The sequence below is a fragment of the Hemitrygon akajei genome, chromosome 22, assembly GCF_048418815.1.
Source record: "Hemitrygon akajei chromosome 22, sHemAka1.3, whole genome shotgun sequence".
NCBI classification, from domain to species: Eukaryota; Metazoa; Chordata; class Chondrichthyes; order Myliobatiformes; family Dasyatidae; genus Hemitrygon; species Hemitrygon akajei.
In genome coordinates this window covers 29,501,976-29,574,064 of record NC_133145.1, presented here as the reverse complement: position 1 = coordinate 29,574,064, position 72,089 = coordinate 29,501,976, and the positions used below count along the sequence as shown (strand labels likewise).

The window sequence follows — 72,089 nt, the reverse complement described above, 5'->3', positions numbered from 1 at the left end:
AAACTTTGAATGCAAAGGCATGTGTTTCTTTGGCTCTGTCCCAATCAAGGAAATATTTAACCATGACCAAAGCTCCCAATATAGCCTCAATAGTGACCTTTAATAAAAAGTTGATTGATAAATAACTAGATGCTGAGTCGGTTATCAACTATCAACTAAATTATGACCCAGACTGCACATTAGTGCATTCTTGACTCATTGCAGAAGAGGCCATCCCTGTCATCTGTGCATTTAACTTTTCAACTTAACCTTCCCATTAAAAAAGTGTTGAGTGCGCTTATGTCAGACTAACGGGGTTAAGTGCTTATCAGTGTATCAGTTTTGTTTCCATGCATTACCTCTTCGGATCTCTTCCTTTTCAGTTTCCCCCCTGAGCAGCCTGAAAACTCTCATTTTTTTCCTCAGTAGTTTAAAGTAAATGTATGCCGGTGACATCGGTTTTTTTTTACAACACTGAAATAAAGGGACAAGTTTTATCCATGGGGTAAATTTCATTTTCCCTCCTCCAAATCAAATGAAATAGTGAGAGATTGGATTCCTTGGAAAATAGGTCAGGTTTAGATTGGAGCCTTTCTCTGCGCAGATAGGAAGATTGTAATCCAAATCAAGAAGCATATAAATTATAAATTCAATCATTTCCAAAAAGCTGAACAAAAGCTGAAAAAAGCTGAACAGGGCAAAACAAAGCATTTTGAATGAAGGGAAAAGTCTTATTTAACATCAGCACATCGGATAAGAACTCAGGGATGGATTACCTCAATAATTTGGAAAAGATTATGACAAAGAATATCTTCAAAGGATTCGTAAGATGATCAGTGCCTTACAGATATCCTTTTAGGAAGAGCCTTCTGATTTCGTTTTTGGGAGTTTAAATGCTTTAGGTACAGAGGGTCTCCCATCAGAAGAGCTCATTTAAACAGAGGATTACACTGACAGTCCAATCTATTCCTTCTAAATGTTAGAATTAAATAAATTAGTATGCATATATGACCATAATTTTCAATATCATGCTGTCACAATATTTTATTTAGTTTCATTGTGACTTTATTTTCAAATACGCATGTGGACAGATGTTCCAATTCATGCACTTTGCCAACCCTGTTATTATTTAATGTTGCAGTATCCAATAAGACTTTTTGAAAGCCAACATTGAGAAGCCGCTTTTAAATTTTTGACAATAATGGAACTGACTAATGTGCCAGACTTACTCTAGATAGTCTGAGCAATATTGCCTTATTTGTTTTGCTCCTTAAGGTGAATTTCCACCCTCAAGTGTGTTGTAGGCAGCAGATTCAATAGATATAATAATACCGCATAATTGTTATTCTTCACTTTCAGAACTAAATGATTTTAATTCAAAAAGATTAAAAAAGGGACAACACATAAAAAAGACTATAATGTTCTAAAGATGACCCTGAAATTCAGTTAGCTGTATTATTGTCTGTCTCTTTGTCAGTGCTGTGCCCTTTTGATATAGATTTAATTAATTGCATAACCTATTATTCTCTATGTCTAAGAATCTTGCATGTTGTGAAGGTATCGACAATCATCTTGAACATTACAATGAAAATGAAGATGTGGAGGATGCAGTCATTGTGTGAAGGCAGTCTATTATCTACACTAGGTGTGTGTGTTGACCTTACTCATTACTCTAAATGAACATTGAAAAAGAACAAAGAACATCTTCTGTTGATAACTATTAGGAACTAATACTCAGTTTTATAGTGCTGTACAGGTATTGGTAGTGTTCTACTTTGTTCTGTATTTCATATAAATACATAAATTATCGGTTAAACTAGTTTGCCTTTTTATACCTTTTTAACTATTTTCATTGGTGCAGCTGCCTAATTAGGTTAAAATATACTGTTCCCGATGTGTATCTTCAATAAATTGGAATTCACTGTATTCTGTTTTACAAATGCAATAGAACTATTTAATTCTATGGGATCATCGACTACAAACAGCACTTGCTTAACAACAACCTGCTCCAACAATCCCTGACGTTCATTGGCAGTCCCATTACTGAATCCCGACGTGCCATTGACCAAGATTAAACTGCAGTACCCACATATACAATGTGGCTGCAAGGGCAGGTCAGAAGCTAGGAATCCTGTGACAAGTGATTCACCTGCTAACTCTTTCAATCCTGTTCAGCAAGGCTCAGGTCAGGAATGTAAAGGAATACTCTCCAATTGCACGGATAAGTTCAGCTTCAGCAGCACTCAAGAAGCTTAGAATTGTACAGGAAACAGCAGCCTGCTTAATAGTCATTGATCAAGAACCATTTTATCCACTCTACCACTGATGCAAGGTTGCAGCAGCTCTATCATCAACAGAATAAACTACTGTAACTCATCAGTGAACTGCAGTAACTCAGAAGGTTGAAAACCAAGTTGTGTGATTTCGGACACTCAAACTCTAATCAACATTTCGTTTTGTAACTATTGCTACCAGTAGGCTTACATTAGAATTCATCGATCATCTGATCTGTTTAACCTTATTCATCTCTCACTCAGCAGTGAAATTTCTCCCAAACTATGGAACATAACCATGGGCTATACCCTCTCCAAAACATCAAAATACGGTAAGGCAAGAGCAGTCACTGCTTTGAACAGACCAGTGCCACTCATAAGTTTCTGATTTGAATTAAACTTCAGTGTGAGAGTTATATTGGAAGATTGAAAATAAGGGATCTACAGTATTTTCCTCAAAAAGAGAATACTAAAAGGGATGAGCAACACACAGAAAATGCTGGTGGAACACAGCAGGCCAGGCAGCATCTATAGGGAGAAGCACTGTCGACGTTTCGGGCCGAGACCCTTCGTCAGGACTCACTGAAAGAAAAGATGGTAAGAGATTTGAAAGTAGGAGGGGGGAGGGGGAAATGCGAAATGATAGGAGAAGACCGGAACCACTAAACCCCCACCACTAAAAGGGGCGGGTTGGGCAGAATGGTTGGACTGTCAAAGCAATGTAGCTCTGTGTACCTTTTGTTGATAAGTTTATCAAGGCATGGCAATGTCTGTCTTTAAATTAGAAAGGGGTTCGTAGCTGCAGGTAGAAAGTGATTCCATTAGCAGAAGCAACGAATCATTAATATGCCTTGGCACCAGATCTACCCCTTGGAATGCCCACCTATCGGCACTGTGTGAGTACCTTCCCCAGAAGGACTGCAGCGGTCCATGAAGATAGAACATAGAACATTAAAGAGAACTGCACAGGAACAGGCCATAAGGCCCACAATGATGTACCAAACCAATTAAACAGTAAATCAAAAATATCCAGATATTAATCCCTCCAACCTGCGCTGTGTCTGCACCCCCTCATCTTCCCTACATCCATGTACCTATCCAATCATCTCTTAAAAGCCAGCAATGCACTTGCCTCTATCACCATGCCAGGCAGTGCATTCCAAGCCTCCATGATTCTGAATAAAAACTCTACCCATCGCATCCCCTTTCACCTTCAATGCACGGCCTCTGGTATTAGACATTTCAAGACTGGGAAACAGATACTCTCTGTCCACTCCATCTATACCTCTACAATGCTGTAAACTTCTAACTGATCAACCTTCAGCCTCCACCGCTCCGGAGAAGGCAACCCAAGTTAATCCAGCCTATCATGATAGCACATGTCTTGCAAACCAGGTGGCTTCCTGGTAAACCTCTTCTGTACCTTTTCCAAAGACTCAACATCCTTCCTAACGTGGCCTAACCAGAGTTTTATACACAAACAAGAGAAAATCTATAGATGCTAAAGCACACACAAAATGGTGGAGGAACTCAGCAGGCCAGGAAGCATCCATGGAAAAAAGTATAGTTGACGTTTCAGGACTCGGCCTCTGGAGTTCCTCCAGAGTTTTATACTCTGGTTAGGTGACTCGCTATAAACCTTCCCAAGGACAGTTGAAGATGTGCATCAAAAGTTGGCTTTACCAACATCCCCAATCCCTCATGTTGCATAAGCATGAATAAAATTATGAGCTACTAATGAATAAGGAACTCAAGTAAAACATCATTATCCTTGGTGGTGATAAAAAAAAATAGACATTTCTATTACATGAAATAATTGGAGTGAAGAGTTTGGATATGGTAAAATGTGAAATGGAAAGAAATGATGATTGGGTGAATTAAGCTAGGGAGGTAGGGAGCTTGTATGAAACAAGCTCTTGCAGACATTAACGAGTAACGCTCTCAAACCTACACAATTTTACATAATGACATTGGCTAAATTTGCACTTAACCCTCTCAAAGTTATTGACAGTCCAGCATTCAATTTGTTAACTAAGAACAGAACATACTCGAAACATTCAACAAGTCAAAACAACTGTTAAAGTCTCAGTTCCAGGACCTTTCATGAGAACAAAAAAAGAGAAAATATGCAAGTTTTCAGTCACAGATGAGGTTGGTAAGAAAGAGGTTGAATGAAGGGAATAATTCTGAAATGTTAAGACCAAATGAGTTATTGTAGCAGTTAGAATTCAGTTCTCAACGTAAGTTCCAATCCCTCTGCACTTTTTGCTTCATTTTACCACTATTTTAATCCGAAAATTAAAACAAATCAAATAGAAAACAGATATTCAAAAGCAAAATAGAGCAGTTGCTGGCATAAAAGGGGAAAAAGCTGCAAACATTTAATCAATCTACGGTAGTTACAAAGAAACGGAGGGAACAATGTCAGATTTCTGAATGTTATTAATAACCTCCAGCCACTTAAAATGTTCAAACTCTTAATATAGTAAGGCAAGGCAAGTTTATCTGTATAGCACTTTTCAAACACAAGGCATTTCAAAGAACAATCAGCAAAATAATGGAATAGTTGAAGATTGTACGAAGGCAATAATAGTGGAGGACTCGTTCAGTTCTGCCCCAAGTGAGTCATCACAATCCTGTAACAAAATAGTGCTTCGCTTCAATTCATAGTATCTATTATGAAATTCTTCAATGATGACTACCTCTAAAGTGCGAAATCCTAAGGAGAATATTACAAAATTGGAGTGATAAGGTTAAATTATACTTTGTTGCTTCCTGCAGAAGTATGGAAAATAATAAGATATACTATATTGTTCTGATGCAATTCTGCACTCTGTATACATGCGATACAGTAGCTTTAGAAACAAAGAACAATTATTTTCTTACAATGCATATATTAATTAATGCACTAAGCTTTCGTTAGGAGATAGGGGCATGAGCTTCCTGTAAAAAAGAATCTAAGCATGGATACTGCCAAGGATCAATACATTTAAACTGCAATAACCTAGGAACATTAACATATATTAATAAACATATTAAAATGTGTTGGTGCCTAAAGCGAAGTGACGATGGCAATTAAACTACTTTGTTTGAAACTTCTCAGCAGTGATGGATTTTGAAACAACAAGGTGCAGCTATGTAAACAGAGTCTGTTGTCTATTAGAACAGCGCTCAGCATGGAGCCACTTGACACAAGAGGTTTCAAAACTGATCACCATGTTTATACAATGAATGACTCATTAATGTTTATACTATGTACATTGGAGATTTTTTAAAACTGCAGATGTTGGGATCTGGAGCAAAACGCAGACTAAAGGAAGAACTCAGCAGAATCTGTGAACAGAGGGACAGCTGACATTTTGGTTTGAGACCCTGCACCAGGACTGAGTAGGTAAAGGGAAACAGTTAGTACACCGGTCAGTGAGAGAGGTGAAGCATGGGCTTTTTAGGTGGATCCAGGAGAGGAGGGGACGACGGGCAGGTGGATACAGATATATAGATATGGTTGAGAAAGGGCCTCGGACCCATCTCACAAGTACATGGATCTGTAGTTAGCTAATCAGCAATAACTAGGTCTGGGTGAAGTTTCACAAATTCTGGCTATTAGTCGTTAAACCCAGTAATACTGTCACCAGGTCATTATTTTTTGAAAAATCTCATTGTATTTAAACCTCACCAATTAGATGATTGCTTCTATCAAGATAGACTTAATCCAACAGTCTGTGTCTCTTCGCACTCTTTGTTTGACTCCTTCACAATCTTATCAGAATGGGAGGCTCAATTTCAAATGTTTCTTGAAGACTCCTCTATTTCAAAGTCAGTAATTCTAAGGCTACTTAATATTCTGCAAATTGAGATGTAATAAGCTGGTTCAGCTGGTTGAACAACAGAACACCTGAGTTAATCAAAAATACAGCAACTTTCAAACTCTAGGTTAAGTAAACTACAAGCAGAAGGAATCCCAGAATGCTATACCTGCACTGCACTTTCTTTGTGCCTCCAACACTATAAACTGTATTCTGGAATTGTTTTACTCTTTTTCCATGTTGATGCACTAATGTTTTGAAATATATTACACACACACATATCTATATAGTATAGATGGCTTGCAAAACCATGTTTTTCACTATATCTCTGCATATACAACAATATTAAATCAATTCCAATTATTCTCAAACAACCAGAATAAGAGGTGCTGATATTACTGATATTTAACCCATGCTGTAAGTCCATTTGTCCCATATTACATGTTCCCAAATTTATGTTGTGCTGTTCTTCAAGATCAAACCATCTGGTGGAATTCACTGTTGAAAACATGAAGAAGACATCTCTGATAGGGAACTGATGGGTAACCTAGGACCTATTCCTCCCCACCTGCAGGTAGGAATCAATGTCTTTCTGATGGGAAGACATGGGAGAAAATTGGCAAGATAAGTAAGGGCCAGAATGGGTGAGTGATCCTGCATAAGTAGTTCATTCAGATCCAATCCCTTTAGGAACAATGGGAGGGAAGAACTCTGGCACATTAAATAGGGAAGAGTGAAGGGAGGGGAGGGGTGAAGCAGCATTCATTGCCGACAGCTGTTCCCTTTGGTATATAAGTTGCCCTGTTAAATTATTCCTTCAGGCTAGGAAGCTGGTAACAGCTGGTGGGTTCAATCATTGCTATCAGTGTTCTAAGGAGATCTGTCAGTATCATACTAATGATCAGAGCAAGTATCATGGAGATATGGGGGTGCTCATGGACACCAACCAGGTAACATGCCAGATGTCTGCATAGGAGATACAGGCAACAGCTGAGCTAATGGGTTATATCCAGAATACCTGCTGCACTGTGACAGAAACCCTTAGATTTCTATCATAATGAAAGATATTGTACATACTACTGCAGGCATAAGTGCTTTCATGTAATATTTGCAACAAAATGCTAAGAAATCAAATCCTGCTAAAGGTGATTTGTTTCTTTCTGACATCATAAATTAGTTAGATCAAATTTATCTTCAAACATGATGCAGTTTTAAGAACTGAAGTCATGTAATACCCCAGTAAGTAATATGAAAGGTCTTGGCCCAAAACGTCAACTGTGTACTCTTTTCCATAGATGCTGCTGGCCTGCTGAGCTCCTCGAGTGTTTTGTGTGTGAAAAGTAGTGTTTTATTGTCTCTAGATATAAAGTACTGAATGCAATTTCCATTATTGCTGGAAGATTTCCCATGATCTTTGACAAAAGCTCTGTAAACAGGACTAAGTTTTGTGAAATGTTTGACAGTAGTGTGTGAATGGGTGATGAATTAGGCAAATAAAATACCAAACGCCTGCGTGAAAGATTAGATGGGAACTGTTCTGCCCATTCTTAAGGTACAGGACTTTCTTGTAAATCAAGGAATGTCTTTCAATCTGTTTAAGAACTTTACATGAATTCATTCCTGAATTCTAAGAAACATCTATAAGATTCTTCTTGTTCATTGTTAGAGTAAAGTTTATTGCAGATTATGCTGAGAAGTATGATGTTGCTAACAGAAACATAATATTCAAATAGAAATAGGATGGTTACAGTTATAAGGAAGTCCATTCAAGCCCAAACTGGCCTGAACATGGCACAGAATTCTTCATGTCTATTTCTAGAAAGGATATCTTGTAATTTCCTGTGCAGAGGAAAAGCAAAGTGAGCTAATTACAAATGGAAGCGAAAAGAGAGGGTTACAACATCATGCAGGTGCTTAAACACACACCTTGACTCTTGGGAATCCTGGAATAAACTGGAAAAGAAATTCATATAACTCCAAAGAAAGGCAGTAGAAAAGAAGGTGGATTTTGGACCACTGTTCAAATCAGCAACAACTCAGGCACAGGTACTTTAACATGGTATGCAGACTGTTTCTGGTACCCAATCTATCAGATACATATGCTGGCATAAACAGATAGCCACTTTTCTTACTCAGTTGCCTTTCTTTCAAATCCTTTCTTAAGGCAAGTCTTGAAATTATTGCTTGTTCAGTTAACTACCAGTTATTAAACTGATCAAGACCTTCATTCGAGTGGCAAAAACATGTTGCAATGTATTACCTGTATGCTGTCTGGTATGGGAATTGCAGGACATCTGACCAAAAGACTCTGCAATAGATTGCAATGACCTCTGAGACAATCATCAGTCACATTCCACCCTACTCTGGAGATATACCAGAAGCACTAAGTTCTCAGAGCCCTCAGCATTGTCAAGGTCCCTCCCACCTGTCCCACAGTCTTGTTGATCTCCTACCATTAGATAATACATACCACAGTATAAACTTATGTTCTATTGATCAGAACTTCAAGATCAAACAATCTGGTAGAATTCATAATATAACAAGGCTATAAGACCACAAAGATATAGGAGTAGAATAAGGCCATTCAGCCTAACTGGTTGATGGATTAATAAAGATATTTGAAATAGAGAAAAGAAGCAAAGGGGTATGTAAAAACTGTGAACTTCAAGTGAGAGCTTTATCAAAGAACGATAACCAAAGAGAGAGTGTTGAAAATGCCCAATAAATCAGGCAAGGACAATGGAGAGAAAACAACTGAGCTAAAATTACAAATGGATACCCTGAGAAGTAACCAGACCAATTGTAAGATGGTGTTCCTCAGGCTTCAGCTGAGCCTCATTGGAACCATTTAGGGAACAACAGACAGATAGGTCATAGTGGGAGACCAAAGAAAAATTGAAGTAATAGTGCAGGTGTTGCATTTCCTGAAAATCCATTGGAAAAAACCACTAAATAGAAAGAGGATGGTGGAAATGAGAAATTATATCAAGAAATCATGTGGGAAATGGGCCCTTCAGGAAGAGATGTAGATGGTGGTAGAATCTCACTGAAGGTAGCAGATGTTGTGCAGGATCATCTGCTAATGGGATGGATGGTGAGGACTCTTTATCCAGGAGCCAAGAGAATAAAACCAGAAGGGCTGAAGATAGATGACACATGGTCAAGGACTCTGTCAAACATGGGGGAAGGAAGCTTTAGATAAAGTAAAAGGAACACACTTCAGGTGCAGTCATGTGAAATATTTTATTCCCAAAGCAGACACAATGGAGGCAGAGAAACTGAGAGAATGGAATGGAAGCCTGACAGAGGCAAGGTGGGAGAAAGTATAGTCGAGATACCTGTGTGTATCTCTGTGCTTGTGATGGATTTTTCTCAGCAATGTATCACCTGGGAGAGCCAGGGGGAAGAGAAGAGACAAAAGATAGACCATGTAAAAATGAGAACAAAATAGAAATTGGCAGAAAAATTAATGGCGGGTTTGGAGCTCTGTGAATGCACCAATACAGCCATCATATGACAGGGAAAATAGCTGAAGAACAGATCTCAAACAAAGAATTCTCCACATATTCCACAAAAAAGTCAGATATAGCTTGAGGTTATAAAAGCTCCTTATCTGCTGCATTGATCTGAAGAAAGCAACTGAAGTTGAACGAGGACTTACCTAATGTGGGAATGTGTTCTGGTGGATGAATAAGGAGAAATGTTCATTTTCCACTTTTGGTAAAGAGTAAATTAACCTGAAACAATAACAACTTCTCACAAAACAGAGTCATTCCAACAGTTTTAGTTCATAATGCAGATTATATCTTTGAAATAGTGTCTTCCACCTTCTACCATCACAGTGTCCATTTATCTTTCCTGGGAAAATGAGAGTTTGAGCTATCTTGATGAAATTTCAATTATATTGTTTCAGCTGGCATTCAAAGGAACAAAATGCATTCCTTTATATCACAATCACAATCAAATTCACTGTATTTTTTGTGCTACTCAAATAGCAAGCAGAGAGCACTGAATTTAGAGGCCCCCTGTTGGTCAAGGTTGTCCATGGACGTTGCGTCCCAGCTGTCTGCATGACACACAAGCCGGGGCAGTACAATATGGAGAGCCAGCTGTTGCCCAAGGAGCAGGCTTCCCCATTCCGCACAGCTGATGAGACCAAAGGGTTAGCAGACCCTGATACCCTATGGCACCAGCGGTGTTGCAGGAGTTGCCAGTCAGCATTGAACTCAGTGTAGGACTGCCTCAGGGACTCCAGGCTCCAGAATTCCCCTCAGGGTTTACTCGTAAAGCCTTCCCCGTGAGTGGGTATAGCCACAAGGCAGCGGAGGTTTGAGATCAGGGTTTTTCTTTGGAGAGCTGCCAACAATGACTGGTTGTAAAGCACCAGTAACACACCTTTGCCCCTTCTCCTGTCAGTAGAAGCAGTTCCAGCATCTTAGTAGTTAAGCCACTCATGAAAGCCAGGAGCTGGAGTTGGTTATCAGAGGCTATTTGAGACATATGCCATTGGAAGGTAGTGGGAGCTTATCCCCACTATCTTTCCCAGCTATGACAACCTTATGGACTGCACTAAACTTATTTGAAGTAAATTATCCCAGAAATAATCAATATATAATTGTAATATTATATATTGATGTGCAGTTCTCAATTTCAAATTAATTAAATCATTATTCAAGCAGAGAAACTTAAAGAAATACTCGTCCATATTGATCTATGTGAGTATTTGCTTTTTAACAAAAAAGCAAAATATAGATGTTCCACAGGTACATCTGGCATTATGACTTTGACAGGAGATATACTTGACCTTACTGCATAACCTAATTCATCGCCACTTAAGTATCTCATTTGAGGAAGCACTGTAGAAACAGGTTTGCACTCCCACTGAGATCAGCTGATGTAGCCTGGGCAGAGATTAAACCTGGAAGTCTCTTGATATTAGTTACTCACTGGAGAAACTGGCGAATCCACCAGAGAGTTAAAATTTATTTAAGAGGATTAATGGCAAGCTTAAATATGAACGTTAGTAACGTGGTAGAATTACAGAATGTGTTAGAAAATCACCAGAGGCACAAGAATTTAATTTTAGAAGCTTTATACAACTTTAGTTCATCTGGAGCTTTAGAGCCCTATCTTTATCTTTAATTTTTACTCATACTGCTGCAGTTATGCTGCTTTAGGAACAGTTGATCCAGGATGATTATCGCCAGTTCAGCTAGATGATCCCATCCAAACATCGTATGTGATTTAGCATCAGTCTGGTGCAAAAATACAATTTCAGCTTAAGCTAAACTCCTATCTTCACAAAGTTTGTATATAATGGTACAGATCATTCTCTGCAACTTCCGCCATCTCCAGGGGGATCCTACCACCAAACACTTCTTTTCTTTCCCTCCCTCTGCTTTTCATAGGGATTGCTCACTCCCTGATTCCCTCGTCCAGTCGTCCCACCCCACTGATCTCCCTCTGGCTACTTATCCCTGTAAGCAGCAAAAGTGCTACACCTGGCCTTTCACCTCCCCCCTCACCTCCACTCAGGGCCCCAAGCAGTCCTTCCATGTGAGGCAACACTTCACCTGTGAATCTGCTGGGGTCATCTGTGTCTGGTGCTCCTGATGCAGCTTCCTTTACACTGGTGAGACCCATCGTAAACTGGGAGACTGCTTCATTGAGCGCGTCCACTCCATCCGCCAAAAGCGGAACTTCCCAGTGGTTAAATGGTTTAATTCCCATTGCCATTCCGACATGTTGGTCCATGGCCTCCTCTTGTACCAAAATGAGGCCACCATCAGGGTGGAGGAACAACACCTTATATTCCATCTGGGTAGCCTTCAACCTATATTCTGGTAAAAAATGTTTCCCTTTCCCTGTCTTCTTCTATTTCCGACACCAGCCTCTTTCCTCTTCTCACTTGCCTATCATCTCCCAATAGTGCCCCTCCTTCTTCCCTTTCTCCTATGATCCACTCTCCTCTCCCATCAGATTCCTTCTTCTCCAGTACTTTACTTTTCCTGCCCACTTGGCATTACCTATGACCATCTTAATATCCTCCTTCCCTTCCCCCACCTTTTTATTGCAGTGTCTTCCCCCTTCCTTTTGAGTCCTGAAGAAGGATCTTGGCCTGAAATGTCAACTGTTTATTTCCATAGATGCTGCCCGACCTGCTGCGTTCCTCCAGCATTTTGTGTGTGTGTTGCTTTGAATTTCCAGCATCTGTGGAACTTCTAGTGTGCATTACAGAACTAATTCAATTTGCAGAAAGTAAGCGGAGCTGTCTTCCACAACCAATGAGGAAAATATAATGGGCAGCTTTAATTGTTCATCAGTTATTACATAAATATTATAAAGATACTGCTTACACTGTACATTTTCACTTCCATTTTCTGGTATATTTATTCATAAATATGTAAGTGAGATGCATTTCCAGCATAAATGCTAGTTATTGTTAGTCAGTAATAATGTACATTATCATATTCTGAGACTCTTAGTGACTCCTAGAGATGAGTATAGTTTGTAATACTATTATTACAAGTCTGGCTCACAGACCAGCTCCAACCACTGCAATCTTTGACTAGGATACTTATAGCATTCAATATACAGTATTTCAGCTCAAAAAAAAAACAATGTTTTGAAGAATCTCTTCAAAGTACCTATTAAGCATCGCTGCTGGATGGCATTGAATACAGGTCTTCAAAACGGCATTAGCCAAGTTTTCTAGGTTCACAGAGGGTTGGTAAACCTGTATAGACTGTGGCAATTGGGAAAATGAGTTAACAGTCATATTTGGCAGGGATAGGAATGCTGATAATGGGAGAACTAAACAGACAAGAGTGACTATTGAGTAGAGAAGTCCTCGGCACTGCAACATCATTCTTTAGGCAGGAAATAGGACATGCTCAGACGGCAGTATTGACAACCTAGGCATGTGCAATTGAGCGTAGGAGTTCTTTATGCCCCTTACATTTGCGGATCTGGTAGCTGAAGAGGAAGTTGTTCAAATTCATGGAAATAGTATCGGACTTACAGGATTATTGTAATCCACAGACAACTGAAATAGAAGGATTTACAAGTTCAACACAAGCAGTAAAAATGCATGAGAAACAGTCAGCGGCTATTTAGCAGCTTTCATCAGTTCAGCTAAACATCGCTGCAAGGTGAATTCTTAAACCACGCATTGTGAAATAGATGATAATGTGGTTTAAATGACAAACTGATTTAGGTGGCAAGAGTCTCAACTTTGACCAGGATTGCAACACTGCAACCTTAATAGTGATGGCAACAAAAATCACCAAGAAATTGCCGCGAACAATCATGACAGCCACATAAGCCCCACATGAGAGCAAGTGGCACAAGTCCTTCCTATAGTTGGAAGATTAATTATTCTTCACAACACTCTTGCAATAATAATACATAATATCACATCCAGCAACTCCCAAGGCCAATTATAGGTTCAAACCCAGAGCATCTGGAGTAATGGTACCAGGGCCAATCGGTCTCCCAGAGAGGGAAAGTATGTAGCATTGATTCTGGTACCACCCAAAGAAACAGAAATGACTGTATGATCCATGATAAGAATGGAAATAGTTGTAATCAACAATATTTCATGAAGATTTCCAATCAATAGTTACGTTATATAAATGAATATTCGCAGAGCAGCAAATTACTTGATCACTGGCAGTGATATATACAGCAGACCTTCAACTTCTGTTTTAAAATACAATTCCTCTCAAGACATACTCATACTTCAGTAGGACTGAAGATACCAAGTCAAATTTAAAGCATTATAATAGCAGATAATTTGGAATAGTTGTAGCTGACCTACACAGAGCAGCTGATAATGTTGGACAAGATACAAGATTGGAAATGTTGAAAGAACTCAGCCAGTAAAACAGTTTGTGCGGAAAGAGAAATTAGTCAATATTTTGGTTAGCAACCCTCCCATATGTTTGTATAATTTCATTCTTGCTTCAGATTCCAGCATCTGCAGATTAATTTGTTTTCCGTTACTGGACACAAACTAGTTAAGAAAACTAATTATTTGTCACACAGATGAGCTTAAAGTTAAAGCTGATGATCTACCCGGGAAGCAATACGAAGGTTTTGATGCAGACAGTGACAACATGATCTCTACTTTGTAACTAACAGATGTTGGCAATAAGAGAAATAGTTGAGAGAGAAGTGTGTGACTCTGAAATGTATAATCTCCTTTCACAACTAGACGTTCCAGTGATCTACTGATCAAAGGTGTCAGAAATGAGGTAGAAGACAATCATTATCATTTGTCCAAAGAAGATGAACAATCTACCATTGTAAATAGTAAGACTGTAGGTATTCATCATAGTGTGATTTCATGGCTTGGCATTATTGATCATGTCTATATTGTCATGAGCATTCATTCAGTCTAACAACACTGAATAAATAAGGCATAGATTTTAGAAATCTGTGATTCTCATGTAGTGTTCTGCTTCCTGTTTCTCCTTTTCACTATTGACTTAAAATCCACATTACACTGGTTATGAGGATCATAAAGAACTGAAGCTTCCTGCAATAATGAAACAGTCAAATATCCTGAACACTCATATACTCAATAGGGTAGGAAATCTGAAAACTCACAATTAGTCATTGTGCAGTCTTGATGTGATGGGACTTGAGATAAAACAGTTTTCAGGAAATAAGGGGTTATGAATATAAGTGCAAACACAATAAATGTTAAAGCCAGACAAAGCATGATATCCTGCTATATCATGATGTTCTTCAAGGTAAGCAAAATATTTGAAATTGAGAGGCAGATACAGGTGTGATGGTTCAAAATGAAGCCACATAGACCGTAGGATATTTTCCATTTATCATTCCTCACGACAATGTTGTCCAGGTACGATTGCTGATTGTTGATTGTTGAATTATTTTGGTGTAGCACCTTTGTGAAAATCTAAAATTCAGAATCAGAAGCCAAAGGAGAGGGAAGGCTAACAGCAGTTTTGAAGAATTTGTCACAACATCAGTGTCTTCCCTGATCTGGCCATGTGGAATAAGTTTGTGTCATTTATCAGATAAGCAAATTGAATCACAATTATTAAATATATGAGATTTAAATCTTAATAATGCATGTAAAATTTCCAGAGATATTATTTCCTAAAATGATTTTAAAAATGTATAGTAATAATAACAATGTGCATGGAGAAATGGCATTAACAAAGGCAATTTTAAGGCTGGATTATGTAAATAAGTTTGGCATGCATGCTAGACTGCAAGTAAGTGCTTCTGCCAATGTGAAGGCAAGCTATCCATCATAGGTGAAGGGCAGTGAATGATTCAACTGCAAAACAAAGGCTCAGCAAGAATAATATCAGCGAATTGTTTTCAAAGGCAAGACATGACCGGAAGCCTCATAACAGAAGCCTCTATGACAGGGGTGTCAAACTCATTTTAGGTCACGGGCCGGATTGAGCAAAATGCAGCTTCATGCGGTCCGGATCAGTCGGACACGTGCAAACGCAGCTTTCGTTGCCTCCGTTTTTTTCAGCCTGCTCTCATGTGTCTCAGTCTCTGCTATAACTACAAAGTGTTTCACTTTACAAATTCCGTTTCTTATGAAGAAGACTGCCGAGCAAGACTGCCGAATAAACACTAAAAACCCTGAAAACCTGGTACCTGAATAAACTCAGCATTAGCCATATCATACGCCATAGGCGCTTCGATTACTGGGGCCAGCTTTAATAGTAATTAGATATTATCTCGCGGGCCAAAGATAATTCCACTGCGGGCCGGATTTGGCCTGCGGGCCTTGAGTTTGACATATATGCTCTATCATATTAAGGCTGTTGAGCACAGTGCCAGCAATGGTAAATTATTCTAAAGTGGAAGTTTCTGACCAGTATATCGATATGAACCAATAAGACTGCTGACTGCTCACTCACTATGAGCAGAGATACACACATCCTGGAGTTCATCAAGAGGGACATTGAAGACATATCCTGTGGAGACACTGAAAACTCAAGGTCAAATACTAATTGTTGTCTTCCATAATGGTCAAAAAATGAACCTACCAATTGTAGTAGCCACATAAACAAACAAACCAATACTAAAAGAAGTAAAAATAACCAGGAAGAATTTTGTCCCGGTGGAATATTACCTCTATTTTCATCCTTCTGTTTGATCTACCTTTATTACAGAAATCAAAAAAAGAATCAACAGCTCCTGTTGTTTCAGCATTTTGATGAAACAAAATGGTACCTCACCACTTGCTAAAGGAAGATTTTGAGGCCAGGAAGGGAGAGAATTAGAAATGGTGAGCAAATATTTTGGCAGAGATGTAAATTAAGAAATTCTTAAGCAGTGGGTAGAGTGATCAAGATTCATTGGCAATTTTGCTGCATCAAAATTTCCCTCAGCTGATCCAAAGGGAACAGAAGTCAGAGGCCTTTTTGAAACTTGATTTCACCAAAATAAAAGAAAACAAGATGGTTGCTTTCCAATGAATGGCATAAATGAATTCCCCCCCCCCTTTCCCCTCCACCCCACCATCCTCATTTTTTCCTCAGCACAAAGGATGTGTCAGTCTTAACAGATTAAACCAACCGTGAAATAGGGACTTTTCACTGATTAAGATCAAGCTTGGTTTCCTGAAGAATTCTTAAAGTTTCTTAAGAGGTCATCTTCCATTACAGAAACTAATCACATTAGCCCACTTGAGATTAAATCCCCCTTCTAGGCCTAGCAGCAACAAAAGGTGTCAGGTACCTTGTTCACATCTGGATCCATCAGCAACACTTGAATAGAGTGAACTACGCATGGTTTTACATTTAAAGAAATAGACGTTTTATTACACTTGTTCCTCATCCCACAGATAATTCTAAAACCTGTGTAATGTAAATTTCCAAACCTGAACTCAAACAAAACCTCTCAATTCTAATTGTTTTGGCCATTTTTGAAGGAATAATCCTACACAAAACATAAATAACACACAAGTCTTCCACATAAAGATATGCCATTCCCTTATTTGATTTTCAAATTCTTACAATGTATCTTTACCAATTCTAACATAATTACCATCAAAAATTTGACCTCAGTTTCTCTTTAAATGGTTGACTGCCTAAAAACAGTAAGATTAAGACTTGACTGTTCAGCCTGTTGAACATCAACAATAATGCTCTGTGAGTTGCCTTTTTTAGCATTAGTGCAATGAACAATCAGAATGTGGTGTCTTATTCTACTGCCAACAAAATCTCCAAAATAGCCAAACTGATGAATTGCTTCAGGCCAAATAGAAAGAAAGACCGGCAAATGCACATGAGCCCAATGGTGGCACTTTGCGTGTCGGATGTCTATGTGCGTACTGCTTAGTGCCCTCAGTAAAGCACCTTTAACATGGTACAAGAATTTCCCACCTGGGATCAATAAAGTACTTATTGTTATTATTATTATTAATATCCAAAGACATGTTATTGGAGAAAAAACAAGCTGGATGTGTTGCCATCCTTCATAAGGAGGTTATGATAAAACTGGTGCAGAGATGTAGGCACAAGGCTGCACATTAACTTGCATAATATCATCCATAGCAGAACAGTCCTGATCCATACTGCACTGCACTGTCCTCCAAAACATTAGAAAACATGGACAACTGTGAGTGATGAAATTGTTCCATGACTTCAAAGGTTTGAAGATTGAGACATCAGATCTAGCACAAACCACATGACATACTGGGGAATAATGATCCCTGCCCTCTTGTACGCTTCTGAGACCTGTACTACCTACAGCAGGCACCTCAGGGCACCAGAAAAAGATTGTCAATTCTTTGTCTTCAAAATCCTCTTAGTTCATAGCAAACCACATCAATGCCCTCTCCCAGGTCATAATTCCCAACAAAAGCATTCAATCAGTTGCTTTTGGGATGGTTATATTGTTTGCATTCCTGACTCCGGATTCCCAAAAACAGATAATTTATTTTGTCTCTGTTAGTGTGAGGTGGAGAGAGGAATAGAAAAAAAGGATGTGTTCAAAGTTTCCTTGAAGAAATTCGGTGTTCCAACTGACTAGTCCAAAACAGCCTAAAGTTCAGAAGAAGCATTCAGGATTGGATTTGAAGATCTCAACTATGCATTGGGTGTCTGGTTGTTTTCAGTGTAAGCTATGGAGGGAATAGACCACCTCACCAACTGCTTATAAACTCACCCAACCTATCTTTAGTTCTGACATAGACTCATTAGCCATCTCAGAACCCACAAGACCAGATAAACTGCCCAAGAACAGCATCAATATTCAAAACGATATATAACCAGCAACCAACAATATTAGGAAAGGAGTTGTGGGCCACTTGGACTGGTTTTTTTTCAGGAGATTGTTTTGTGAAAAATAGTACCTTTGAAAAAGTGACTGACTTCAGAAATTCATTAGCTTTGAGAGGATTTGAGGTTGTGAACAGCAGAATCTAAACATTAACCTTTCCACTGTTACTGATTGCAGGCAGATCAGGAGAAGAACTTATACGTACTTAATATGTTTCAGTATATTGAACACAAGAAATTCTGCAGACGCTGGAACTTCAAAGCAACACTCTCAAAATTGTGGAGGAACTCAGGAGGCCAGGCAGCATCTACGGAAAGGAATACAGAGTTGACGTTCATCAGATGAAGGGTCTTGGTCTGAAATGTCAACTCTTCATCCCTTTCCATGGATGCTGCCTGAGCTGTTGAGTTCCTCACACACACCTTGTTGCTCTTTCTCACTCTTTCCACATGAATAAGAGCACTAAGGTGTGTGTGAAGCACTTAGGAAACAGTAAATTTCCGCACAGGAAAATTCCACACATAGCAATCAGTTAAGTGAGCAAACACCTTCTACTATTAATATTGAAATAACTTTTAGTCAGAACATCAGCAGGATTTTCTTGTTCACTGTTGAACAATTCACAGGGCTCTTACCATCTTCCTGAGGAAGTGTTCAACGGATTGCATCTTTAAAACACATGCTTTTAGTACTACAGTAAGTGTCATTTCTGATTATGTATTTAACTTGAAATCCATGGAAAGGAAAATCAGAAGAAATCAGGTGACTGATATGATATTGGCCATTTTAGATTCAAACCAAAATTTCAAATCATGCTGGCAAATTCCTAGCCATGATTGGGCCATCAAGTGCTACTGAGCAGATTTAAACATCTCCATATGGAATCAGGGAAGCAGATATAAAGTTAGATTTGCCTATGCTGACACAGATTAAGTTTGAAATAAATAGCTCTAAACAGTGTATTAGTCACATTAGTGTGGGATTTGGTAGGAAAAAAAATATTTCTAAAATTCCTATTTGGCTTTTATATTCTAACATATTGAAGTTGATTGTGTCCTTTTAATTTGGCACTTGATTGATTTACTTTAACAGTACCATACAAAAGTCTTGGGCACATATATGTATATATAGCTAGAGTGCCTAAGACTTTTGTACTGTACTGTATTTGTCAACACGGAGCAGAGTGAATCAGTAAATCTGCAGAGAAGGAATGCTAGGAGCAGAGAGTGGCATGGGTCCAGACACCCCCAGCCCTGAGGTACCTGGCAAGGTCATTTGATTCCAAATTTTCGGTTTAATGATCGTTGCGGAACATCTCTCTGGTGCTTCCCGCTCGTTCCACTCTAACTTCTTTTCCCAGCCACGATTCCCTCTCCCTGTCCCTTCGCACTACCGTATCAGAGTCAGTTTATTATCACTCATATATGTCAAGAAATTTGATTTTGTTTTTGTAGCAGCAGCAGTACAGTGCAATACTTCAAATTACTGCAGGACTATGCAAAAATCTTAGCCACCCTAGCTATATTTTACACACTTAAGTCTTTTGCTCAGTACTGTATATCAATTTGTCCATTTTTTTTACATTTGACTTTTAATGTTAATCCTTAAATATATGAAATTTGAGGATGATTCCATTTCAGAAGTAACTATTTTAAAATGTGGATTACTCTATGCACAGCTTGAAAAAAATTCAAGAGGATCCAAATTTCCCTATGGAGAATGAAAGATGGAAAGAAGCAGGAATTTTTCATCAAAGATGCAATATATCAGTGCTTCTAATCATCACCACAAATCCTTCTTACATGCAAAGGCTGTGAAGAAAAGAACATCATTATTAAAGTTTACATTGCAAAATTAGTGTGGCTCAGTGGATACATTTTTGCTTCTCATGAAAAATTCCTACCCATTCCATCTTTGATTCTCCACAGGGAAATCTGCTTTCTTTTGCATTCTTGGCTCTCAATAAAGGTTTATAAGTTCAAGACGTGTTTCAGAAGCCTGAATGCAAGGTCAATATAGGTCTGTGAGAGACCTATAGTATTGGAGGTCTGTCTTTTGGATAAATCATTACACCAGGTCTCCATCTGTATTCCTAAGTGGCTGCAAATTATCCCCCAGAAAAGAAAAGCAGGTGAGGTTTCCTGGCCTCTTTTTGTCCTTCAACGTCCTGTATGTCCCTGAAATTAATTGACAGGTTTTAATTATTTAGCTGCTTGTGGGAGCTTGCTATGTGCAAATTGGCTGCCACACTTCATAAATTACAACACTAACCGTAATTTAAAAGCAATGTTTTTTCTTTTTGTTTCTTAGCTGCATCTTCTCTGTGATTATTGTAACTGTGAAGGTATGGGAATCTTGAGGAAAAATCCTTGCCACACAGTACTTTCTGTCCATTCTACGGTTAACTTCTTGGAGAATCATTTAACGTCTTTCTTTCAAAAGTTACTGAAGAATTAACTAATGAATACCACTCTTTCTCTGTGATCCATAGGGAAAAATCTGGTGGAAGGAACACACATGCTTTTAAGCCATTTGATTTCAAATACAATACAAAAAGACCAAATGGCTGAGTGATGGCAATTAGAGGTGGAGGATATTGGGTGCTACATGTGGAAAGTGGAAATCTATCAGTAGATATTTAGTTTCATATTAAGTGGCAGAAAGAAAACTCTTACTGTTATATGTCAAGTCATACATTGTGGATCACATTACAAAGCTTTATGGTTTATTTAAAAATATTATCTGCAAATGGCCTTTCTCTCCCCTAAAGCAGTCCTCTAGTGTGATTGTCTCACGGGCAGGGTATTAGTAACCAGTGAAATTAGTTTCAAACTGGGATGAAATAATTGGCTTGTTTCCAGGAAAATGGGCCCAATGTAAACAAGGTTAAAAATGAGTTAGACTATTTGACATTAATCTGCACTGAATTATCTGCTCTGTGGGAATGATGTGAAACGGTAATTACCACACAGGAGATACAGTCTGCATATAATTACCTCAGAGGAGATAAGGGGGAGGGAGTGTTGAAGGAATTACCACTTAGCTAAACTTGAAATGGGGCCAGTTGTTTTTTCCCAGGTAGGTATAGTCGATCTGGAGCAATGAAACATTGGCTTAATCAAATTAAGGACAGCAGAAAGCAAACTTATTTTGTTTCTACATTTGTCTGCTTTACATAGGCAGCTGTAACTCATGTGACACAAAGTAAAACAAAATGTCTTGACAGCGACACCACAGCCTAATACCTAATTACTGAAAGGTGTTGTGCATTCTAGGTTCACCTATCACTTACTAAAAACAATGCACTCTTAATATTAAACAGACATCAACAGCAAAATGGCCTCCTGTTATGGGTACACAAGCAAATATGCTGCACGGTGTGCTGAACCATTCAAACCAAAGAAATCCTAAGCGCGGCCTGTAGTCTTTTGCTGAACTTTGCAATAACAGTGGGTGCCACAATAACCCTCTGTCCCCCTGGATTAGGGAAGAGAAAAATAAACTGCAGTTCACGCTCCTGATTAATATTTAATCAACCCTGCAGGAAAAGTGCGCGCTGGGGCTCAGCTGTGACAGTCTCTATATTTGAAAATCTTGCTAACTACCAGAGTTAGCACAGCAAAATAATCTTCTGGGTAAAACGCCAGGAAAAAACCAAAAACCTTATGAACACTGCCCAATGTGATCTGTCACTTTAAGGAAAGGTGTGGTTAAAAAAAAATAGGCACTAATTGCATCTGTGTGATTGTCATATCACTATGTTGAATATTTTTGAAAGTTAACTACCTATCATAATCATTACCGTTTTCGGCCTCAGTCTTCATGTGCTGCTCGTGTTGTGTTCCTGCAAAGCTGCAAATGTACCCCGGCCGCACGACAATGCTCAAAGCTTTCTGGAAAGAATTATGCTCCACTTTGGTGATAAGTCCATTGAAAACTTAACTTGTAATATTAAAATTCCTTTTACTGAAAATAACACAAGACTTTTGCAAGTACTGGAGAATAAACTTAAGGGAAACATTCCCATTTAATATTTCCAGACTGACTGAAATCAGAACCAAAACCAGCCTCTTATAAATGTAACCAAGACCGTTATGCTTTATCAGACTGAAATGAGTGATTCAAACAAAATTGCTGAGGTTTGGCCATTAAAGCATGTGACTTACTAACCAAGGACGTTAAAATTTCTCTTTATCTAAGTACCTTATTGCACAGATGGGTTGATAAAAAAATCCCTCTCAAAAGTTTAAATAACTCAACTATTCACTTGAGTTCTTTGGCCTGCAGACAGTTAGACTGGAAAGGTTTACTGGCTTAAAACCAAACACTTTGACTTACACTGGTTCTAACTATACAAAGGTACTGTAACCTGCTGATCCGGGGTTTCAGAATGTGTGGCCATTCTACAACAGTTACATATATCATTTTGTAGTTTGCACAGTAGGTTAAAGATCATTTTTCTTTTATTTTCTCCTTAAGTTTACAATAAAAAGAAATCCATCTCCAGAACATAAGTTACTTTTCGAATAAATGAAGCCATATAAAAAAATCACTGTCCAACTATTTTGTCACCCTGTTAGATACGATCAGGATCACTGCACAGAGAACCTGTGCCCACCTTTGCCAGGTATGGTTCAAACCTGAAATTCCGTCTGTCCGCTAATTGCAGCAATTAATCACTGTCAACATGGGGCTTAATGCACATTACCAGGTCAGCATTCGGATTGATAAACTGAACCAATGCTGAACAAAGTCATGATTGGACCTCAGAGTGATAGATACAGCACGGAAACAGGTCTTTCATCCCACCCAATCCATGCCAACCATCAACCACAATTAACCAGTTACCCTCCACTAATGGTACAATAATCCCATCTTCTATTCTTCACCACATTGTCATCAGTCTCCACCTACCCCCACATGCCCCCATCACCCCAGATTCTATTACTCATGAACATAGTAGCAACAAATTACAGTAGCCTGATAACCTACCAATCTGCAGATCCTCATGATCTGGGAGGAAACCAGAGCACCCAGTTCAAAAGAGATATTCGAGGAAAGATTTTTTTTTTCCCTACAGAGAGTGATGAGTGCCTGGAATGTATTGCCAAGGGTAGTGACGACACAACAGAGGCATTTAAAATGCTCACGGGCACATGGAGAGATAGGGACCATGCACCGGCAGAAGGGATTGGTTTCAATAGGCATAATTTGCCTAATAGTTTTGGCACATCATTGCGGGCTGAAGGGCCTGTTCCTATGCTGTACTCGTTGATGTTCTGAAAGCTCGCTAGGTTCCACTCCTTCTGCTGCTTTAATGCCACCAGGTCCCTGTTTCCTGCTCTTCTTTTAAACTAATTGAGGTTCTGTTTCCCACATTCTCTACCATCCAGGCCATGCTCTTTCTCACTGCTGCCGTTAGGAAGGAGGTACAGGAGTCTTAGGTCCCATACCACCAGGTTCAGGGACAGTTATTACCCTTCAACCATCAGGCTCCTGACCCAGCAGGGAAACCTCACTCACCTCAACTCTGAACTCTAAGTTCTGTTTCCCACTATCTATTTCAACTTAAACATTTAATAAACTGCTATTTATTTACTTACTTACTATATAAGATGTTAAATGAAATGAACGCAAGTGCTTAGAGTTGTTGAATTTAAGTAGCATTCAGTATTCCAGAAAATTTGCTGTGCTTGCATCACCAAAGCATTGAAGGTGTTAGGTTATTGGATTTCTACTAATGAGGTTTTAGGTTTCCCTCTATTCTAGATGACCCGTAGTATTGCTGGCTGAATGTCCTGAAGAAAATGAAGTGAGTTGACAAAGGAAGTCAGAGACTGCATAGCATTAAAAAAAAGGAAATATGACAGAGCTAAAGTGAGTGGGAGGACAGATGATTGGGAAGTTTTTAAGGAACAACAGAACTTAACTAAAAAGACAATACGGGGAGAAAAAATGAGGTACGAACGCAAGCTAGCCAGGAATATAAAGGAAGATAGCAAAAGCTTTTTTAGGTATGTGAAGAGAAAGAAGATAGTTAAGAACAATGTTGGGGCCTTGAAGAATGAATTGGGTGAAATTGTTATGGGAAACAGAGAAATGGCAGAAGAATTTAATGAGTACTTTAGATCTGTTTTCACTAAGGAAGACACAAGCAACCTCCCAGATGTATGGATGGGCCAAGGGCATAGGGTAACAGAGGAAATGAAACAGATTGACATTCGGAAGGAAACGGTGATGAGAAGACTGATGGGACTGAAGGCTGACAAATCCCCAGGTCCAGATGGTCTGCACCCTAGGGTACTAAAGGAGGTGGCCCTGGAAATTGCGGATGCATTGGTAATCATTTTCCAATGTTCCTTAGATTCAGGATTAGTTTCTGAGGATTGGAGAATGGCTAATGTTATCCCACTTTTTAAGAAAGGAGGGAGGGAGAAAACAGAGAACTATCGACCTGTCAGCCTGACATCGGTGGTGGGAAAGATGCTAGAGTCCATTATTAAGGATGAAATAGTGGCATATCTAGATAGCAGTGATAGGATTGGGCCGATCCAGCATGGATTTACCAAGGGTAAATCATGCTTGACTAATCTGTTGGAGTTTTTCGAGGATGTAACCAGGAAGTTAAACGGGGGAGATCCAGTGGATGTAGTGTACCTCGATTTTCAGAAGGCATTTGATAAGGTCCCACATAGAAGATTGGTGGGTAAAATCAAAGCTCAGGGCATCGGGGGGAAGGCATTGACATGGATAGAAAACTGGTTGGCAGATAGAAAGCAAAGGGTAGCGGTGAATGGGCGTTTCTCGGAATGGCAGGTGGTGACTAGTGGGGTGCCACAGGGCTCGGTATTGGGACCACAGCTGTTCACCATTTACGTTAACGATTTGGATGAAGGCATAGAAAATAACATCAGCAAATTTGCTGATGATACTAAGCTGGGTGGCAGTGTGACATGTGGTGAGGATGTTAGGAGAATTCAGGGTGACTTGGATAGGCTGGGTGAGTGGGCAGATACTTGGCAGATGGTGTTTAATGTGAATAAGTGTGAGGTTATCCACTTTGGGAGTAAGAACAGGAAGGCAGATTATTATCTGAACGGTATAGAGTTGGGTAAGGGAATAATACAAAGAGATCTCGGAGTCCTTGTTCATCAGTCACTGAAGGTGAATGAGCAAGTGCAGCAGGCAGTGAAGAAGGCTAATGGAATGTTGGCCTTTATTACAAAGGGAATTGAGTACAAGAGCAAGGAAATCCTCTTGCATTTGTACAGAGCCCTGGTGAGACCACACCTGGAGTATTGTGTACAGTTTTGGTCTCCAGGGTTGAGGAAGGACATCCTGGCTGTAGAGGAAGTGCAGCGTAGATTCATGAGGTTAATTCCTGGGATGTCCGGACTGTCTTACGCAGAGAGGTTAGAGAGACTGGGCTTGTACACGCTGGAATTAAGGAGATTGAGAGGGGATCTGATTGAAACATATAAGATTATTAAGGGATTGGACAAGATAGAGGCAGGAAATATGTTCCAGATGCTGGGAGAGTCCAGTACCAGAGGGCATGGTTTGAGAATAAGGGGTAGGTCATTTAGGACAGAGTTAAGGAAAAAGTTCTTCTCCCAGAGAGTTGTGGGGGTCTGGAATGCACTGCCTCGGAAGGTAGTGGAGGCCAATTCTCTGGATGCTTTCAAGAAGGAGCTAGATAGGTATTTTATGGATAGGGGAATCAAGGGATATGGGGACAAGGCAGGAACCGGGTATTGATAGGAATTGATCAGCCAAGATCTCAAAATGGCGGTGTAGGCTCAAAGGGCCGAATGGTCTACTTCGGCACCTATTGTCTATTGTCTATTGTCTATTGAGTTGCAAGCAGCCCTCGCCACAGCTCAGAAAAATTCTGCACTCTCCAGCTCCACTGAATACAGTTGTGTCTCCTTTCAACTCAAGCACTCCAAACAGAGGACAGGAAAACTTTTAATTGGGGAAGGGCAAATTATGAGGCTATAAGGCTAGTACTTGCGGGTGTGAATTGGGATGATGTTTTTGCAGGGAAATGTACTATGGACATGTGGTCAATGTTTAAGGATCTCTTGCAGGATGTTAGGGATAAATTTGCCCAGTGAGGAAGATAAAGAATGGTAGGGTGAAGGAACCATGGGTGACAAGTGAAGTGGAAAATCTAGTCAGGTGGAAGAAGGCAGCATACATGAGGTTTAGGAAGCAAGGATCAGATGGGTCTATTGAGGAATATAGGGTAACAAGAAAGGAGCTTAAGAAGGGGCTGAGAAGAGCAAGAAGGGGGCATGAGAAGGCCTTGGCGAGTAGGGTAAAGGAAAACCCCAAGGCATTCTTCAATTATGTGAAGAACAAAAGGATGACAGGAGTGAAGGTAGGACCGATTAGAGATAAAAGTGGGAAGATGTGCCTGGAGGCTGTGGAAGTGAGCGAGGTCCTCAATGAATACTTCTCTTCGGTATTCACCACTGAGAGGGAACTTGATGACAGTGAGGACAATATGAGTGAGGTTGATGTTCTGGAGCATGTTGATATTAAGGGAGAGGAGGTTTTGGAGTTATTAAAATACATTAGGACGGATGAGTCCCCGGGGCCTGACGGAATATTCCCCAGGCTGCTAAATGAAGCAAGGGAAGAGATTGCTGAACCTCTGGCTAGGATCTTTATGTCCTCGTTGTCCACGGGAATGGTACTGGAGGATTGGAGGGAGGCGAATGTTGTCCCCTTGTTCAAAAAAGGTAGTAGGGATAGTCCAGGTAATTATAGACCAGTGAGCCTTATGTCTGTGGTGGGAAAGCTGTTGGAAAAGATTCTTAGGGATAGGATCTATGGGTATTTAGAGAATCATGGTCTGATCAGGGACAGTCAGCATGGCTTTGTAAAGGGCAGATCGTGTCTAACAAGCCTGATAGAGTTCTTTGAGGAGCCGACCAGGCATATAGATGAGGGCAGTGCAGTGGATGTGATCTACATGGATTTTAGTAAGGCATTTGACAAGGTTCCACATTGTAGGCTTATTCAGAAAGTCGGAAGGCATGGGATCCAGGGAAGTTTGGCCAGGTGGATTCAGAATTGGTTTGCCTGCAGCAGTCAGAGGGTCATGGTGGAGGGAGTACTTTCAGATTGGAGGGTTGTGACTAGTGGTGTCCCACAAGGATCTGTTTCGGGACCTCTACTTTTTGTGATTTTTATTAACAACCTGGATGTGGGGGTAGAAGGGTGGCAAGTTTGCAGACGACACAAAGGTTGGTGGTGTTGTAGCTAGTGTAGAGGATTGTCCAAGATTGCAGAGAGACATTGATAGGATGCAGAAGTGGGCTGAGAAGTGGCAGATGGAGTTCAACCCGGAGAAGTGTGAGGTGGTACACTTTGGAAAGACAAACTCCAAGGCAGAGTACAAAGTAAATGGCAGGATACTTGGTAGTGTGGAGGAGCAGAGGGATCTGGGGGTACATGTCCACAAATCCCTGAAAGTTGCCTCACAGGTAGATAGGGTAGTTAAGAAAGCTTATGGGGTGTTAGCTTTCATAAGTCGAGGGATAGAGTTTAAGAGACGCGATATAATGATGCAGCTGTATAAAACTCTAGTTAGGCCACACTTGGAGTACTGTGTCCAGTTCTGGTTGCCTCAGTATAGGAAGGATGTGGAAGCATTGGAAAGGGTACAGAGGAGATTTACCAGGATGCTGCCTGGTTTAGAGAGTTTGGATTATGATCAGAGATTAAGGGAGCTAGGGCTTTACTCTTTGGAGAGAAGGAGGATGAGAGGAGACATGATAGAGGTGTACAAGATATTAAGAGGAATAGACAGAGTGGACAGCCAGCGCCTCTTTCCCAGGGCACCACTGCTCAGTACAAGAGGACATGGCTTTAAGGTAAGGGGAGGGAAGTTCAAGGGGGATATTAGAGGAAGGTTTTTCACTCAGAGAGTGGTTGGTGCATGGAATGCACTGCCTGAGTCAGTGGTGGAGGCAGATACACTAGTGAAGTTTAAGAGACTACTAGACAGGAATATGGAGGAATTTAAGGTGGGGGGTTATATGGGAGGCAGGGTTTGAGGGTCAGCACAACATTGTGGGCCGAAGGGCCTGTAATGTGCTGTACTATTCTATGTTCTATGTTCTTTGAAAGCACGAAGTTTACCAATCCCTTTAAAGAGCTGAGGTGGTGATGGTGTCGCCACCTGCTGGACTTATTGAGACTGAGGCGTACATTATGTTGTCCAATGTCAAATCAACATTTCACCTCAACTAATTTCACAATTGTGTACTCTTACACATTTGGATTATGTACACAGAATGCACGAGGGAGGACATGATTGCTGCTCAGAACAGACTATACTAGGTTGATGTAATTATGGATCAAGGGCAGAATGTTGTTTCTCTCTGGACCCTAGATGCAGAAGGAAATTATGTTCTGAAATCCTTTTCAAACATTGTTCCATTCTACCAATAGGTTTAACAATTGATTTTTAAACTAAAAACTAAATCATAAATCAATTTGTAATGAACCTCAACTGAAAATACATTTACAGTGCCTATAAAAAGTAGTCACCCCCCTCCCCCTTGGAAATTTTCATATTTAATTGTTTTACAACACTGAATCATAGTGGATTTAATCTGGCTTTTTTGACACTGATCAACAGAAAAAGACTCTTTCATATCAAAGTGAAAACAGATCTCTACAAAGTGATCTAAGCAAATCACAAATATAAAACACAAAATAATTGATTGCACAGTTATTCACCACCTTTAATATGACACACCAAATCCTCACTGGTGCAGCCAATTGGGTTTAGAAGTCACATAATTAGTTAAATGGAGATCACCTGTGTGGAGTCAAGGTGTTTCAATTGATTGTAGTGAAAACACACCTGTATCTGGAAGGTCCAACATCCTGACAAAAACTGTACTATGAAGACAAAGGAACATTCCAAGCAACTCTGAAAAAAGGATATTGAAGAGTCCAAGTCAGGATATGGAGACAAGAAAATTTCCATGTCAGTAAATATATTCTGAAAGTATAGTTAAGTCAAACATCAAGAAATGGAAAGAATATAACACAGCTGTAAATCTGCCTAGAGCAGGCCGTCCTCAGAAAGTGAGTGATTGTGCAAGAAGAGGACAAGTGACAGAGGCTACTAAGATACCTATGACAACTCAGGAGGAGTTACAAGCTTCAGTGGCTGAGATGGGAGAGAATGCACATACAACAACTGTTGCCCGGGTGCTTCACCAGTCGCAGCTTTATGGGAGAGTGGCAAAGAGAAAGCCACTGTTAAAAAAAACTCACATGAAATCTCAGCTGGAGTTTGCTAGAAGACATATGGGAGACTCTGAAGTCTGCTGTTAGAAATTTCTAAGACCTGATGAAACCAAAATCAAGCTTTTTGGCCATTGGACTAAATGCTATGTCTGGTATAAGCCAAGCACTACTTATCAAAAGCACACCTTCCCTACCATGAAGCATGGTGGTGGCTGCATCATGCTGTGGGGATGCTTCACTACCGTAGGAAGGCTTGTGAAGATAGAGGGAAAAATTAATGCAGCAAAATACAGGGAAAGTCTGCAAGAGAACTGTGACTTGGGAGAAGATTTGTTTTCCAGCAAGACAATGACCCAAGCATAGAGACAAAGCTGCACAGGAATAGCTTAAAAACAACAAAGGTGATATCCTGGAGTGGCCAAGTCAGAGTCTAGACCTTAATCCAATTGAGAATTTGTGGCTGGACTTGAAAAGGGCTGTTCACTCATGATCCCCATGCAATCTGACAGAGCTTGAACAGTTTTGTAAAGAAGGATGGGGGAAAATTGCAGAATCCAGATGTGCAAACCTGGTAGAGACCTGTCGACACAGGCTCAATGCTGTAACTGCTGCCAAAGGTGCTTCTATAACACACCGACTTGAAGGGAGTGTATACTCAGTTATTTTGTGTTTTATTTTTGTAATTAATTAATTTGGATCACTTTGTGGAGATTTATTTTCACTCTGACACAAAAGAGTAATTTTCTGTTGATCAATGTCAAAAAAGCCAAATTAAATCCATTGTGATTCAATGTTGTAAAACAATAAAACATGAAAATTTCCAAGGGGGGTGCATACATTTTCTTTGCACAGGGTTCTTCTGTCTTAGGTAACACCTATTCCTCTAGGAATTCATTGTCTTCTTGTGGAAAGATCTGGCACAAAGCCTTTCTACACAGATGTCAAATGATCCATAGTGCAAGACACCAAAGGACAGAGTTTTAATTTTTTCAGACTGTTTATTAGACTGAGCAAATCATATGGAGTGAACAGAGTTGCTTCTGCAGTGATAGAGCAAATATCATCTGTAAGGCATAAATGGAATTTATTTGTTTACTAATAATTAAAGTAGAAACAGAACAGATGTCAACGATTTTCAATATATTAGGAGTACACTGATCAAAGTGAGAATACTGTTAATACTGTTGATTTTGTTCCAAGAAATCTACAAACATGAATATATTCTCATTCTGAGCCTTCAACTCTAATTCATCCTGTGAACATTCACCAATCATTCTTGTGTCTCCAGGATGAGTAACACATTAGTAGCAGAGTTCTTTTGCTCACGCTCAGATCTCTCCATGTAGTTGCCTCTCTCTTCCACTGTAGCCTAAAGTTGTTTTTCTCCATCTAGAGGTTTGATTCAACTTTCACTCTTAAATTACATAAACACAAGGAAATCTGCAGATGCTGGAAATTCAAGCAACACACACAAAATGCTGGTGGAACGCAGCAGGCCACGCAACATCTGTAGGAAGAAGCACTGTCGACATTTCGGGTCTCTGCCTGAAACATTGACTGCACTTCTTCCTACAGATGCTGCCAGGCCTGCTGCGTTCCACCAGCATTTTGTGTGTATTGCTGCACTCTTACATTATCAGTTCAAATAAGAGAGTGGCACATTAAAGACAATAAGTAAAATGATGTCTAAAGCAAGCAATGCAATAAAAGAACATCGAACATTTTTGATTTTCCAGCATACTTATCACTCTGTCCACAGCAATGTTCCCTTCTGTACCTCCCTCAATCACAGGACTCTGCAGAGAGTGGTGCGGACAGCCCAGCGCATCTGTAGATGTGAACTTCCCACGATTCAGAAAACCTACAAAGACAGGTGCATAAAAAGGGCCCGATGGATCACTGGGGACACAGGTCACCCCAACCACAAACTGTTCCAGCAGCTATCATCCGGGAAACAGTACCGCAGCATAAAAGGCAGGACCCTCAGGCTCCGGGATAGCTTCTTCCACCAGGCCATCAGACTGCTTAATTCATGCTGACACAACTGTACTTCTATGTTATATTGACTATCCTGTTGTACCTACTACTTATTATAAGTTACTATAAATTGCACATTTAGACAGAGACGTAACATAAAGTTTTTACTCATGTACGTATATGAAGGATGTAAGTAACAAAGTCAATTCAATTCAATGTTTAAAACATATGCCACCAAACTATGAAATATTTGAAATGTAATTAAACATTTAACTGTTTCAGAAACTGTGTTTCCTAATAATAATAATAACTACATAAGTCAATGTTGGTCTTGGATCATGCAGAATATTTTTATTCTTTAAATGGTCTGGTTTTACTTAAGCATCAAGGCAAAACCCTGTTAAATAGGACCTCTGAGTATATTTTTCACTTGTGGTTCTAATTTCAGTGACCAGTGCCAAGTTCTGCCAATTGACCTTAATTGCCCCTGCCAACCTTTATGTATATTACGTAGCCATCAATCAGTTTTGGCAATGTATACCCAATAGTACTCAGCATAATGTTTACCCCCAACCTGCCCACATTCATCAGCTGGCATAGCCATTATTGACAACTGGTTCCCAAATTACTCGCTTCTCATAAGTTAGAAACAGTTCACAAAAGTTTGGGTGAATTCTAACAGGAAAGGTCATCTCTGATAGAAAGCAAGCAGGTGATTAACGTAAACTACAGGATAACATGCTTTGTGTCAGGAAACACTTACCGGGTAATTCTTGGCAGATATAAGCAGTTGAAAAGGTATTTCCAATCATGTAAATTATCTCCAACTAATAGACTTCACACTACAGGTGAAGATTGTTATATGATAAACTTCTTTTAAGTTACTTTTAAACAGATCATTTTAGCCAGGCACAGTTCTTTAAATGGATCATAAAACTGAACTCTTTCACTCTGGTACCCTAAATAACATGAATAGCAGATTTAATTATAAACAGGGGATATAAAAATCACGACTGATGCTGTTAATTAGGGGGCAGCTGGAAGCAATTGTTTACTGGTCATTTTTTGTTTTAGTTATTACCTTTTCCTTGCATTCTGCACATGGTTATAAACTCACTACACTTGAACACCATTAAATTTATTATACACCTTATGGGGATCAGAGCTGCAGCATGAATTCCCCAGGATTTTGGCTTCTTTGCTTAAAAACATCAGCCAGCTGGGAGACATCCACTGAAATTCTACAGTTACATTCTGTGCTCTGCTCTCTATACGCAATACTGTGAGGTCTGAGTTGCTTTTAAGAAGAATGTGCATTTAGGTGCATTTAGCTAGTAAAGATGGGTTCTTTAATAAAGTGTGTCTTTATTTTGTGCTAAAATAAAACCTTAGTTCATTTATCCCCTCTCTGTCCTCTGCCTGGGTATAATTGAGATTTTGGTTGTGTCTGTACCTTTGTATCCATGATGCTGCTATACGTTTTTCATTGTACCCCACCATGCATTCAACATGACAATAAATTTACTTTGAACTTTGAACCCTGTGCACGTGACAATGAACTTGACTCAATTTCTCTTGAGTGCTGGTAGAGAGAACTTATAATAGGTATGGCCTCTCCCTCGCAAGTTTTGTCAGTGTGGAACATGCCAAGGAAATCTGACTTGCAGTAGAAGGAGCCTGGTCAATGAGGTGAGGGTTTTTGGGGGGCGGATGAAGACCAGAGAGCAAGGGAAAAGTTGGGCATTGTGCTGTTAAATAGAGAAGATTGCCTGTTGGGCAGCAATAATGGGGAGAGATGTGGAGGGGGAGTTGTCAGGGTGGTCATCAGCCTGTGACCGTTGTCAGCTGGTACAGTCATCATTTGTTGGTTGCAGGTTAGTAATGACATGACTTGGGGCATGTCAGAGGGAGAGGTACAGCTTGATGGTCAAGATATTGGGTGCTGTCAGTGGGTGGGTGGAATTGTATACTATGAAGGTCACAAGCTTGGAGTTGTTGAGGGGATTGTAACAGTGTAGGGGTGCTTAATTAAAGGATTTTTTTCGGTACTGGTTTGGGGCCTCCATGGAGAAGGCTCCTTTATTCATCCAATGACTGGTTTCATTAGCAACACACACAAAATGCTGGAGGAACTCAGCAGGCCAGGCAGCATCTATGGAAGAAAGCAAACAGTCAGTGTTTCAGCCCAAAGCCCTTCATCAGGACTGGCCAAATGAGATGAGAAGTCAGAGTAAGATGGTGGGGAAGGGGAGGAATAAGTACAAGCTGGTAAGTGATAGGTGAAACCAAGAGAGGGGGAGGGGTGAAATAAAGAGCGCAGAAGTCAATTGATGAAAAAGATAAACGGCTGGAGAAAGGGGAACCTGATAGGAGAAGACAGAACGCCATGGAGAAGCACTGGGGGAGGTAATAGGCAGGCAAGGAGATAGGTCAGAGAGGGAAATGGGAATGGGGAATGGTGAAGGAGGGGAGTAATTACTAGAAAAGTAGTGAGGGTAGGAGATGTAGGGGCAGGTCCTCTCCTATCACATTCCTCCTTCTCCAATTCTTTATCTCTTTCACCGTTTGATTTCCCAGCTCCTTACTTCACCCCTCCTCGTTTCACCTGCCATCTACTATCTTTTACTTCTTTCTTCCTCACCATACCTTTTTACTCAGACTTCTTTATTTTTTTTCCAGTCCTGATGAGGGGTTTCGGCCCGCAATGCCAACTGTTTACTCTTTTCCATAGATGCTGCCTGGCCTGCTGAGTTCCTCCAACATTTTATGTGTGTTGCTTTGATTTCCAGCATCTGCAGATCTTCTCTCGTTTGTGACGGATTCCATTAGTGGGTTGAAAATTTATTTCTGCAGATATGGCTCAACAGGTGACAAAAGTGTTGTTGGGCCCAAGTATGACTGGGATCCCCTGTATCTTACAGAAGCAGGAGGAATGCTGGTATAGAAATCACAATTCTGTCACCACATAATGTAATGTCTGTCGTTGACCCTACAGACTTCCACACATCTCTCAATTGTCAGACTTTTAAATAATCAGTCGCCAGTGGAACATGTTGGAAATACACAGCAGGTTTAAAGGTTCAAAAATGTTCTAAGATTCATTTATTATCGAAGTAAGTATGTAGTATACAACTCTGAGATTCTTCTTCTCCAGATAGACACGAAACAATGAAAAACGATGGAAATTAGATCAGGCAGCATCTGTGAAAAGAGAACAGAGTTAGTTTCAATTCATCTAAAACATTGATTCTGTTTCTTTATCTCTCTGAATATTCCAGTACCTACTGTTTTAATTTTAGATTTCAACAATTATTGGGATTTTTATTTAAATATTTTTCACTTTTCTCCAGGGTTTTTAATGAAACCTTTATTATCTTCCTTCAATTGCCTCCTCCACTAATGTCACTTCCTTACCCTGTTGCAACAAATAGACATTCAAAATAAGAATTATGCAAAAAGTGATAGTAAATGCACTTACGTGAGAACCAACAAGGAACTTAAATACCCTAAACTACCAATCCCTGGGGTTCTGGAGATGTATGAAGGCGGTCAAAGGTTACCTGTAGTTAACTGACTAATTGTTCCCGTAACAGAACCAGAACCATGACAATATTGGGCATCACCCTTTCACCTCATTGTCAGTTAAACTCCATATTGACTTCAGCCAGCACTATCAAGATAAAAGCAATAAACCACAGCCCTGTTAGTCTGGCTCACCCATGATGGCCTGGTTTTAAATCTAGCTTTGGAAAAGGACACATGTGTTTTCTCACAGATATGTGTAACAACTAGTGGACGAGTTCTTCCACAACATTAAATCACCTATTGAAATGTATTGTGTCTGCAGCATTTACCTGTCAGTGCTTTGCCTGGAATAGGTGGGTGATAAAAGATCTGCTGCAGAGGGCATTTGAACCTTGTCTGCAATTGCTCAGTCTTATCCTGACCTGAGACCATCCAATAGTCACAATTAGAACCCAGAGGAGAGATCCAGTCCTCAATGTAGCTATGCTTCATGCAGTGAACATTACAAGGGAATAAAAAGATTACCATGGACAGAACCTGGAGGTCCCACACCACCCGGTTCAGGAACAGTTATTACCCCTCAGCCAACAGGCTCCTGAACCAAAGGGGATCATTTCACTCAGCTTCACCTGCCCCATTACTGAAATGTTCCCACAACCAGTGCACTCACTTTCAAGGGCTCCTTATCTCATGTTATTGATATTCATTGCTTATTTATTGATTACTATTATTTCTCTCTTTTTGTATTTGCAGTTTGTTGTCTTTTGCACACTGGTTGAAGGCTCAAATTGGTGTGCTTTTTCATTGATTCTGTTAGGGTTATTATTCTATAGAATTATTGAGAATGTTCGGAAGGAAATTAATCTCAGGGTTGTATATGGTGACATATATGTACTTTGCTAATAAATTTACTTTGAACTTTTTGAACTTTGAGATGCCATTAGTATAAGGGAAAAATAAAGAATCTTAATAAATGAAGAAGGAAACTATTATGTTGCTTTCAATTAACTGCCAAACATTTGGGTATAATAACATGTTTATACTTTGTTACTGATTCTTGTTAAAAAGCAGCTGTAAAATTACAGTGCACTTTCACATATTACATGCCACAACTGAAATTCATTTACATTTTGATGAAAACTTTCATTTAGCATCTTACCTTCCATGTATATTTCTATGACATGTATCTAAAGTTAATCTAGGAAAAAAGAAACTGGCAAAATGCTATCTTATTTACCCAAAAACAAAGTTTCATTATCCACTTAAGGCAGGGTTTACCTATGGAATGTCATCAAACTGATGAGAAATTTTAGTTGCATAATCTTAAGCAGTTCTGTGTATTATTTAGATTTAAGACTTCTTTGCAAGTCTACTCAGATAAGCCTGAATACTCCAAGTCGCTAATCTTCAGTAAGTACTATTTCTGGTTTAAGATTGCACAGGTGAATCTCAGTGGCTTCTGGCTGGTTGCTGATGAAACAAGGTAAACAACTAAATACTTTGTTAATCACTCTCTCTGGCAAACGATTATTGCAAGCAATAGTCTGTAACTTCACCTTGGACTTGGAGATGTTTGGACTGGTGTTGTTTGGGAGAGTGCGAGAGGGCGAGGAAAAGATTTGGTCTGTAGCATCCTTTTGTTCTGTTTTAAATTTTCAATGTGGCGGTTTATATAACCTGTGTCTGGACGCCTTACAGGGGCCGCAAAGGATTTTTTTCAGGTCTATCCCTTGTTTTGGGCGACCAGTTTTTTCATCTTTGCATAAGCAGTGCACTAGCGCTCGCGGAAAAAGAGGCACTTCGCGTGTTTTCAACAAGAAAGCTAGCCGATAATTAGACAGTGGTGAAGTTGTTGTGGGCCGAATGAGGTGGGACCAAAGTCACTTTGAGTTATAGTTTACCAGTGCAGAAAGTGAATTGATCAGAAAACGCAAATCTAGAAACTCCAGCAAAGTTTCAAGCACACGTTAGACATTAAGCGCTATCTGGTATATTGGGAGCAAAGCAGGGATAGTAGTATAAATAGTAGTTTACTTTTAAGAATTTAAATAAATACAATCACATAATCTTGAATAGTTCAGTAACTCTACCCCCCTAAAAGTATAATGATACAGCCTCTGCAATGTGAGTCTTGTTTGTTGAAAACAGACTACCGAGATTCAGGAAGAAAGTTGAGAAGCAGGACCTCAAAAGGTAGTAATCTCTGGATTACTGCCTGTGCCACGTGACAGTGAGTATAGGAGTAGAGTGAGGTGGAGGATAAATGTATGGCTGAGGGATTGGAGCAGTGGGCAGGGATTCAGATTTCTGGATCTTTGGGACCTCTTTTGGGGCAGGAGTGACCTGTACAAAAAGGGTGGGTTGCACTTGAATCCCAGGGGGACCAATATCCTGGCGGGGAGGTTTGCTAAGGCTATGGAGTAGAGTTTAAACTAGAATTGCTGGGCGGTGGGAACCAAACTGAAGAGATGGAGGAAGAGGTGGTTGGCTCACAAATAGAGAAAGCTTGGAGACAGTGCGAGAGGGAGGAAAGGCAAGTGATAGAGAAGGGACACGCTCAGACCGATGTTTGAGATGTGTCTGTTTTAATGCAAGAAGCATCATGAACAAAGCGGATGAGCTTAGAGCCTGGATCAGTACTTGGAGCTATGATGTTATGACCATTACAGAGGCTTGGATGGCTCAGGGGCAGGAAGGGCTACTTCAAGTGCCAGGCTTTAGATGGTTCAGAAAAGACAGGGATGGAGGCAAAAGAGGCAGGGGCATAGCATAGAGGGATCAGAGATAGTGTCACAGCTGCAGAAAAGGAGTAAGTCATGGAGGGATTGTCTACCGATTCTCTGTGGGTGGCAGTTAGGAACAGGAAGGGGTCAATAACTCTACTGGGTGTTTTTTATAGACCACCCAATAGTAACAGGGACATCGAGGAGCAGATAGGGAGACAGATTCTGGAAAGGTGTAATAATAACGTGGTGGGAGATTTTAATTTCCCAAATATTGATTGGTATCTCTCTAGAGCAAGGGGTTTAGATGGGGTGGAGTTTGTTAGGTGTGTTCAGGAAAATTTCCTGACACAATATGTAGATAAGCCTACAAGAGGAGAGGCTGTACTTGATCTGGTATTGGGAAATGAATCTTGTCAGGTGTCAGGTCTCTCAGTGGGAGAGCATTTTGGAGATAGTGATCACAATTCTATCTCCTTTGGAGATAGCATTGGAGAGGGATAGGAACAGACAAGTTAGGAAAGCGTTTAATTGGAGTAAGGGGAAATATGAAGCTATCAAGCAGGAACTTGGAAGCATAAATTGGGAACAGATGTTCTCTGGGAAATGTACGGCAGAAATGTGGCAAATGTTCAGGGCATATTTGCATGTTGTTCTGCATCGGTATGTTCCACTGAGACAGGGAAAGGATGGTAGGGTACAGGAACCGTGGTGTACAAAGGCTGTTGAAAATCTAGTCAAGAAGGAAAGAAAAGCTTACGAAACGTTAAAAAAAATAAGGTAATGATAGAGATCTAGAAGATTATAAGGCTAGCAGGAAGGAGCTTAAGAATGAAATTAGGAGAGCCAGAAGGGGCCATGAGAAGGCTTTGGTGAGCAGGATTAAGGAAAACCCCAAGGCATTCTACAAGTATGTGAAGAGCAAGAGGATAAGACATGAGAGAATAAGACCAATCAACTATGACAGAGAAGTATGTATGGAACGGGAAGAGATAGCAGAGGTACTTATTGAATTTTGCTTCAGTGCTCACTATGGAAAAGGATCTTGGCAATTGTAGGGATGACTTACAGTGGATTGAAAAGCTTGAACATATAGACATTAAGAAGAGGATGTGCTGAAGCTTTTGGAAAGCATCAAGTTGGATAAGTCACCGGGGCCAGACGAGATGTACCCTAGACGACTGCGGAAGGCGAGGGAGGAGACTGCTGAGCCTCTGGCAATGATATTTGCATCATCAATGGGGATGGGAGAGGTTCCAGAGGATTGGAGGGTTGCAGATGTTGTTCCCTTCTTCAAGAAAGGGAGGAGAGATAGCCCAGGAAATTATAGACCAGTGAGCCTTACTTCAGTGGTTGGTAAACTGATGGAAAAGGTCCTGAGAGGTAGGATTTATGAACATTTGGAGAGGCATAATATGATTAGGAATAGTCAGCATGGCTTGGTCAAAGGCAGCTCGTGCCTTACGAGCCTGATTGAATATTTTGAGGATGTGACTAACCACATTGATGAAGGTAGAGCAGTAGTGTATATGGATTTCAGCAAGGCATTTGATGAGGTACCCCATGCAAGGCTTATTGAGAGAGTAAGGAGGCATGGGATCCATGGGGACATTGCTCTGTGGATTCAGAAGGCAAAGAGTGGTTGTAGACAGGTCATATTCTGCATGGAGGTCGGTGACCAGTGGTGTGCCTCATGGATCTGTTCTGGGACCCCTTCTCTTTGTGATTTTTTTAAATGACCTGGATGAGGAAGTGGAGGGATGGGTTAGTAAATTTGCTGATGACATAAAGGTTGGAGGTGTTGTGAATAGTGTGGAGGGCTGTCAAAGGTTACAGTGAGACATTGATAGGATGCAAAACTGGGCTGAGAAGTGGTAGATGGAGTTCACCCCAGATAAGTGTGAAGTGGTTCATTTTGGTAAGTCAAATATCATGGCAGAATATAGTATTAATGGTAAGACTCTTGGCAGTGTGGAGGATCAGAGGGATCTTGGGGTCCAAGTCCATAGGACACTCAAAACTGCTGCGCAGGTTGACTCTGTGGTTAGGAAGGCATATGGTGCATTGGCCTTCATCAACTATGGGATTGAGTTTAAGAACCGAAAGGTAATGTTACAACTGTGTAGGACCCTGGCCGGACCCCACTTGGAGTATTGTGCTCAGTTCTGGTCACCTCACTACAGGAAGGATGTGGAAGCTATAGAAAGGGTGCAGAGGAGATTTACAAAGATGTTGCCTGGATTGGGGAGCATGCCTTATGAGAATAGGTTGAGTGAACTTGGCCTTTTCTGCTTGGAGTGACAGAGGATGAGAGGTGTATAAGATGATGAGAGGCATTGACCATGTGGATAGTCTGAGGATTTTTCCCAGGGCTGAAATGGCTAGAGTGCGTGGAGTAGGCTGCCGGTGACAGTGGTGGAGGAGGATACAATAGGGTCTTTTAAGAGACTCCTGAACAGGTACATGGAGCTCAGAAAAATAGAGGGCTATGGGTAACCCTAGGTAATTTCCAAAGTAAGCATGTGTTTGGCACAGCATTGTGGGCTGAAAGACTTGTATTGTGCTGTAGGTTTTCTATGTTTCTATATTTTATATTCGCTGGAATATAAAATTCACGGAAACTTGCTCCCTGGAGAGTTCATATGCGAGAAATTCCAGCTAATCCAACTCCACAGGAACAAGGTGGCTGAACTTGAGGAGGAGATAGCTGACCTGCAATGTTGTGGAGAATTGCCAGATGTTCTTTAGAGAGACAGTGCGCACCCTAAGAGAGCCACAGGTTAATATTCCAGACCAGAAAGGAAGAGACAGGTGGGTAACTGTAGGAAGGAAACACAGGGTCAGAGGCTCACACTTTCCAGGAGCATCAACTGACTGTCCAACCATTTTGAACATCTAGCAATGCTCGACAATGACTGTGAAAGTTCTGAAGTGGTAGGCAGAAGAGAAGAGCCCCACAGGACCCCCTCTAATCCTAAACTTAAACCCCATAAAAAGGAAGTAGCGATAGTAGAGGACTCAATTATCAGGGGAGTTGAGGATAATGCATGTACGGACAAGGAGATTCATACGGTGTGTTACCTACCAGGAACACCTCCCTGGACAAGTAGATAAGCTCCTGACCAGAGCTGGGGTGGATCCAGTAGTCACTGCCCACATTGGAACAAATGACCTAGGTATGGGCAGGCATTCAGTTCTGCAAGACAAATTTAAAGAGTTACGTGGAAAGTTTAGGGCATAACTGACAAAGTGGTCTTCTTGGAAGTTCTGCCTGTGCCACATGCCAGTCCAGGTAAGGTGGAGGAAATTAGAAGATTTAATGCGTGGCTCAAATCACGGTGTAGGTTAGACGGGCATAGGTTTGTGGGACATTGGGTTGCCTGCTGGGGCAGATGAATCTGTACTGCCAGGACGGGTTGCATTTGAACCAGAGGGGCACCAGTGTACTGGGCAGGCATATGCACCAGTTAGTTGAGGACTGTTTGAACCAGGGAATGGGGGGAGGGGGCAGGGGTCAGGGAACTTAGAACAGGTTGGGCCCAACTGTTTGAACACCTTAATAGTGAATAACATATTAGGACATAAAGTGATTATAGGCTTCAAAAATATAGAAGTAGGAATAGGATAAAAAAACATCAGTAATAGACTAAGCATGGCCTGTGTAAATGCAAGTATTGAGAATAAACTAAACCAGTTGGAATTATATGCAAGTGCACGTAACATGATATAATAGCGATAACAGAAATCTGGCTGGCCTCAAAGGATGGTGATGAATATAGGATTAAAGGATATACATTACTTAGGAAAGATAGGCAAGATCGTAAAGCTGGATGAGTGGTCATATACATAAGAGAGAAATTAAATGTGAGGCTGCTTATGGAAAGGATGAATCGAGACTTAGTGAAGAAATCTGGGTGAGAATCGAAAGCTATAAGGATAAAGGAATAACATTGGGTGTGTGTTATAGACCCCACCCCCACCCCCCATGCTGATAGTGATTTTATCGAACAACTCTATCAGAATATTTAAAAAAACAAGTTCTGAGGGTTATGTTATAGTTATGGGTGACTTTACTTACCCGAATATTGAGTGGGAGAACCCAGTGACTAATGGTTACAGGAAAGTGAATTCACTGAGTGATTGAGTGATTGTTTTTTGACTCAGTATGTTAATGCACCAGCAAGAGAAGAGGCCTGTCTAGATCTAACAGTCTTCAACAATCAGGACAGAATTTTGAGTACAGAAGTTGTTGAGTCTTTAGGAACAAGTGATCATAACATTGCTAGTCTCAAAGTTTTTTTTGGGAGAGTATGTCAGTAAAAAACTGAATTTGAATTGAATCTCAGAAAGGCAAAGTTTGTGCAGATGTGGCAAAGACCTCAGAAGGTAAACTGGAAGTAACTACTTGATGTTGAGTCAATTGAGGAACAATGGGGTCAATTAAAGAGATCACTGAGTGCAGGAATTGTTCATACCCAAGGCTGGAAGAAGCAATAAAAAATAGATCAACTGCATGGATGAAGAAACATATACATAAAAACATTGCAGAAAAGACAGCTATGTAAGGAATACAGAAGAAATAGTAATGATGTTAACCACATGGCATATGAAAATATAAGAGCTATAGTCAAGAGGGAAATTCAGATTGCCAAAAGGCAGGTTGGGAAGGATTTTGCTGATGATGCTAAGATTTCAATATTTTAGAGGTAAAAGAAAAGTCAAGGAGGAAGTTAAGTGTATTAGGAATAATAATGTGATGTTAAATTATGCAGAGAAGGACATAGCAGACACTCTTAACTCATATTTTGCTTAACTATTCACCTGCGAAGATGTTAGCAAAATGCCAGTAAGTGTAGAGAAAAAAAGTTGTTTTAAGTGACTTAGAGATCTAAGAAAGTGAAGTCCTGCTTCAGCTGAAAAGACTGAAAGTTAATAAATCTCCAGGGCCAGACAATATATATCCAAGAGTACTTAAAGAGGTCTGTGATTATATATACAAAGCTCTAACATGTATTTTTCAAAAGTCCGTGAAGACTAGTGAAATCCCTAAGGACTGGAAATGGGTTAATGTTGTCCAAGTATATAAAATGGTTGACAGTACTAATCCTGCTAACTCTAGATCAGTAAGCTTAACATGCATCGTAGGCAAGATGATGGAAACAATAACAAAAACTGAGATGTTAATGTAGATGATAAGAACAAGCTTGTTTTCAGAAAGCCAGCATGGGTTCAGAAAGGGGAAATCATGTTTTACTAATATGCTGGAGTCCTGTGAAGAGGCAACTAAAATCTATGATAACAATAGAGCGGTTGATAACATTTACTTGGACTTTCAGAAGGCTTTTGACAAGATACCCCACTAGAGACTAATAACCAAATTACAGGAGGTGTGCAAATGGGTGCTGAATTAGCTCAAAAACAGAAAATAAGTCATGGTGGGAGGATTATTTTCACACCTAGAAGATGTTAAAAGTGGGGTTCTGCAGGGATCGGTTTTGGGGCCACTATTGTTTTTAATTTACATTAATGATTTGGATAAGCACATAACAAATAAACTAGTAAAGTTTGCTGATGACACAAAATTGGCGGGGGGCAGGCTGATAGCATTCAGGCAGCAGAATCAATACAGTTAATCTAAACAAAATCCAGATGTGGGCAGATAAATGGCAGACGTACAGTATTTAAATCTAATATTTCTACTTCCTATGTGTAAAGTATACACTGGGGTCTTGAGCTACAAAGTGCACTGTCTGAGAAGGGTTTGGGTGTCCTGCTGGATGCATCACTATCAACATCTAGGCAATGCACGGAAGTGATTAGGAAGGCTAATAGAATGTTGGGCTATATAATACACTCAGTAGAGTTCAAGTCAAGAACTTCTTAAGCTGTATAATGCACATGTGAGGCCACACCTCGAATACCATGTGCGATTTTCATCTCCATATTTCGTGAGGGATGCAAAGGCACTGGAGTAAGTCCAGTGAAGGAATTAGACTCAATTCAGCTCTGCAGGGTATGAGCAATGAAGAAAGATTGAAGGAATTAAACCTTTTTAGCTTAAGTAGACATAGAATGAGAGGAGACATGAAAGAAGTGTTCAAAATCATTAAGGATATAAGTAAAGCGGATGCCAGATGCTACTTCAAAGTTAATCCATCATCAAGGACATGGGGCCATAGGTGGAGACTGGTTAAAAGATTTCAGACTAACATCAGGAAGCAATTCTTTACACAGCAAGTTATGGTCACATGGAACAAACTACCTAGTTGTGTAGTTGAGAATAGTACTTTACAGACTTTCAAATCTAAACTAGATAGTTACTTCAATACACTACGTGAATAGGAATTTGGCAAGCTTTGTTGAGCTGAATGGCCTGTTCTTGTCAATAACTTTCTAAGGTTCTAATCCGATGTGGCAAAACCGAGACAAGGCGAGGCAGCGGGCCCATTGACGAGAGTGAAGAAGACTGGAAGTCCAATCAATTTAAATGCCAGGGGTCAAATTGAGGTAGTGGGATCTAGGAGCAAGGTGAATCGAAGCGACTGAACCCAGCGTTTGGATGGTGACTTGGGCACTGGCTGAGATTGGAAAAGACAGGATGTTGAGGCCCGAGGCAGGAGAAGGCCGGTTCAGCTCACTACACTGTGACATTTCCTCAGCTCTTCGCTGAACCATGGACCTCACTCAGACTCTGTTTGTGGACTTCAGTTCAGAACACTGTTCGCTTGTAGTTATTGTTTGCATGATTTATTCTTTCGTTTTCTTTCCTCTGCGCATTAGGGTGTTTGACAGTCTTTTTTTTTCGGGTTCTTTTGGGTTTCTTTGCCTCATGGCTGCTCTTAGGAGACAAATCTCAGGGTTCATAATATATGCATACTTTGAGAACAAATTTACTTTGGAATTTTTCCTCTCTATTAACATAAATTGGGTTAATGTGGCGACTTTATCAAATAAAAACTATACTGTAACTATGATCAAAGGTAGTTCAATACAAAGTCATATATATGAGGTCAGCACATTTTGCCCCTCGTTAATTGAGAAGACAGTGTTCTTCTTGAATGAAGGCACCTTCTTGAACAGTTGCCTTCTTTCTGATGAAGATACTCCCACAGTATTGCTGGGCAGATCATTCCAGGATTTAGACCCAGAGACAATGAAGGATTTATGATACACTTCCAAGTCAGAACGGTGTGTGGAATTGGAAGAGAATCTGTAGATGAAGATGTTACTATGCACATGTTGCCTTCATCTCTTTCTTTGGTAGAGCTCATGGGCTTGGGATGTGCTGCTGGGATGAACTAGATAAGAAACCATTCTGCCATTTCTGTGGTTTAGGGAATGAATGTTGGGGATATTGGGTGAGATACCACTTAAGCAAACTGCTTTGTTCTGGATGGTGACAAACTCCTCGACAGTCACGGCACTCATGAGGACAATGAAAGATATTCTATCACGTTGTTCACTGTGCCTTGTAATGTTAGAAAGGCATAAGGGCATCAGGAGACGAGCCACTTGCCACAGGATACCCAGCCTCTGACCTGCTCTTATCGAAGGACACATTGACCAGAGGGAAGAAATTTGGTGCCAACCCTCTACCTATATTTTGCAGTTACAGAGTACTCAAAATGAACAAGGTTGCAAACAAAATGAAACTAAATTCTCAAATATACACACTGATAACCCCAATATTTCTTATGGCTTATTGGAGAATTACAACAAAAAGAAAAGAAAAACTTGCATTAATATAGCAATTTCCATCTTGCTTTCAGAACATCCCGAAGCACTTTCCAACCAATTATAGTCATCATTAGTATTCAAAGGTTCATTTATTATCAAAGCATGTATCCATATATAACTCTGAAATGTGTATTTTTCCAGATACCCACGAAACAGAGAAAGAGCATGAAATACGTTCAAAGAGAAACATCAAAACCAACCCCCCAGGTACGAAAAATCGGCATCCTGGTCATCAACCCTCCCCAAAATCTCCCCCCATGCAAAACAAACAGGAAAATCGGCCCCCAAAAAAAACAAACCTTCCCCTGCACAAAAAGTAACAGAACATCAACCCCCAAACACTCTCCCCTTGCACAACTTATAATTCTTATAAGTGACTTGGATAGGTACAAAGCTTAGAAAAATAGAAGGCAATGGGTAACCCTAGGTAATTTCTAAAGTAAGGACATGTTCGACACAGCATTGTGGGCCAAAGGGCCTGAATTGTGCTGTAGGTTATCTATGTTTCTATGTTAACAAAACAGAAAAGGAACGGGCGATAAGAAAACAGAATATAAAAACCAAAAGACTGAAAAAGTCCAGACCATAAACACAGGAACATCCTACAATATCATAGAGATTCATCGAAAGAGAGGGTTACCACACAAGGCAGAGAGGCCTACCCACGAGCCACACAGCAATAGACCACTTACGGACTCCTCTGGCAACAATCTAAAGAAAGCCAGTCAGCACTGAAACTCTCACCTTGATGTCTCAATCATCCTTGATGGTTTAATTGGCAATTCATGGACACTTTAAGCAGCAAAATGGAGTCAAACATTGGCTCACATCCCGGCTTGAAATTTCTTTTCACCGAGGTCATCCAAAGATCTCTTTGTTGGGCCTGTCCTGTGCTGTACTGTTGTACGTTCTATGAACTCCAGTAAAAGTGAGCAGTTTCTAGATTTGTCATAATTTTGGGTGGAAGTGAACCAAATCCCAAGTACTGAAGTGTGGTGAGATAGAATTTTCACATTATGATGTGGATCCTGAACTGACAGAACATACTAGAACATGCTGTCTACCCTTAAGGTTTAATTGGATAGAGTTTCAGGTTGCTTCTGTAAGGAACGGTAAACTAGTTCTCCACATTATTGTCACTGGTCTGCATAATAGATCACTGCTCGTTATGTAAGAAATGCCAGTTCAGGATATCACATTTACCCTCAAAACCGACACTGCCTTCAATATGCTAACATTGGAGGCAGGCCAAAAGAGATTCTCACTGAAAACTGGTCATCCTACCATGAGTAGCTAAGACATTGGATCTATTTTTTTTGAGAGTTTAGAAGACGGCGGGATGATCTCATTTAAACAAGATTGTGGGGGTGGAACAAGATAAGGAATATCTTCAGATATTCCTACCTATTAGAGAATTTTCAGAGACAAAATGACACGGTTTCAAGATTAGGTAGCAGGCAATTGAAACTGACATGCATAGGAACAAATTCTCACAAGGATGCTGAATCTCTGGAATTCTGTAACCTCCTTGTCGAAGCTGAATCATTGGCAGTATTTAAAGTGAAAACAGATACATTTTGAAAAATCAGGAAATAGGGTTCTTTGGCACAGAAGAAGAGATAGAGACAGGGTCAAACAAGATCATAATTAATGGCAGGGAAAGCTTGAGGAGCTGGGGAGCTCACTCCTTTTCTATTTGCTAATGTTCGTTCAAGTTACTGTATTTTCAGACCATTCACTATTTCCTCACACAACTTGCCAGCTGCTTTAATTCCAGTCCGGCGTTTCTTTAAAACCCAAATCAGATGTTTTGCAACACCTTAAGAGACCACCTAATAACACCTCAAGGAACCACATATTTTTCTCTGAGGCAAAGAGTTTTGAAAAGATAAACATCACAGCCATTTTGGACAATTCCAGATTACCTAAGCAGCCCTGAGATAATTAACCTGTTTTTATCAAGTAAACAAGATTCTTAAACTCACTCCACTTGACTATTATCATCAACATCCTTAACACTGAAGAGCAAGCAACCAATACAGATCCTTGTCCTTGGATGGAATCTGCAGCATTGCAATACAGATACTGCTTCTGTTCTACACACAGGAATCAGCCTAGATTTTGCATTTAAATCTTGGAATGCAATGAAACCACAACATCAGATTAAGAGTTGAGTATGATCCAGACTTACATAATAAAAGCACTCATTTAAGCATTAGCCTCAGTTTTATGTGAAAATAATGGCATTTGTCCTAGAACTTGCTGGCCTAGATTTAGGAGCTCTTGTGTGAGAGTAAAACTCCTAAAGGCTGATTTATACTTGTGCATCACATCTACGCCATAGCTATCACATACCCTGCGCCATACCTACACTGTACCCTACGCCGTAGGGTGATGTGCACCTCTCCAAAAAAGTTACTTACCCGTGGCGGCGACGCAGACCGCAACATTTGTGATTGGTCCACTTGTTAGCATCGCAATTCCTCCTACGCATTTCCGGTTGCTTCTTCTCCGCCATGTTTGCAGGCTGTGCGTACACGGATACGAAGTAGATGAACCAAATCATCAAATCTACCTGCTGACATGCGCAAATGTTTGAAATGCATTGCCTCATCCATGTCTCTCATGAAGAAACTCAACACAGTGGCATGGAAACCCCACCGCCAACTGGCGTTTTGGCGCACACCAATGCATGCTCGCTATGGCGTAGAGCGACGCAGAAGTGAAAATCAGGGCTACGGCGTAGGCTGTGGTGTAACCCATACATACAGGTATAAATCAGCCTTAAAGCTACTATCAGCTATTAGTGGTTTGTTTCACAGATGCATTCTAATATTGGGCTGCTGAAGGAATCCAAGAAGCGTGATGTGGAGCCTGTTCCTCATCCCTAAGTCAAGGGTTCAAAGTGATCAATTTGCACCTGGCAAGAAATGGCATAGGTGAGTTTGCCCATTGATTTCAATAGAGGAGAATGGCAGTAAGAACAAGATTAGTTAAACTCATTGATGTTTTGAGAACTTTCCCGGTCCTTTCTAAGTACTGAAAGAACTAATCACTTGTCATACTTTTTAAATGTTTCAAAAACATTCGGAGAATTGACAGCTTTAACTAACTGGGCCTAACATTGCCCCATCTGTGCCAGTTGTCAATTCTTCTCTCTGGCAATCTTGTTCTCCTCCAAACAAGTGATCCTCATATTTCACCAAGGATTTTGCTGCAAGGCAAAGGCCTCGCTGCTGGCTGTTTGAGCCGGCTGCACTCTACATTTTCCTAAGTGGGTGAAGTGCAATAGGAAATTCTGAAACCTCTTTGGAGCTTTGCAACAAGGGAAAGCTGCTCAGATCAGACCAAATAGTCTTTGACTCTGCTTCATGGATTCTCAGTGCAAAAACATGCCTGGAAACTGACTTCAGTTAAGATTCTAAGAAAGCTGTAGTCACCCCAGTGCACTAGAGCTGCTAAAAAAAACATTCCACTCAAGCAGGATAATGAATGCTTTAGAACACTTTCAGCAATTTGGTAGGTATTTTATAATATGTTTTTATAAGTGCACTATTTGCAATAAAACTACACTTACCTCAACAGTGAATGAAAAGTTAATGCAGCAATATATTTCCTCTTAATACACTGAAGTTATGGAAAGCTTCTTCGTGCAACTGTTAACCTAGCAGTCTTTTAAAAGCACAGATGTCCCTGTCAGCTATAATACTTTGACAGAGCCTTGAATCAATCTTGTTTATTCAACACCAAGACTGAATTACATTGGAAAATTGCACGTTTAATTTTAGCATTCCAAACCTTAAATAATATTCCCAATCTTCCAGTTGAAGTTCTTGTTTTAGTGGAGAGTTCCATAGCATGACTCATATTCCTCACCTCTAGCTTGGTGTCATGTTCATAGTTTGTTAGCAATTAGAACTGGAGTCAATTCACTAATTTACTCAATGAGAAACTAACCCGTAGTTTTTGTTAGCCTATCAGATCCATCATAAGTACATTGAAGATGATATTGTTCTACATTGCGGGGTTAACATTTGTCGGACTACTCTGTTTCGAAGTAGAGGGGAGTCCCTTGAACTGGAGGGAGTGGAGGTCCTGAAATATATTGAATTAGGATACGTGTAGAGCAAAACAAATGGCCTTCTGTTTAGGATACCCAGCAGAAACAAGATATCTTTCTCAGTTGGTTTTTCGATAAATGCAGTTACTTGTTCAGTATTAATCAATCTCCCACTCTCCTCTTCCACCCCCACCCCAGCCTTCCAGATCTAAATGAACATTAATCCAAACAAAACTGAAGCCAGCTTTATTCTGAAATTTTTTTGCTAATTTAAAAAAGGTGTTTAACCACAACATTCAGGGACACTTAGTTGGTGTTCAGTACATTTCTGAAGCTGGACTCATTCTCAGGGAATATTTGCTTCAGCTTTGGCAGAGACTTTTCATGAACCAAGTTCACTGTTTATCCATGAGGAAACATCAGCTGAAATAAAGTATATAGGTGCAGTCAAACTGTTGGACACTGGGCACATGACACATCTGCAGCTATTCTGGAAAAGGTACACCTCCTAAAATAGGAAACCAACATGCATTTTCTCAGTCCTGACAAATTCCTAGCCTGAACTTGATTATCCCTTCCTGCTCTGCCTCCATTTTGTAGCCAAGACCATAAATTAATACACTTTAGCACCACTGACGAATGCGGGTCTATGCTTTTGCAGCCATAAGGGAATTGGTTGATGCCGTGTGAATGATAGTGCCTGGGTGAAAGATTTACTGGAGGCCATGTTGCTCAGAGATTTAGAAAATATATGTGCTAATTATAGAATGGAAGGAAATTGTTGAAGCAAATGTCTATGGATAGGTTTCTTTTCTCCACTTCAGTGAACACTTCAATGGAAATAAAAAAATGATTTTCTCAAGTATAAAATGTGTAAAATGAGGAAGCATTTATTAACTAATTATTACTTGCTGCTTCATTGTTCCCTCTTCAGACACTAGAAAATGACCCAATGAGAAAGAAGAGCCTTGAGCAGGAGAAAATCCTAATAATTATATGGAGACACAATGGTCATTGAAATAACAGAACCAGGTATCTTCTGGTTTGATGGCTTTCCTTTAAATTGCACAGTAATAAAATCATTTTCTTAAAGATCCTGGTATTAAATTATATGTCAAATAGGTATGATTGGAATCTAATATCTCCTCGGCTTAGTTCACCAGCAATGTTGCTTAAGATTTGCAAAGGTATTAGTGGCTAGCCAAGGTGATGATCAGCCTTCAGTTTAGGAACTCCAGTCTGATGCAATCCTCCTGTTTCAGAATAATCCAGCGTGACTCCCACATCAGTTCCAAAATGAATTTCCAGACGAGCTGGGGGGAATATAGGAGGGCAAAGGAAAATGTAGTGGGAACATACTTTCAGTTTTATTTTTGACAGATCCTTAAGCAATCTCTTACAGCTGTTCCAAATGGGACCCTTGTTTTGTGTTTGGTCTGGTGACGACAATGGGATTTTTCATGACCCCTGCACCCATCCCTTCTTCAACTCCCTCAACTACCACAGTGTTGAGCATGAAGGTCACACGCCAACAGATTGAGAGAATCTATGTGAATAGCTAAAGAAAATCTGGATCCACTTTACAGGAAACTTCATCAAGTGCAGCAAAAATCTTGGATGCACTTGCATTTTTTACTGGCATTGTTGCTGCTATTGAAAGCAGAAAGCCAACATAATGTTTTGAATAAAGGTGGTTTAGTCTACTTCAGCGGGTTAAGTGCCTGATGGAATTCATACTCTGTCATATTGTTTCTTTGGTCAGAAAAATTACTAAATCCAAAATTCAAAGTTGGAACAATTCAATGTGATCTGTGAATAGACTTCTATTTCTCCCCAGAAAAATATGCTTATGAACGCAAATGAATCTGCAGATGCTGGAAATCCAGAGCAGCCACACAAAATGCTGGAAGAACTCAGCAAGTCATGCAGATTTACGGGAATGAATAAACTGTCTACGTTTTGAGCTGAGACCCTTCATCAGGATTGGAAAGGAAGGGGGAAAGCGCCAGAATAAAAAGATAGGGGAGGGGAAGGAGATCAAACTAGAAGGTGATAGGTAAGGCAAGTTGGGTGGGAAAGGTAAAAGTCTGGAGAAGAATGAATCTGATAGGAAAAGAGAGCAGACTATGGGAGAAAGGAAGAAGGAGGGAGGTGATAAGCTGTTGACGAGAACAAGTATGAGGCCAGACTGGGGAACAGAAGAAGAGAGAAGGGGAGGGGAAAGAATAAAAGAGAAGAAAAAGAAGAAAATAAATTACCAGAAGGTGAAATTGATGTTCATGCCATCGAGTTGGAGGCTAGTAGAAGATGACATTTTGCTCCTCCACCCTGAGAGTGGTTTCATTGTGACAGAGGAGGAAGACCTGGATTGGCATGCCAGAACGGGATTGGGAATAGGATTTAAAATGGTTGGACACAGGAACATTCTGCTTTTGGTGGATGGAGCGAAGGTACCTGTGGTGAACTACATATACCTGTCTGGACACGCCCCCCCCTGCTGACTGCTCCTGTGGCTCCTTCCACTGACTGTGACTCCTCCCACGGACCCCGGTATAAAGGCGATTGGAGACACCGCCCCGGCCTCAGTCTCCAGGATGCAGTGTGGTGGTCAATTGCTGCTTGTTCTTTCTTCCAGCCAATAAAAGCCTATATCTCGCCTCACGTCTCAGAGAGTTATTGATGGTGCATCAGTACCCGACAAAGTGGTCCTTCGATTTACGTCGGGTCTCACCAATATAGAAGAGGCTGCATCGGGAGCACTGGATACAATAGATGACCTCAGCTGATTGAAAAGTGAAAATGGAGATAGGGTGAATGAGGATATTGGATGAGTGCAGTTATCTGGGAAATGGAGGAAAAGCAGGGAAGAGCAGCATCGAAGATAGAGGAAGAATGAGACCATCTCTGATGTCCCATAAGTGATAGCCCCACCCTCATCAGATGTGGTGGAGACAAAGGAACTGAGAAAAGGAATAGGATTTTTACAAGAGGCAGGGTGAGAAGAGATATACTAGTCAAGATAGCCCTGGGAATCAGTAGGTTTATAAATGCTATCAGTAGAAAGTTTGTTTCCAGAGATGGAGACAGAGAAATCAAGAAAGGGGAGAGAAGTGTCCCCAAGTAAACCAATGGACCAAGTGAATTTAAAGGCAGGGTGAAGTTGGAGGTAAATTGATTACATTAATGAGTTCAGCATGGGCACATGAAGTTGTACCAATGCAGTCATCGATGCAGCTCAGAAAGAGTTAAGGAACGTTACCAGGAAAGCTTGCAACATGGACTGTTCCACTTAGCAGGCAGAGCTGGAACCCATGCGGGTGCCTATGACTGCCCTTTGAGTTTGGAGAAAGTGGGAGGATCCGAAGAAGGAATTGTTGAAGGCGAGGACCAGTTCTGCCTGATGGAGGAGGGTGGTGATGGAGGGGAACTGGTTGGATATTTTTTCGAGAAAGAAGCAAATAACTTTAAGGCATTCCTGATTGCAGATAGAAGTGTATGGAGACTGGACATCCACGGTGAAAATGAGGCTATCAGGGCCAGGGATTTCAAAGTTGTTGAGGAAATCGAGAGCATGTGAAGTTTCACCGATGTGGGTGGGAAGGAACTGGACCAAAGGGAATAGAATGGAGTCGAGGTAAGCGGACATGAGTTCAAAGGGGCCAGAGCAGGCAGAGATAATGGCCCTAACCAAACAGTCAGGTTTGTGGATCTCGGGTAGGAGGTAGAAATGAGCAATGCAGGGTAAGGGAACTATGATGTTGGTAGCAGAGGATGGGAGATCTCCAGAGCTCATGGGGTTAGTGATGACATGGGAGACAGTGGTCTGATGGTTCAGACTAGGGTGCTTTTCAAGGGGTAAGCAGGAGGAACTGTCTGAGAGTTGCCATCTGGCCTCAGCAATGTAAAGGTCAGTCCGCCACACTACAATAGCACCCCCTTTGTCTGTAGGTTTGAAGGTAAGTTTGAGATTGGTGCAGAGAGATTGGAAGGCAGTGCATTTAGATTTGATATGGTTCAAGGAAGAGAGAGAGAGGCGTAGTGAAGTTGAGCCAGTTGATGTCTTGACGGCAATTAGAGATGAAAAATTCCAAAGCAGGCAGATAACCAGACTGGGATGCTGAAGAAGAGGAGGTGGGTTGGAAATGGGATTAAGAGTCATTGGTGCGGGTTGGGGAATTCTTGACCCACAAACAATTCTTGTCCCATAATCAATATGTTTATGACCACAGCTAACTCCATAAAAATGTGGTTTAGATATACAGCATATATTGAATTTTCACTTAATGTAAGTTCAGAGAATTACATCCTGATGTAGGAGAATTAATATACATCTGAGGACATTCTTCTAAAACAATGCAAATTATATGACTGTTCTCTTTCTAATAATCATAAGTGAATTCGTCAACATAAACATTTGGTTGATCATTTCTTTACTGAATGAGTTGTGAGCTTTTGGATTTTGTTGCTCCAAAGGGTTGAAGATGTTCTATGGGTAAGTGTTTGATAAGATCAGCACTAATCATAAGATACATGAGCAGAATTAGGCCATTTAGTCCATTGATTCTGCTTTGCTATTCCATCATGTCTGATTTATTACTCCTTTCAATTTCATTCTCCTGCCTTCTCCCCATAACCTTTGATACCCTTACAAATCAAGAACCTATCAACATCCACTTTAAATGTGATCTGATGGAAATTAGTTTACAATCTGATCAACCATAATCATATTGAAGAGCTTACCAGGTTTGTGAGCCTAGCAGCTAATCATGTTCTTAATTTGCATGTTTGAATGTACTTTCAATGATGGATTTTTGAGCATTAAGAGAAACAAAGGATATGTTAACCTACTGAGAAACTTTATTTGTAGGGCAATATCAGTTTGAAGGTGGAAGCAGGCTGGGGGACTTGATGGCCCACACTTCTTCTTATGAAATATATTGGCCTAAAAATACTCCCAGACCAATACGTATGCGCTAACAATACAGGGTGAGAGTTCCAATGTCACTTTTGTCTGAGGCTCAGAATTATAACAGTCCAGAATGCACTCAATTCTTGTGGTGCCCATGAGTCCCAGAAAGCCTTCATTGTAACCAGAGATACCTTGTGCTTCTTCTCCTGGGTCACCTTGGCATCGATATAACCCTGGAAGAAGGGTTAATTTTAAATTATTGACAGTAAGCAGCATGAATAGTGGAATACCGTAGTGGTGTAATAATATGATGGTGTAAGCACTGAATAAACTTCCTTTGGAAAAGGGAAAAACAGAAAAAAAGAACAAAAATTCTTCCATTCATGAGACCCATGTAATGACAGATTGACCACGTTCACGTATATGCATACAAACATTCTTTTCCTGCCACCTTCCCCATTGTGGAACCAGCATGGAAGGTTGAGGTTAAGAGGATAAAGCCTGTAACTGGATGATCAGTGACAGAGGGAAATACCAAAAGAAAAGAATGAATGTCAGACATGAGATCAAGCAGCTTTAAGGATGGAGAATAGGTAGGAGACATGAGCAAGCCAATGAGGTGACCAAGACAGATGGACAAATGAGTGGGCTCACAGAAGACAAGAGGGAAACCTGAGAGGAAAAATGGTGTGTACAGACATTTAAAAAATACGTTTAAACATGAACGCTTCAACAAGTTTTCCACTGCAGCAAAACAAGCTAGTTTATCGTTACCTAGTGCCAAAGGAGAGCTCCATTCCAGTAACTGTTAGTTTCAGCAGGAATGGCCCTACCATTCATCAGACTCAATACAAAAAAAAACAACACTCTGCCCTTTGATAACTATGCCATGTACGAAGATCTGAAAATAAATTTTCAAAGGAGTATTATACATGCACCATAGACTTTGTGCAACTTAACATCAAGTTTCAAATAAAATTCTTCATGACCTTCACAAAATTACATATGTTAAATGCTTCTTGATTGGATAATTTAAGAACATATGAAAAGGGGACTGAATAGGCTGCCCCTCTAACTTACCTTGTCCTTCTTCAGAAATCATAGCTATTCCTCTTGCTCAACACCACTTTCCAGCACTATCCCTCTATCATTTGATTCCTTTAATACTCTGAAAACTATCACTTCTTATTTTGACTGGACTCAGTGGCTGAGAGTTCCAAGACCACCAACCTTTGCATGATTTTTGTGTCAATCCTGAATGGCCTACACCTCTCCCTGCACCAGCCTGTTAGTCTGTCTTTGAATTCTGTAAGTTTTGGTAAGATCTCTGCTTGTTCTTCTAAATTCCAGAGCATAAAGGAATAGTTTACTCAATTTCTCCCCACATACCACAACCATCATCTGAATATTCAATTACCTCTATGATGTATTTCTCTTTTTTAGGTAAAGAAACCAAACCAATGCACAAAAATCTACATGCAGCCAATGCTGGATATAATTATAGTTAAATCTCTTTACTACTTTAGTCAAGTTCTCTCTTAATAAAAGTCAACAGACAATTTGCATTCCTAATCATAGGCACATTGGCTTTCAGTGATGCCTAAATTGCTTTAAGCATCAACTATACCAATTATATCACCATTTAAAAATAGCTCTGCTTCTCTGTTTTGTACATCAAGCTGCATAATTTCACATTTCTCCACATTATATTCTTGGCCACTTACTCAGATTGCCTATCCTTTGAAGCCCTTTAACATTATCTTCCCAAGTCACAGTCCCATATGGCTTTGTGTCATGAGCAAACATGGAATTATGACATTTGGTCACCTCAGCTAAATGAACAGCTGGTTCCTGTGGTACTCCACTGGTCACAGCTGACCAGCCTGTGGAAGATCGACAGTATATACAATATTTCTGTTCTATTTCTTTTACATCTATTAACCAGCTTTCAGTTCATTTCAGTATGGTTACTCCAAATTTATGTGCACAAATCTTCATGACTAACCTCTGGCATGGTTGTCTACGTATCCATTTGGAAGTTATGTCCCAAAGCATGCAAGCAGGTGACCTAAATGTAAATTTCCTAAGATATAGTCAGTGCTGATTTTGCTCATTTTCAGATTTTCTCATTTTAGGTATTTAGCTAACAGGTCAACAATTCCCTGTTACATCTGCCTTTTAAAAAGAAATGAAGGGTCAAATTTGCTGCCCTTCAATCCACAGAACCATTTCCAGAATTGATAGAATTTTAGAAGCTGATAACCATTTTCTTTAGAAGTCTTTCAAAACACTGAAGTAGGATTCGATGTAGGTAATCAAATCCTTGGGATATGTTAGTTTATAGCCTTACCAACTTTGGACGAAGTAGCATTTAGCAAGATCACAAATTACATGGGAATTCATTTTACAAAAATTCCACATCAAAATTGATTATTTTCCATGACTTAATTGAGGAGTAACATGCATTATTTTGCAGTAGCAAAATTATGACCTTAATCCTTCAGTGGAGGCATTATCCATTTGACAGTGTGTAGAACATATAGCGACAGGTGCTGGTACTCATGTGGAGACCCCTTAAAATAATGAAACACATCATAAATGTCAAAGAAATAGAGAATGCACTGATACCCTGACTGATACCACTCCACAGATCCCTTACAGTACTCAAAATTATTTTACTTAAAAAATGTCAATCAGGAAAAAAATTAAAACCTTATAAATCACCAGTTTGCCAAATGCATCCAAGCAGTTTACTGAGTATTGGCATTTTGCTCATATTTGCTTGGCCAGTGAGAGAGCTTTACATCACCATTGCTCAGCCAATGAGAATGCAGTTTGAAATAACACCTTAGGAGGCTTGCTACAAATAGAAATGAAAATCAAAAATAACTGAGATGCTGGAAATCTGAAATGAAAGCCAATAATGCTAGAAAGACTCAGATCAGTTAGATCAGATCTGTGGAAAGAGGAATGGTCTATGGTCTTTTATCATAATTGGAAAAGGAAACAGGTCGGTTTTAATCAAAGAGAAGGAAGAGCAGGGATGGATAGAATGATGAGAGTATCTAATATTGGAGGAAAATTTATTATTTTGAACATAAAAGTGTTGCACTAAATGTCTATCCCATTAAGTCTAATAATGCAAGATTCTTTTATGTTTGCTCTAAATCCTGACATAGGTTATAATCTCAAAGTCATTAGTAGAACTGAAACCCACAATCTTCTAACACTGAAGACATTAAGCAATGATAATAAAACTTCATTGAATGACCAACTTTACTTTCATGTCACTATGTAGTAATTCAGTTCTTTTATTTTCTTTTATATTTGCTATTTGACATCAGAGATTTCAAACATTTTGATTGTTACTTTCTTATTTAGGGAAAAAACAATCATTGTTAGGTTCCCGCACAAAATGCTGGTGGAACCCACCAGGCCAGGCAGCATCTATAGGAAGAAGCGCGGTCGATGTCTCGGCCCGAAATGTCGACAGCGCTTCTCCCTATAGATGCTGCCTGGCCTGCTGTGTTCAACCAGCATTTTGTGTGTGTTGCTTGAATTTCCAGCATCTGCAGATTTCCTCGTGTCTGCATTGTTAGGTTCTCCTGATTGAATATGTGGGGTTTTTTTCAGAAAACCTAAGCAATTACTCACTGGCAGTTTTCCATTTTCCATTCTATTCTGTTCTGAGTACCTTCAGTTAGACAACAGAGTACAAGCAAATCCGTGATGCCACGAGGTAAGTGTGGTGACCATGAGTGGTAGCTGGTTCCAAAGCCATCAGACCAGAAGACCAAGAGACATTGGAGCAGAACTAGACCATTTGGCCCATTGAGTCTGCTCCATCATTCCATCATGGCTGATTCATTATCCCTCTCAACCCCATTCTCCTGCTTTCTCTCTGTAACATTTGATGCCCTAACTGATCCAGAACCTATCGACCTGGACTTGGATATAATCAGTGACTTGGACTCCACAGCCATCCGTCGCAATAAATTTCATAGACTCACCACACTCTGGTTAAAGAAGTTTCTCTTCACCTCTGTTCTAAATGGACATCCCTCAATTCTGAGGCTGTGCGTTCTGGTCCTGGACATACCAACTATAGGAAATACCCTCTCCACATCCACTCTCTCTAGGGCTTTCAATATTTGATATGATTCTTTTTTTTATAATTTATTTTTTATTGAAGTTCATCATCAAACATTTCCATAAGATGTATTTCAGATACTATACATATATATCATATAGTCATATTTGCCACAAATCTCCACTTAATATTTATCTGAGGTATACACCTATAGAAAAGAGAGGAAAGAAAAAACAAGCAAAAGGAAAGAACTATGTACAAGTAGGGAGTGATCTTTATTTTACAACATATTCATTGATTTGTGAGAATAAAATCAGGCCTATGAGGTATTATGTAAATAAACCATTTTTCCCAGTATGAATCAAATTGTTACAACTTATGATTAACAAATGCTGTTATCTTCTCCATTTTGTAAATGTCCATTGTAATTTCCATCCATGTGTTTAAAGTTGGGCTCGCCTGTGATAGCCATTTCCTGGTAAGAGTCTTTTACCAGCCACCAACAGGAGATTCATTAAATATTTATCGCTTTTCAACCTTTCTTGAGGTACATATCCAAAATATACGGTCTTACTTTCTAAGGGTATTTCACATTTAAAAATGTCTTGTAGAGCATTATGTATCCAACTCCAACAGTCTTTGATAATGGTTTGCATTTTGACTTCCACAACTTCTCCGGCAAGCAGGGTTACTATAATAATGGGATTTCTGAGAGGGTGTAATAAAATATCTTATCAAGTTTTTCCATCCAAACTCCCTCCATTTCTGTGAACTGATACACTTCCATTGATACCTCCATATTGCTATCCATTCTTCCTCAGATATAATTATCTCTCCTTTCTTCTCCCGTTTTGTTTTATTGTATGAAGTCAAATGTGTTGTGAGATTTGACAAACTCTTATACACAATTGAAATAGATCCCAATGCCCAGAATGACAGATGACAGAGCTGCTGTAATATTGGTCAGGATATCCTCTTCGGTTTGACAAAATCAAGAGCAATATTGGCTGAAAAAATTATAATTTCGTATCTCCTTTTATTTAAATGGCACAAAATGTAATTTACATATTAGTAGAGACTATGCATGGGATTCACATCAGCTGTTAAACCAAACATAATTTTTGTATTCTCTAATTGATTTCATAGCCTCCTATTTGTCCCTGAAATTATTCTGAATGGTATCTTAAAAATTCTGCTGAAATGAATATGAGCAATGGGAGATGCTTGGCAGATAGATGATCTATGACATTTAAAATAAATTGACAAACAAATATGGTTAGATGTAACAACAGTTTAACCAAGCAGAAGAACTGACACATCCATCAGGAATGGGCTTTTGCATTAATTTAGGGAAGGCAGAATTTATTATTTATACTTTCGATACAATCAACCACAAAAGGAACAAATATCAGTGCAGCGACCTATTGAAAGATGGCTCCTATGTCATAATTGTAGATTTAATAAGCACAGCATCAAACATTCCAAGATATCAGAGGACATGCAGATCAGCAATTACAGGTGATTATATTTCTTGTACAATAATGTCATTAAGTTATATACATAACTCATTTACATGTATACATAATTCATGACATACCAAATCTGCTGAAGTGGAAGATAGATCTAAAACTCTCTGGTATTGCTTTTTGACATTGTGACAACAAAATCAGACAAATTTGCTCTTTCTATCCTCTTTCCATGAGTAGGACATCTCTATTGTTAACCAGAAATAAAGGAGGGGAGAAATATTTTAGGAGCAACTTTGATAGGCAGCCAAAGAAAGACAGATGCAACTGTGACCATCTTACTGCGATCTCTGCTACCAGGTACCTTGGATACACAGGGGGGAAACAGACCGAATTTAGGCCCAAGCAAGGTCTATGCAATTGTGTTTTTACAGTAAAAGAATATTTTATGTAAAGGTACTGTTCAGGCTGTTCAAAAGGCATATCCTCCTGTAGCTGATTCCAGGCCAGGGTTGCAAGTGTTGAATTTTCCAGATCTTGTCTATTCATAATCAAGAACAGAAATGAATGGGTATTTGGCACAGATGGTGAATGGGGTGTAGGACATGGTTTTCTCAAATATTAGAACTAACCAGATGGAATGCATATTCCTATGTAATTCAATCCATCCATTACCCAACTATATACCAGGATCAACTCAAAGTCCTTAGCTTTCATGGTATTTTAAAGATTAGATAGATGCATAAAGCATGAGTTTCATACATCTTAGCTGTATAATATTTCAGGTTAATGACAAACCAGATGAGAATTATTAGCCCCCTCCATCACATGATGCTCACACAATAAGAAGCATATTGGAATGTACAATGCTGTGCATTTAAAGAGACTTGGATATTTTGTTTGAAATTATGTTGATTTGGTTGAAAACTGATCCAACCATTCATTTGAATACTTACTTTATAAAATAATTTAGAGAATGAAAATTAATCTTCCAGTCTGCTTGAAAGATAGATGTTTACAAAAATTTTCAGACTATATCCATTTCTAACAGTTGTTCATATATTCATAGCATGTTACATGCAATGTTTTTGGTGGAATGTACAACACTTATATCGGTAAGTTATGTTGTAAAATATCCCATTTTGTATCATTAAAGCATCTTCAAAACTGAGTCATAATAGAATATGTTAAGGTATAATCTTAATCAAAGACTACGATTTAATTAATATCTTAAAGGAGGCAAATGAGGCAGAGAGGTGAAGATTTGGGTAAGGGAATCTACAGCTTTTGATCTCAATGTGATTGTCAAAAGATGTTGCAATTAAATTCATGAATGTTCAAAATGTCAGAATTGGAATAACTTAGGGTATATATTTTTCCCCGTAGGTTAGTTAGTTGTTGTTGGCAGGAATTTGAGAAATAATGTTGTTATGGTTCTTTGGAAAAACTAAGAGTGAGTTCATTATTCTACAATAATCGTGGCAAACTATTATTTCTCACTGAGTCAAAACAAACGTGCTGTAATATTTTTAATGTTTGAATTTACTATATATTGTGTAAAATATATATGTTTCACTTTTGTCCTTATACAGTAAAGAACAATATCAAGAAAATCATTTGAAAGAAATATATGGAAAAGTTAAACATTAGGCTGAATGTATGCTGGCTTTTCCCCTCAGGTTTGATGAGACTAGAACCAAACATCATAGGTTTAGAGTGAAAGGTGAACTACTTAAGAGGAATCTTGGGGGTTGGGGGGAGAACTTCTTCACTCAGAGGATGGAGCAAGTGTGGAACATTAACATTAAGAGAAGTTTAGATACTCTAGGTACATAGATGAGGGAGTTATGGAGAGCCATGGTCCAGGTTCAAGTGGATGGACTAGATAGAAGAATGGTAAGCATGGACTCCATAGGCCAAAGAGTCTGTGCTGTGGTACATTATGATTCTATGACTCTACAATATAGCTCAACTTATTGGATTTATCACATCTCCAGAAATATTCAGAATGCTGTGTAAAGAAGCTTTAAATTTATTACTTTTTAAACAGCAAAACAATTATTAATATTAAATTTTTTCATTTATAATCTTCTACAACAGGTATTTATTCTACAAGATGTCAATTCAGTAAAGAACAATGGATAATGACTCTCACAGAAACTATACAGGTCCTCCCTAGATTATGAACTCCCAATTTATGGACACACCATACATATGAATATTATTAAATTCAAACGAGAACCAATCTTGGAAAAAATTTATTTAGATATAACCTCCCCACTATATTCAGATACCATTAACTCATAAGAAGAGCACAGGCTGCCAGTTTCATTGGAGGAGGCTACATAAGAGAGTTGCTTTGGATATTGACAATTAAATGATACTTGTGCAATGATACTCCTTTATCAATATAACAGTCACAGAAGCTTCAAGCCCATCAAAGCTAGCCACTGAGTGTGGGACATCCTGATTCTGTACCATGGTAACTAGGCAGGAGAAGTTGATAAATAAATACCTATGTTAATTGTCTCCCAACAACACAATTCCTTATTAACTATAAAGGCTTGGTTACCATAGGGAGTGATTATGTGTATTTTCTAATTATGGACAACTGTAATAATGGAACCAGTTGCAAATATCATTAGTTCCTTGATTTGTGGAAGATCTCTACCATGGTTTTAGTTTTGGGTTGAGGAGTCTGATCCCAGAAAACCACAGGCTTTCCCACACAAGATACAGACATCTCCTCACTGGTGAGCTGGCTGCTAGTAGACTTTCTTTCCATAACCTTGTTCTTCCCTGTCTTTTCACTTTCAAAGGCAGAGTGCTTCACTTCCATATGGCCCACAGCCTGAGGATGAGGCACCTTGAGGTCATTTAATGCCAGCACCTCCCATCCTGTGATAATGATATCTGTTTCCCTCCAGCCTGCTATTGTCATTTTTTTTCTCCTCTCTTATGGTGAGCTGACAGTAGAGGGGACTTGTTCAGAGGGATAAAGCTGTGAAAGCAATATCCAATCTCATCGTCTAGGGGCATGGGGAATTTTATCTCCTTGTTGATGACATTGGTTTTAGTACGGAGGCTGGCATCAGTGTGGTGACATTTCCACATGTCCCTGATTACTACACCTATAAGAAGTGCATCCAGCTTCAGCTCCTTACAGACTGTGTTAGTGAACTGGAACTGAAGCTGGATGATCTATGATGAGGACAATGAGGAATTGTCCTCATTGAGCCGGCTGGTGGCATAGGCATCGGCGCTGGACTTCGGAGCGTGAAGTCCCAAGTTCGAATCTGGCCGGCTCCCTTGCATGCTCTCCATCCGTGCCTGGGTTGAGTGTCGAGCTGGCAACTCGACCCTGTAAAAAAAAAAACCTGGAGAGGGATGGGCTCCGCCAGTTTTCAGATGCCCAAGACACGCCGTACAATGAGCAATCACTAAAAAGATCTGGGCAAGAAGCTTGTCATGATGGTGCCCTGACGACTCCACCAGGAGTTAAGGGCACGCACACACAATAAGGAGCTGATAGACAAGAGCTACAGAGAGGCAGTCACACCTAAATTGCAGGAGGTAGGTAGCTAGGTTACTGTCAAGAGAGGGAAAGGGAACAGGCAGATAGTGCAGAATACTTCTGTGGTATTCCCCACATATCAGGTATACATACCACTCTGGATACTGTTGGGAGGGAAGGGGGGAATGACCTACCAGGGTTAACCACAGGGAGAGAATGGCAGAGTGATGGTGATAGAGGATTCAATAGTTCAAGGAACAGACAGGAGATTCTGTGGATGTGAAAGAGACTCTCAGGTAGTGTGTTGCCTCCCAGGTGGCAGAGTCAGGGACGTCTCAGATCAGGTCCGAGCATTCCCAAGGGGGAGAGTGAGCAGCCAGAAGACATGGTACATATAGGTACGGAAGAGGTTGAGGTCCAGAAGAATAAATAGTAAGGCAGTGAGGAAGGAATCTAGAAAGAAGGGTAGTAATCTCTGGATTGCTGCCTATACCAAGCACCAGTGAGGATAAGAATAGGGTGATATGTCCCATGAACATTTATCTGAAGAGTGGGTGCAGTGGGCAGGGTTTCTGTGTGTTTTCTGTCTCATTTTTTAACTCAACTGTCTCTGTCTTCCCTTGCAAAGAAAGAAAATGTGCTGCATTTTTTTACTTGATCGTTGTGCTGTGCTTTTCTTAAAAATCTCAAAAATGTCACTACACTTCACCAGGTAGGTATTTATCTCAAATTCATTTAAAACTCCCTCGTTACAACTGTTATGTTTTGTAGCTTCAAAACATAGAATTAATTTAAAGGAAAAGTCTAACTGAAAGAAAAATGGGAATAGCATGTGTACTGTAGTTTCATTTTTATTTTAATGAGGCATGTACATATGACATGGTGGTGTAACAATGTATGCCATTCACATACTTTTACATATAACCCATAATGAGTGATATTATCGAAATATTAAATACATAACAAAGATAGCAGAGTCTTCAGTTTGCTGATGCTCAGTCGTGTGTTCCTTGAAGACTATTCATCGTGTGTGGATGCTGGGATTAAAGAGCCATTTGTCCATTCTGCACTGAGGTCAATTCCAATGGGAAGCAATCTTTAAAAAGAGATGGAGTAACTCCTATGAGAACAGGACTGGGACAATAACAGAACCTTGCTTAACCCCAGTTTGGGGGATGGAGTGTCTGCATCCCAGCCAAATGGCCACAGTTATCTGTGCAGAAGCTGGAGGACTTTGATAAATTTTGTCATGCAGCCAGATCTGGCTAGCTCCTTCCACTCCACAATTGAAGACATCACAAACCTTGTCAGATCTGTGAATCCTGCATTCAGGGCCTGGTCACTGCAGTTGTTCTCTGGAAGTTCCTGGGCGTCAAAATCTCTGAGGATCTAACCTGGTCCCAACATATCGATGCAGTTATAAAGAAGGCAAGATAGCAGCTATACTTTATTAGGAGTTTGAAGAGATCTGGCATGTAAACAAATACACTCAAAATCTTCTATAGTTTTACCGTGGAGAGTATTCTGACAGGCTGCATCACTGTCTGGTATGGAGAGGATACTGCACAGAACTGAAAGAAGGTTGTAAATCTAGTCAGCTACATCTAGAGTACTAGCTTACACGGTACCCAGGACATCTTCAGGGACCAGTGTCTCAGAAAGGCAGCGTCCATTATTAAGGACTTCCAGGACCCAGGGCATGCCCTTTTCTCACTGTTACCATCAGGGAGGAGGTACAGAAGCATGAAGGCACACACTCAGCGATTCAGAAACAGCTTCTTCCCCTCTGCCATCTGATTCCTAAATGGACATTGAATCTTTGGACCCTACCTCACTTTTTAAAAAATATACAGTATTTCTGTTTATGCATTTTTAAAAATCTATTCAATATATATAATTGATTTGCTTGTTTATTTATTATTTTTAATGTATTTATTATTTTTTATTTTATTTTTTCTCTCTGCTAGATTATGTATTTCATTGAACTGCTGCTAAGTTAACAAATTTCACGTCACATGCCGGTGATAATAAACCTGAATAGTCTGAATCTATGGTGAGATTTGGGCAGAATGTCCTTTAACTTGAAGCATACACGTAGGGATTGCCCCTGCTGGGAAGGGCAAAGCAATGTCAATAACTTTCACTTCCTACTGTCCTTTTGTTCCTGGTTTTACTGGTGCATCTTACTTCAAGGATGGGAGGGTGAATCAACAAGAAATTCTTGGATTCTTGCTTCATCCTCATTGAAAAGAATGTTGCCTACGTCAAGACAATAATCCTCATGCACCTGGTCTGATGGACTGGAAATACCCAGGATTGAACCTGGGTAACAGGAGCTGAGACAGATGATCTACCAGTTGCTGCCAGAATGAACGGCAAAACAGAAGCAGCACCCACCATCTCTTCTCATACCCACCATCACCTGTCTGAGTCACAAATAACTTTAGCAAAACTGGTCAAGGAAAGAATATATAGTCTCCCAAGGTAGAAAGTTAGTGTTCGGATGTGGTTGGCATCAAAGCATCAAACCACAGCCTGGTTGTAATGCTAGGACATGTTTAATGGTCTTACCAGGGTTGTTAAGATAAGACTGCTAGAACCTATCTCACAATACTCTCTGCTCAGCCCTCCTTACACTTTTGCTCCTTACAATTATAAACCTTTCTTCCCAATGAGAACTCTCTCTAGTAAGCGATATACCGTATTATCCGGCCTCCTCTGCTCCAATTGCCACATTCTACTGCAGCTGCTCACCTTAATTTTATTACCTTGACCTCGTCCATGTTTTACACAGCAGCATTAGTATACTTGGAAGCATAACAAAGCAAATACTTCTCACGATCACAGATGAGCCCATGTAAGGTCTTCATCTCTCATTTCTTTACCAGTATAGGGTGCTATCATGCATTAAATTTAAGAATCAAATCAGAATGCTTATAATCATGGCTTCTATTAAACATCTGTTTAATAACAATTCCTGCTTCTTTCTTCCCCCCCTAACAAGTCATGTAACAGAACTGCGACTCTTTAATTAGCCAAATATGCCTGCTTTTGATCTCAGTCAGGTCCTGGTGGATAGGTGTGGTAGTTTGCTATTTTTCTCAATGTTTGTGGCACAGTTTTGCTCTCCTACTTCTTGGTAACCTGTTCTGAACTTAAAACTTTATGGGTATCAAGTTTCATCTGCAGCATTGCTAGGTAGTTAATAAATTTAACTAGCATTTTTAAAACCAGAATGTCACAAGCTTTTTTTAACTTTGGGTTGTTTTTGTGTGATTAGAAACTCTATATGGCTATGCTAGAAACAAACACGGAATCTGTCATCTTCATTGAATCCTTATTGAATTCTTCTTATATCAGCAAATTTCTCAACAGTTATTTTTTCCTGAAGGCATCAATTTACTGTTAACAAAAAGATAAAACAAGACTGTTTATTTATACCATACTTCTTTTCAGAAGCCCGATAAGATGTTCTTGCACACAGTGAATAACTTCAAAATGTGAAGCCTGTTATTATGCAATCTAAACATTGTTTCATCAAGTCTCTTCTTTCCCTTTCTGAGACATGTGATTCCATGGGTCTCAAACAATGTCTAGATATTTACCAATAAATCCTGGATAAGCAATGACAAAAAGTCAGCATATTATTCCAGTAAGGGGGAACATTCAATCCAGCCCTGAATCTGTCCTCACTCAACAAACATACACGCACATATACATTCAGTTGCCACTTTACCATGTACCTCCTGTACCTAATCAAGTGGCGACCGAGCGTATGCTGATGATCTTCTACTGCTGTAGCTTAGCGACTTCAAAGTTTGACATGTTGTGCATTCACAGATGTTCTTGTGCACACTATTGTTGTAACGTGTGGTTATTTGAGTTACTAACACCTTCCTGTCAGCTTGAATCAGTCTGACCATTCTCCTCTGAACTCTCTCATTTCAAGGCATTTTCACCCAAAGAACTGCTGCTCAAGGGATGCTTTTTGTTTCTTGCACCATCCTCTGTAAACTCTGGAGGCTCTTGTGTGTGAAAATTCTGGGAGATCAGCAGTTTCTGAGATACTCAAACCTTGGCACCTACAGCCTAAGTCATTCAGATCATGTTTCTTCCCCATTCTGATGTTCGGCCTGAAAAATAACGGAACCTCTTGACCACGTCTGTATACTTTTATGCTTTGAGTTGCTGCCATATGATTGGCTGATTAGATATTTGCATTAATAAGCAGGTGTACAGGTACACTAAATAAAGTGAACACTGAGTGTAGACTTTAACAAAGGTTGGTCTTCTCTTCAATAATCCTGACAGAAAAAAATGGCAGTCCACAGCTATGCCAGTAGAGTCAGTCTACCCAGCAATGGAACCGCAAAATAAACTCACCGACTTCTTCACAAATTTCAAAAATACTTAAGTTCAAAGGTCTCCTGTGTATTGGGCACAATGATTTAGCCAGCATTAACTGCCAAAATACCTTCTTATGTGAGATTTAGTAGTTCCATTTAGTCAGTCTGGTATAAGAAAAGAGAGATGAAGAAACTCAAACACAAGAGATTCTCCAGAGTACCACACGAAAAGTGTTGGAGGAACTCAGCAAGTCAGGCATTATCTATGGAGAGGAATAAACAGTCTTTATCAGGACCGACATGCTGAGCTCATTTGTGTGTGTTACAGAGAAAAGAAGAATATTCTTTTTAGATAATGAGAGACAGAAAGATGTAAATGTTCAGAGTAAGCTTGTTGCCCACTATGTGAATCATTGGAAGTTCATAAGCAGGTACAGCAAGCAATTTGGGGTGGCACGGCGCGGAGGTTAGCGCAACACTTTACAGTACCAGTGACCTGGGATCAAATCCCACTGCTGCCTATAGGGAGGTTTTATGTTGTCCCCGTGACCACCTGGGTTTGCTCCATGCACTCCAGTTTCCTCCCACAGTCCAAAGATCTACCTGTTCGTAGGTTAATTGCAAATCAAATTGGACGTTGCTTGCTGGTGCAGCTCGAATGACCAGAAGGGCCTACTCTACATTATATCTCAATAGGTAAAAATAAATTAATATGTCAAGGAGTATGTCACCTTTGCTGTAAGAGATTAATCACAGCAATCAACTGAGTACACGGTTAGGAAAGGGTTGTTCCAATGATAAAGATCCCCTTGGTGAGGCCACATATGGAATATTGTGAATAGGTTAGTCTTGCTCAGAAGGATAGAGAGAATACAGTGAATCTCCACTTGGCTGATTCCCAGAATGGTGGTATTGACATATGAGGAGAGATTAAACAGACTCACTCTGTATTCTCTTGGGTTTAGGAAAATTATCTAATTGAAACATCCAACACTCTTACAGGATGTGATATGTACAATGTGTTGATTTTTACCCTGATTGGGCCGTCACGACCCAGTGGATCAGCAGTTCAGGACAGAGATGGGAACATATGACTTCATTCAGAGAATAGTTAATCTTTTGAATTCTCTACCCAAGATTGCTGTAATGTCTGAGCATATTCAAGAGAAAGATATTTAGACGTTAAGGGAAACAGGGTTAGTGCTGTGGTAAAAGATCAGCCATGATCTTATTGTGTGGTGAAGCAAGGCATATTCCAGCTTCTAGTTCATAAGTTCTTCTTCAAAAAATATCCTGATTGCAAAGAGCACATTCTTGCCATGACATAAGCCATTTTTTCCCAATATAACAGAATCTTCGGTAACAATGGAGATCAAGCATTTCAAGTACAATAAGTCCAATCTAGCTGACCAGTCCACCTACCCAAAAATGCTGCTTTCGTTCTGCTACACCTGCGCTTTCCTGATCCAGATGTGGGGGGTCAAGCTCTCCGGCTTGAAGCGCCATGGTATCCAGGGGTGTGGTTTAACCAACAACTGGTCTCTGATTGGGCAGTGAATAAGTCCAAGGCTAAAAACCTTTGACATTCAAAGACTTTTAAAAGCAATTCACATTGAATAAATTGATTGTCACAGTTTTAGGAAAAACTAAAGGATTTAGACATAAATAATTTTAAAGGACATAAATAGTGTGATCTAGATTGAGGGCATATTGTGTCATTTACACCTGGAGCTTCATTCTAACTATATGAACATTATCTTGATCTTGACCTATTGGGTACAGACATAGCACTGAGAGGACTTGCTGTCACAGTAACAATCTGAATCACTCTTTGCTGAATGCTAATGCTGACCATATGTTACATTAATCATATTGTTAAAATGGATCTGATTCCTGCCTTTTGAGCCCATGTCAGTATCTGTTTATACAGACAGTGTATACATACTGTACATCAAGCTCTCTCAAGGCATGTTAGTTGGTTACAATGCATTAAACGGTTAGGAAAATGAACAATTGATCTCCACACATTATGCTCTATGTTTCTTAAGCAATAAAAGATTTAAATTGAACTCTGTTGTTTTAAAGGGAATGTTGCTCAATGCTGAACATAACGTTAAAGATATTGATGTCTCTATTTATCTGCTCTTGATTTTCTGTGTGGGCTTCAGTAATCACTGCTGAAACAACAGACTACAGGAATAATTTGGATTATGAAGCATCATTTCATATCACTTAGTACGTGACAGGTAAATGAAATTGGATATCCCCCAGCAGATTAACTGATCTTCCTGTCCAATTACTGTGAGGCTGAACCTGTCAAATTTATCCTGCAAAACAACAAAAATTAAGCTTAAAAGTAATTATTAGACCATTAAGGCCACTGGGAAATGTCCTGAAAATATGGAAAGTATCTTTAAATTCAATTCTTTTGCTATATTAAGAAGAATAGCCAACCATCACTGATTTCTGTAAACTCACTGGCATTTTGAGGTATGTTTTCTTCTCACCAAAAATATAAATTTATCCTTTTTATTTAATTGATAACCCAGGATATGTGACAGCAAATCTCAACACTTATGTTCAGTCAATTGGTCATTCTTATCTACATACTTTGTGCATTTTGCTTTTGAAGCAGGAGCTGCTGCTCACATGAAAATAATTCAAAGATTAATTTTTTTCTGGGAAGATTAAATTACCCGACTTTGCAAATTATGAAAGTTAGTAAATGCCTACAAGGTAAGACAAAACAATATGTTAAGGTGAATCCCAGAAATTAACACAAATGACTATCATGATAATTTTTTATAGATCTTTCATGTTTTCTGGGTATATTGAAGGGAAATTGGAAAACAACTGATACAGAATTTCAAATCCGATTACATAAAGGTTATCAAGCATAACAACAGGTACAAAGGATTACCTAAAGAAAAACTTAAGACTAAAAGTTTTAGATACAGATGCTGAAATCCAGAATGCAAAACTTTTCTAACTTAATTTCTGATTCATTCATTCATTGTGATTCATTCACTTTTTCACTGTTATATTGAGTTTTGTTATGTATAAGAAAGAAAACCACATTGATCTGTGATTGGCCTTTTAAGAAATGCATTTCAGGGGTGGACTAAAGGCAAGCCTTCTTACAACTTGCAGCATGACAAAAGATATAAGACATCAACCAGAACAGAATGTCTGAAAATGAATTATTGGTAACACCTTGTACGAGCAGCAGTAAAACTACATAAGCGTGTGGAAATAGAATGGGTTGGCCAACTATTTTCAAGTGAGATACAAGCCGTATTGGTCCTCCAGGGCTGGAGGTTCAGTTCAGGGCTAATAGCCTCGACTGGTAAAACAAAACTGTTACGGAAATAGCAATTAAGGATCCTTCTACATCTGAGTGTGACAGTTCTCCTGAGTCTCCACTGGGATGTAAATGACTGACAGTAGTGAATGAGAAGCTACTAACACAAAGAAGGAAGCTCTGAACACTGCCAGAGATGGAGAATCTTCATTGCTGCCCTAAATTCCAGCGGTATAACGGGCAGTAAGTACAAGCTACACAATGCACATAATCAAATCTCTCAAGTAGGTTTGAAGCAGTGTGTCAATTCCCATTCCAGAAAGTAAGGCATAGGTAGAGTAGACCGGGGGGTATCTTCCTCCAGGGTAGAAGTGTCTAATACTAGAGGGCATGCATTGAAGGTGAGAGGGGATAGGTTCAAAAGGGATGTGATGGTTTTTACTCAGAGTTGTGGATGCCTGTAATGCACTGTCTGGTATGATGGCAGAGGTAAACACTTCTGAGGCTTTTAAGTGGTGTTTAGGTAGGTACATGAACATGAGGAAGATGGAAGGACATGAATCATGTAGGTAGGAGGGATTCGTTTTTTGGAGTTTATTGATATACTTTTTAGTTGGTTTGTGCTGTACCCCTCTATATTCTATGTTCTGTGTTCACAGTGGATGCAGTGAGAGACGTAATCTGCCTCATCTCTTCGGAGGAACAACATTTAGCTTAGAAACATAAAAGAATCAAAGTTTTGGCATACCAGTAAACCTTAGTTTCTGTATTTTATTACTTCAATAAGCTTCAGAAAGCTTTAAAGTCATGTTAGGTTCCACAGTTCA

General features: G+C 39.8%; 1 long non-coding RNA gene across 1 annotated transcript; it reads right to left on the bottom strand.

Annotated features, from left to right (window-relative positions):
* Window positions 1–34,681: 34,681 nt before the first annotated feature.
* Window positions 34,682–49,231, bottom strand: LOC140714873 (uncharacterized). The gene is made up of 3 exons (XR_012096011.1): window positions 49,154–49,231; window positions 48,000–48,151; window positions 34,682–34,792 (listed from the first exon to the last, which is right to left on the bottom strand). It is a non-coding gene; the product is annotated as an uncharacterized lncRNA (long non-coding RNA).
* Between the last annotated feature and the right edge of the window lie 22,858 nt (window positions 49,232–72,089).